The sequence below is a fragment of the Gorilla gorilla genome, chromosome 7, assembly GCF_029281585.2.
Source record: "Gorilla gorilla gorilla isolate KB3781 chromosome 7, NHGRI_mGorGor1-v2.1_pri, whole genome shotgun sequence".
In the NCBI taxonomy this organism is placed as follows: domain Eukaryota; kingdom Metazoa; phylum Chordata; class Mammalia; order Primates; family Hominidae; genus Gorilla; species Gorilla gorilla.
Genome location: NC_073231.2, coordinates 28,518,219 through 28,590,307, shown reverse-complemented (window position 1 = coordinate 28,590,307; position 72,089 = coordinate 28,518,219). Strand labels below are relative to the sequence as shown.

At 36.2% G+C, this 72,089-nt stretch overlaps 1 protein-coding gene across 5 annotated transcripts; it reads right to left on the bottom strand.

The window, feature by feature from the left end:
• Positions 1–12,790: 12,790 nt before the first annotated feature.
• Positions 12,791–70,250, bottom strand: ADAM28 (ADAM metallopeptidase domain 28). Of its 5 annotated transcripts, none has more exons than XM_055348188.2 (24): positions 69,845–70,250; positions 63,981–64,084; positions 57,574–57,650; positions 57,303–57,381; positions 56,120–56,196; positions 53,981–54,173; positions 47,245–47,316; positions 46,267–46,338; positions 43,548–43,717; positions 40,914–40,998; positions 37,459–37,589; positions 36,247–36,424; positions 34,826–34,915; positions 31,932–32,127; positions 28,034–28,136; positions 25,841–26,000; positions 24,417–24,497; positions 24,014–24,092; positions 17,670–17,778; positions 16,315–16,393; positions 15,589–15,654; positions 14,719–14,781; positions 13,805–13,867; positions 12,791–13,248 (listed from the first exon to the last, which is right to left on the bottom strand). In XM_055348188.2, the coding sequence occupies exons 1-24, from the start codon at positions 69,888–69,890 to the stop codon at positions 13,228–13,230; spliced, it is 2,394 nt and encodes a 797-aa protein (XP_055204163.1). In that variant the 5' UTR covers positions 69,891–70,250; the 3' UTR covers positions 12,791–13,227. The 5 variants fall into 5 exon arrangements, with proteins under 5 accessions (XP_055204163.1, XP_055204164.1, XP_063565209.1 ...); XM_055348189.2 differs by having other exon boundaries at positions 16,339–16,393; XM_063709139.1 differs by lacking the exon at positions 14,719–14,781.
• Between the last annotated feature and the right edge of the window lie 1,839 nt (positions 70,251–72,089).

Here is a 72,089-nt window from a genome sequence, read left to right as displayed (position 1 = left end):
ATAACTTGTTCAGTGATGATATGAATAGGCAAGCTATTACTTGGCTTCCAAACTCATGATATGCAGCTCAGTTAGAAACAATTTTTCCGTTATCCTGAGCAGTGCTGAAAGTTATTGATGAAAAGGTTGAGAGGGTGTTCTAATTTGAGCCTATGTCTCGCTTCCTGCTGGGGTTTATTTATGACTGTGTGTGTGACTGCAGTGTGGTTAGGGCAGGCAGCCAAGAGTCTGTAGCCATGAAGTACTGAGGGGCTCCCAGGGTGGGAGTCAAGCAAAAGGTACAGACAGGTTCTCTAGTTGGATACAACAGCAACACCATCCTGAGTACAAATTTTAGGTCTCAGAAGCAAAAAGAGCTGTGCTCAGTCGTTTTTATTTTTATTCACTAGGCTGATTTTGTTGTGTTTATGTGGTTTTGTTGTCTTCCATAATGGTATGTACAGCTCAGTCTTAACCATTAATTTTTATTCACTTGGCTGATTTTGTTGTGTTTATGTGGTTTTGCTGTCTTGCATGATGGTATGTTTGTTCTTTATAGACACTGTGAGTCTCACATAAATCCTGTTTAGTTTTCTTGTTTACTTTTTTATTCTTAGATAGTTTGGAGTACAGTTTGGAGCTCATATTTATCAAACACGTAGGGCCGCATATTTTAAATTTCACAAGTCTCATCTGACCCATGGCTTTATGGTTTCTAGAACTTTCTTGTTTTCTAATTTTCTTAAATGTTCATTTTTTGGGGGTGTTATACTTTTCTAAATCTCCTAAGTTTGTGTATGCACAAATATGTATGTATCTTTGATGAAACATGGTATATATAAATACCTAAACATATTCAAAAATAACAATTTTTGGTTTTCCATAGTCTTGATGATCTGCTTGCAGTTCCCTGAACATGTCATGGCCCTTGTGGATTCATGACTTAGCAAGGCTATTATTTAACTCCGTTATTTTCTAGAAGACTTTTTTCTCTTTTTCCTTTATAGATCTGATAAATTGCCTAGAGTTCAAGATTTAAATGGCACCTCCTCTGAGAAACTTCTCATGCCTTCTCTTGATAAACATTTCCTCTGTACTTACTTGTTCTCATATTTTAGCAATTTATTTTAGTGATTATTTATTTCTATATTTATGTCAGTCTCTAGAGCTAGGATGTGAATCCCTGGACAGCAGGGAAAGAGGTTAATCCTTCTAGCTCCAGTGTCCACTTAGTAAATGGAGACTTTGTAAATGTTTGTATTACAGAATTACAGAAAACAACCAGATAAGTGTAAATTATACAATGTATTAAGCTCAGAATCTTGGTGGAAGACTTTTGTTAGTTGATTTATTGAGTGCTTACCATTTCCCAGGCTCTCTGCTAATCACTAGTAACAAGAATGGGGAAAAATGAGAACGGATTTTCAGGAGTAGAAAATCAAGGGGCATAAGATTTGACTGCAGCAGAATGGCTATTACTAAAAAGTCAACAATGGATGATGGCAAAGCTGTGGAGAAAAAGGAATGCTTTTACATTATTGGTGGGAGTATAAATTAGTACAACTATTGTAAGAGAGGGTGTGGCGATTGCTCAAAGACCTAGAGGCAGAAATACCTTTTGACCCAGCAATCCCATTACTAAGTACATAACCAAAGGAATAGAAATTGTTCCATTAAAAAGACACATCCACTGTCTGCATTGCAGCACTATTCACAATAGCAAAGACATGGAATCAACCTAAATGCCCATCAGTGATAGACTGGATAAAGAAAATGTGGTATATAAGCAATGTGGAATACTATGCAGCCATAAAAAGAAATGAGATCATGTCTTTTGCAGTGACATGGATGGACCTAGAGGACATTCTCTTAAGCAAACTAACACAGAAACAGAAAACCAAGTATGACATGTTCTCACTTATATGTGGGAGCTAAATGATGAGAACAAATGGATATATGCAGGGGAACAGCAAACACTAGGGCCTGTCAGAGGGGGTTGGGAGGAGGAGAAGATCAGAAAGAATTGCTGATGGATGTTGACCTTAATACCTGGGTGATGGAATGATCTGCAGCAAACCACCATGGCACCTGTTTACTTACCTATGTAACAAACCTGCACATCCTGCACATGTACCTCTGAAGTTAAAATAAAAGTTGGAAATGAAAAAATTAAAAAAAGATTTGACTGCAAGTTCAGATACACTTTCACTGGAAATATTGCCTAGAAGAATTTGTTGCTGGAGATAAAATAGAATTCTCATACTTAATAATGTAGTCTTAAATGTGCTTCTCAGTGCAAAATAGTTTTGCTGCAGGCAGTGTGGTTGTGTGAAAGGAAGTAAGATTCCTGTGCAAGACTGTCATAAATGTTAAGTGAAATTATATATGCACACATACAAACACACAAAAATACAAACTTGCATAAATCAGAATGTGCTACTGTGTACTTTTATTATTACCTTATGATATCCTTACTTTAAGAAATAATCAAATTTGAAATTGGCTATGACTTTATTTTCTAAAAATTGTATGAATTCAGTCCATGTTAATTTCCCCAAAATATGAATCCAGGGTCTTTGCACAATGCAGCCTCAGATCTAGGACAGTATTTTATTTGGCCCAGAAGTTCTGACTGAAATTCAACTTAATTATGTAAGACAAGAAAACTGAACAGGATTATGTAGAAAACTCTAAAAGCACATCAGAAGGAGAATAAAAGACCAAGGAAAAAAGACTCGGCTGGGCACAGCAGCCCACGCCTGTAATCTCAGCACTTGGGGAAGCTGAGACAGGAGGATGACTTTAACCCAGGAACTTGAGACCAGCCTGGGAAACATAGGGAGACCCTGTCACTAAAAAACATTTAAAAATTAGGCAGGTGTAGTGGTGCATGCCCATAGTTGCAGCTACTCTGGAGGCTGAGGTGAAAGGATCACTTGAGCCCAGAAGGTCGAGGCTGCAGGGAGTCACGACCATGCCGCTGCACTTCAGCCTGGGCAACAGAGAGAGATGTTGTCTCAAAAAAAAAAACAAAAACAAAAAAAACAAAAAAAAAACCTCACCAGTGAAATACGTACTCACCAATGAAATATGTACAAACAGCAAGTAATTCTTTCCCCAAACCTTACTTTCTGCTTAAAGACATATGATGCAATAGACTGTTCAGAGAGGGTCTCTGTGCTGACAAGCTCAACAACGGCGTCTTCTTCAGGTAGGCACTGATGGATACATGTTACTTGCCTTTCTAGATGATGGACATTTCCCTCTCTTCTCTTTATATTTTCATGCTGCCCTTACATGTTTCTTAGAAAATCCTCTTTGGGGCAGGGCACAGTGGCTCATGCCTGTAATCCCAGCACTTTGGGAGGCCAAGGTGGGTTGATCATGAGGTTAGGAGTTCGAGACCAGCCTGGCCAACATGGTGAAACCCTGTCTCGGCTAAAGATACAAAAAATTAGCCAGGCGTGGTGGTGTGTGCCTGTAATCCCAGCTACTCAGGAGGCTGAGGCAGGAGAATTGCTTGAACCCAGGAGGCGGAGGTTGCGGTGAGCCGAGATCACACCATTGCACTCCATCCTGGGCAACAAGAATAAAATTCTGTCTCAACAACAACAACAAAAAATCCTGTTTGAATATTGGCAAGTCATACATTTTTAATTTCATTTTATAGATGAGTAAATGTACAGATTGTATACCTAAGACTGGTAAAATCAAATAATTCAAATTATTTGCATAAGGCTAAAGAGCTAGTTTTTGGCAGAGCCAGGAGGACTATCTATACTTTGTTTTCTGCGTGTGGCTTACCATCCCGCACCAAAAACTGACTTTTCTCTTATTCTCTTGTCTTTATATTTCTGCTACATTTTCGTTCCCTTATTTCCTATCTGAGACTGCAGCTTTCCAGTGGATCTGCTCAGCCCTGCCATGGGCACAAAAGAACTGAGAGAGTCTTGCCAGGAACTGGCTCCTGCAGGCTCCATTTCAATTATACTTACAAGGTGTCTCAAGAGACCCACGAATCTCAGAGCTATTCCACAGCAGTTAGAGAGATCAAGGCCAATTTGGCAACACATGTTGATTTACAAGGGAACAGTGTTATCTGCTGAGACACAGCACTTGGCCTGTGCATTGGAGTCTTCTCTATGAGAAATGGAGCAACTTTTGCGGTTCAGCAGTTGATACCTGCTTTCTCAAAAGCTACTGGGACATCAGGAGGGGACCGTTATCTCTAGTCATAGCATCATCATTTCATTTTTCATTTAGATAAATTTCTGAACTTCCTTAAATTGTTGTTCCCATCAGGATTGCACAGCTAAGATTTCAACACTGAGCCATTGTCTGTGCTTGGTCAACTAAGCTTAGAAAGAAACGATGGATGGTGGTTCTCAGGAAGAAGAGAATAGCAATAACTGATTTAAATGAGGTTCTAAAATACTAGGAATAAAGTATGTATCATTATCCATTTTAAAACAGGTTTGCCATCAAAAAAGTTGTAAATTAAAATGTATAAAGTGGAGAAAAACAATGTTAATTTGAATGATGACATGGAGCAACAGAAATTATCTCCAGCCCTCTCAAATAGAAAATAAATATATTAAAAGATGATTATGTTATTTAGCCTTAAAAATAAATGAAATGCTGATACGTGCTACAATATGGATGAAACTTGAAGACATGGTGCCAAGTGAAATAAGTCAGACACATAGATGGAAAAATACTGTATAATTCCATTGATAGGAGCTACCTAGAATAGGCAAATTCAGAGACAGAAAGTGGAATAGAGGTTACCAGAGATTGAGGGGAAAACGTAACGGGGATTTATTGTTTAATGGATATAGAGTTTCTGTTTGGAATGACGAATGGGTCCTGGAAATGGATGGTGGTGGTGGTTGCACAGCACAATGAATGTACTTATGTCACCAAATTGTATTCTTAAGACTGGTTAAAATGGTAAATTCAATGTCATATATATTTTACCACAATAAAACATAATATTTGAGTTAAAACAAAGGATTTTAGGTAGCTGAAGGACTCGACATGAGGACTGGAGAACCAAACTTGGTAGCTATGCAATGAGGAATTCCAGCCTCTATCGTGGAGCTGAATTATACAGAATGTCTGTCTCACCCTTGCCACTGTCACTCAGCTGACACTGCTGATACTCCTTGCACTAGACCAGCCTTGAACCAGCAATTGGCACTAGTCTCAAGACTTCCTGAGGAACTCAACCTTATTATAACATTGTGCATCACCGAAGATAATTCTCTGTAATTTCTGCTTTATATTACATACTTCTGATTCAAAGTTCTGGGAGGGTGCATCTGAAAGGTAGATCCTTGGCCATAACTATGTCATAGGTGCAAAAGAGGGTTGGCCAGGCACTGTAGCTCAAACCTGGAATCCCAGTACTTTGGAAATCCAAGGCAGGCAGATCACTTGAACCCAGGAGTTCAAGACCAGCCTGGGCAACATGGCAAGACCCCTTCTCTATAATAGATACAAAAATTAGAGTGTGGTGGCACATGCCTATGGTTCCAGCTACTTTGGAGGCTGAGGTAGGAGGATTGCTTGAGCCTGGGAGGTTGAAATCACAGTGAGCCAAGATCATGCCACTGCACTCCAACCTGGTGCAAGAGAGGAGAGCAAGACCCTGTCTCCAGGAAAAAATAAAAAGAATCTGGTAACAACATGCAGAATATTTCCAATTGCCACTTCACATAGCAAAGGAGCTATATCTCCAAGATGTGCAATGTGGGAATCCTCTAAGCAAGGAAATGTGTTAAGATAGGCAGGTATCAAGAATGAGAATGCCTATGTGGAAATGGTTTCATAAATTGCTAATGGAAATTTAAATTCATATATATTCCTACTAGAGAAAAATTTTTGCAAAGTGTAGCAAAAAAGTTGGAAAACTTTTAGGGAGCTAGCCAACATATAGAGTACTATCCAAAGGAAATAAGAAGTAATAAATGTTGGGTGTTGTGGATCACACCTGTAATCCCAGTGACTTGGAAGGCTGAGTCAGGAGGATTGTTGAGTCTAGGAGTTGGAGACCAGTCTGAGCAATGCAATGAAGCCCAGACTAAAAAAAAAAAAAAAAAAAATAGGCCTTGTTTTGGGCTGCACAGGTCGTCATTAAGCACAGAAGAACTTATCCCCCAATTGTTGGCTGTGCTACCTGCAGACAGCCATCAACTTGCCTTGGAAAATGCTTTCACTAAATAAAGTCATCTTGCCCAAGGTCACAGCTCTTTTGAGAGCAATTTGTACCTGTGACTAGTTGACATGAGGGAGTAAAAGCTTTTCGCTTTTGCCTCAACTTGGCTTCATTCTGAAGGATAGCCCAGGTTCAGGGCTGGCTGGGCCAGCTAAAGCCTTCTTTGAGGCAGCATCATACCCAACTCCTCCAGCCTAATCCTGCTTTCTCCCATTCCATTAAACAAATAGGGGACCTGATCTGAATGTCCTCCATAATAAACTTCCTGGCTGCTAAAATCCATCTCAGATTCTGCTTGCCCAGGAACCTGAACTGTGATACAGACAACTGCCTTTAGATGGTATATACACCATTGTTCATCACTGCATTATTTTAGCCATAAACATTTTTGAAAAAGGATTTCATTGTTGAATCAGGTATTAAGTAAAGCATTATTCATTAATAAAATAGTATTGATGGCTGCATAATATTCTTATAGATTTGTGTCATATTACTAAGTAAAATTAAAAGCCATAATACAAATAGCATAAATATTAAATTAATACTTAACTTATATACCAGACAGAAAAGAGAGGAAAAGGTCATATTTCCAAGTGTTGATCGAAATCATACTTGGTGAGATTAGGAAAAATTTTTATCTTAGTACTTTCTCTTGTTTCTCAACTTTTCTATATTAAGCATATATTGTTTTTTAAATTTTTTAAAAATTATACTTTCAGTTCTGGGATACATGTGCAGAATGTGAAGGTTTGTTACTATAGGTATACATGTGCCATGGTGGTTGGCTGCACCCACCCACCCGTCATCTACATTAGGTATTTCTCATAATGCTATCCCTCCTCTACTCCCCCACCCCGCAACAGGCCCCGGTATGTGATGTTCCTCTCCCTGGGTCCGTGTGTTCTCATTGTTCAACTCCCACTTATGAGTGAGAACATGTGGCGTTTGGTTTTCTGTTCCTCTGTTAGTTTGCTGACAATGATGGTTTCCATGTCCCTGCATAGGACGTGAACTCATCCTTTTTTATGGCTGTGTGGTATTTCATGGTGTATATGTGCCACATTTTCTTTATCTAGTGTATCATTCATGGGCATTTGGGTTGGTTCTAAGTCTTTGCTTTGTGAACAGTATCACAATAAACATACATGTGCATGTGTCTTTATAGTAGAATGATTTACAATCCTTTGGGTATAAACCCAGTAATGGGATTGCTTGGTCAAATGGTATTTCTGGTTCTAGAACCTTAATGAATTGCCATATTGTCTTTCACAATGGTTGAACTAATTTACACTCCCACCAACAGTGCAAAAGTGTTCCTATTTCTCCACATCCTCTCCAGCATCTGTTGTTTTCCTGACTTTTTAATGATCGCCATTCTAACTGGCATGAGATGATATCTCATCATGGTTTTAATTTGCGTTTCTCAAATGACCAGTGATGATGAGCTTTTTTTCATAGTTTGTTGGCTGCATAAATATCTTCTTTTGAAAAGTGTCTGTTCATATCCTTCACCTACTTTTTGATGGGGGATTTTTTTTCTTGTAAATTTAAGTTCTTTGTAGATTCTGGATATTAGCCCTTTGTCAGATGGATAGATTGCAAAAATTGTCTCCCATTTTGTAGGTTGCCTGTTCACTCTGATAGTTTCTTTTGCTGTGCAGAAGCTCTTTAGTTTAATTAGATCCCATTTGTCAATGTTGGTGTCTGTTGCCATTGCTTTTGGTGTTTTAGTCATGAAGTCTTTGCCCATGCCTATGTCCTGAATGGTATTGCCTAAGTTTACTTCTGGGGTTATGGTTTTAGGTCTTAAGTCTAAGTCTTTGATCCATCTTGAGTTAATTTTTGTATAAGGTGTAAGGAAGGGGTCCAGTTTCAGTTTTCTGCATATGGCTAGCCAGTTTTCCCATCACCATTTATTAAATAGGGAATCCTTTACACATTGCTTGTTTTTCTCAGGTTTGTCAAAGATCAGATGGTTGTAGATGTCTGGTGTTACTTCTGAGGACTCTGTTCTGTTCCATTGGTTTGTCTCTCTGTTTTGGTACCAGTACCATGCTGCTTTGGTTACTGTAGCCTTGTAGTATCATTTGAAGTCAGGTAGCGTGATGCCTCCAGCTTTGTTTTTTTTGCTTTTTTTTGGGGGGGGGGGCGGTGGAGTCAGTCTTGCTCTGTCAACCAGGTTAGAGTGCGGTGGTACGATCTTGGCTCACTGAAACCTCCGTGCCCTGGGTTCAAGTGATTCTCCTGCCTCAGCCTCCCGAGTAGCTGGGATTACAGGTGCCCGCCAACCTGCCTGGCTAATTTTTGTATTTTTAGTAGAGATGAGGTTTCATCAACTTGGCCAGGCTGGTCTCGAACTCCTGACCCTCGTGATCCACCCACCTCAGCCTCCCAAAGTGCTGGGATTACAGGCGTCAGCCACTGTGCCTGACCAAGCATACATCTTTTTACAGAAGAAAATTAAATAAGTATTTTATATTTGTGATTTGTCCAGATTTTAAAATAACATTGTCAAACTATTTAAAGTAACAAATAGTTTTAACTTTGTGTGAGGTGGGAGCAACATAAACGACTTAGTCATCTTAGTCATTTAATATTGAGATGTCAGATATATCCCAAGAGTATGGATTTTAATATGGGGTGAATGAGATAAACCGTTTAATGTTCACAAGAAGTTGCCTTCACAATAAATTGTATACCATAATTTTCAGGCTTAGGAATTTTTTTTATAACAATAGTATTCGCTTAGCATACCACTAACAGTAATAGTGATACTGTATTAAGTGTTGGGCATTGTAGCAGACCACCCAGGCCTAGTTGCTAAAAAGTGCCTAACATTGTCAAGGGAAGGCCTTTTTATGGAAGCAGCAAAAGAGACAAAGTGAATTCAAGGGCAGATGTGCCAACGTGGCTACAGATTTTGTTAGAGGTGTTTACTCCTGAGTTGGGATCTTCCCTGACAAGGTGGATCTCAGTATCTCCACACAGCTGTGCCACTCTTGGCTTGGCCCACTTTGGAGAAAAAAAATTGAGGAGAAAAGAATATGCAAGACTTGCTTATCACCCCAACCATTTCCATATTTTTCCATATTACATCCAGATGCTAGTGTATGCAAATTATTTAGCTTACGCTCAAGAGATGGATTCTATGAACAATGACATATGATGAAACAATATTAAAACTGATAATAATATTGGATGCACCAACTGAAAAATAGCAATGTAACACTTAGGAAATAATGGTGTCTTTGAATGATGGGGAACATACTAGTCAAGTGGCTGAGAAAGCATGTACTTCTGAAAAATATTTACTGTGGGAAGCAGTAATAAAGTTTATACACATTTTGCTTTAATTTTTAAAATCATATCTGGAAATAGAAGTTAAAAACAGTTAATTGGTTAGCCTTTATAAAATTCAACTGATAGGAAAGAAGAGAATGTTATTAAGTAAACAAGAGAAACAACTATAAATTTTGAAATTAGTGAACAGGAGGACTGACAGTACAGAATATAAAAACCAGTAATTTGGAAGATAAATTTAAGGAATTATCCAAAATTACCAAGGAAACACAAAGTGAGAAAATATGATAAATCAGAATACTGGCTATCAGATTTCAAGCAAATCCTCGGTGCTAGTAAAGAAGGGAGAACAAATGGAAGAGACTAGAGACACAGAGAAAGAAAGGAAAAAAAGTTTTGCAGTGATGAAAGCCTATTAAATATAGTTAATTTTACCTAAACCTATCTGGAGCATTTGAAACATGATATGGTTTGGCTCTGTGTCCATCCCCCCAAATCTCATTTTTTTAATTGCTATAATCTCCACATGTTGAGGGAGGGACCAGGTGGGAGGTGATTGGATCATGGGGGTGGTTTCCCCCATGCTTTTGTCGAGATAGTAAGCTCTCAAGAGATCTGATGGTTTTATAAGTGTTTGACAGTTCCTCCTTCATACACATCTTCCACCATATGAGATGTTTCTGCTTCCTCTTTCATCATGATTGTAAGTTTCCTGAGGCCTCCTAGGCCATGTGGAAATCTGAGTCAATTAATCCTCCTTTCTTTATAAATTACCCAGTCTCAGGTGGTATTCTTTATAGCCATGCGAAAACAGACTAATAGAAAATGTTTGTTCTCTACTTCCTTGTATCAGCTATCTATTGCTGCATAACAAATATCTCCAAATCATAACAACTTTAAACAACACATATTAATTATCATACAGTTTCTGTGGGTGTGTAATCTGGACAAAATTTAGCTGCATCCTCTACTTCAGGGTGTCTCACAAGGCTGAAGTCAAGATTCAGCTGGGAAGGAATCTAATTCCAAGCTTATTCAGTGGTTGTTGGCAGACTTCACTTCATTTGAGGGTCATTGAACTCAGGGGCTCATTTTCTTAATGGCCACTAGCCAGAGGCCACCTTCAATTCCTTAACACATAGTAGTGATTTCCAATGTGAATAATAAAATCCTAATTATAATAATAACCCTTTCCATATTCTCTGATTGCAACCAAGTAAAATTTGCATACTTCATTATTTTATAAAAAGCTAAAAGCCTTCCCAAAGGCCATATAAAACCAGTAATTTGGTGAGTTGTAATAAGTAGACAAACACTATGGTATCTTAGAGTAACTGGATAAAAACATAATTTAACCTAATAATTTTACTGTTTTAAAGTAGAGAAGGTAAAAATAACTAATGATGAAAACAGGTTTGGTGGCATATCTGAGGTAGTTAAATGTCAAATAAGCAGAATTCCCTTAAAGTTAGAAAGTTACGGATATAAAAGTGTGGAAACAGTATTGTGAAATCAAAGTCTGTTCTAAACTCCTCTGCAATTGAGCTGAAAGGGAAACATTGTAGGACTTGGGTTCGCAGTTCTATGATAAAATAATGGTTTTTCCTGTCATTGTACTGCATTTCTTCTCTTCAAGTAGGACGTATGATGCATCTGCATCAGGGACCTAGTGACATCATTTAGGAACTTGCAGGCATGTTCACATGCCACTGCTTTTGAGAGTGTATGGTTTAGTTTTTGCTTGGGTTATGGTACATGGCTAGTTGAGGATTCATAGATTTAAGATTTTCATTCCATCAGTATAAAAAAGGATTAGGTGAATCTATTACTGGGGACAGGTATTTAAAAAAAAAAACAACAACAACAACACAGAAAAAGTTCACAAGTTGGTCACGAGTACATAATGCCTTTCCAGGAAATAGGGATTTATTTCTGGGTCAGGGGAGGGTCTTCTGAAACCTCACAGGGCAGATAAAGCTCTACTTTTAAAGTTGTTCTTCTGCAAATGCCACATGGAGAAAAAGCCTGTATCCTTGACAGTGATTTGATCCGTGGACTCTGGATTTCCTGAGGACTGAGCTTCACTTTTGAGGCCAGAGTGAGCTTATCTTTATCTAGAACCTCATACTGCAAGGGTAAATGAACCATAAATTTCCTCATGAAGCGACAGGCCTGTGGGGACCAGGTAAGTGATTGATAGAAATGGGTGAAGCAGACAAATACAAGAAAAACTGTAGCTGTGATGATGAACTAAAGCATGTTCCCTGATTATGGAAACAGCTACTTTACTAGTTAGGATGATCTCTGTTGAAAGTGAGAGAAAATCCAATTCAAAATGGCTTAAACAACAAGGAAAATGTATGGCTCATATAATAAGGAGTACCAAGAAAGTGTGAGGTAACTCCAGCAGTCACTGATCTACCAATTCAATGACATCATTGAAAGGCCAGGTTTTATTCTTTTCATCTTTCTGCTCTATCTATCTATCTTCTTCAGCCTTCATAATCACAGTGTGGAGCGCAGCAGTACCAGCTAGAGTATTCAGATGCCCATATCCAGAAAAAGAGACGAGGAAAAATTTTCCAGAAGTGTCCTAACATAATTCCTCTCTCATCTTACTAGCCAAAAAAAGGGGGAGGGGGAGGATTATAAAATCATCTCCAAGTCGGCCACTAGCAAGGAAAAAATGAGGTTATTTTAATTGACTTAAAGGGATAGGGATTTATCCATGAGATAGTTAGGATATTCTTTCCTAGAAGTGGGCAGGTGAACAAAATTAGGGTTCTAAAAGCCAGGAAAAAGGGGGTTATTTGGTAGGAAACTAATAGTGTTTGCTACATTACCCACCAACTAAGCTGACAGTTGTTATGGGCAATGTAATTCTATTGTTGACAAAGCATCAGATTACTTTTTGATTACATCTGACGAAGCTGGCACTCTATTGTTTATGCAAGATCTCTCAATTTTTAAATATTAGCAATACATTCAAAACATGTAAAAGTACTATGTGTCCAATATCAATATCATTCAGACCAAATATATTTGCAGTGCAAATATGGCCTACAGGTCACCAGTTTGCAACCTCTGGTTTATCCTATTAATTTAACTAAAATTTTCTCCATTTAAAAAGTGAAAACCACTTTAACCATGCCAGTAATTAATTATACAAATATATATGATAAAACATTTTTTAATTCATAGTTATACCAAATTGTAGAAAACCTCAAATGATATAGCTAATAATGATTTCAGAAGCTAATCTAGGAAAGAGATCCACAAAACAGAATGTTTACATCATTTTCTTAACTGAGATTGTAATTTGACAAGTTAATGGTTAAAACAATCAAGATGTTGCAATCAATTGTACATTTAATGGATGTACAATTTTTCTTATTCCTCCAAGATTAGTGTGATGTTTTTATGTTTTGTTTTCATTAGAGAGTGAATCAATTCCTATTACAGATTTTAACTTCGGAGATATTTCTTTACAATCATCTTCCTTCTTATAAGAATGGATAATTGAAATTTTAAATTCATGCAAAGGTTCTCAGGCATATGTTCCTCTTGAAAATTTTCTTTAGTCTCTTCAAAGTCTAACATGAATCAGAAAATGTTAACCTTCTTGAGTCGAGAGCAAATACTGGTGAGATATAAGTATATTTCTCTGCCATCCAGATTTTCCAGTTTTCCAAGTTGATAATTTAGCCATTAGTTCTTGCTTAGCTGTTGCTTCATGCTTTTGGATTTGAATCCTAAAAAAGACATAACTTTTAAATGATCAACTTTCTTTAAAAATTTAGATATTTACTATTATGAAGCTGAACTATGAAGAAATTAAAATTATCTGAAGTCAGTTTCTATTTCATAGGTCACTTGATACAGCAAAAATGAAGAAGTAGAAATGTGAGAGGATAGGAAGGGAGTGAGAAAAACACTACACTAAGATTTAAATATCTATCTGGTAATTAGCATAATATGGAGAAGGTAGGAGACCAGGAGGAGAGTTAGTTATAGGATAGTCTACTTATTATTCTATGGGAGGTTTCTTCTCATGTTCATCCTTAGGGAATATTTCTGAGAAAATAAATAATATTGGTGTCTACATAGCTTTACTAGCTGAGAATCTTCTAATTTCTCTTTTTAATTATTGGCCATACCGAGAAATAAGACTTTCATGTTGGCACCCATCTCCAAATCATACAGATACTGTTCTTAGTAAGTTTTTTTCTAAAAAGACATGGTGGGCCTTCTCTTGACAGTAGGAGATTATAATGCAAGACTATAATAATTTGGCTATAGATCTCTTACCTTAGGTGTAGACATTGGATTATCCTTGAAAACAGTAGAGGGAAGTGCGTTTGTGTCTTTATGCTACATTAATTATAAAAACAATGGTATGGCATTAGAAATGCTATGCTTGTCCCATCTTAGCTATATTTATTTCCTTAATGAAATTATTTCCTAGCTCTTCTTCACTCATTTAAATTCTACCCAACTTTCAAGGTCCAGTTCAAATTCCAACTACTCAACCAATGAATATTCATCCTACTTTAACCACTCCGAGCCCATTGACTTTCTCCTCACCATATTTTTCCTGTCAGTGTCACTCATCTTGGGCGATACTAAAAATAACAGTTGAAGAATTAAGTGCTCCATTTTTATATGACTTGTTTTTTCTCACTAAAAATGTGAAATTTCTTGAAAGAAAAAAATCTCAAATGTAGGTCTTTCTCATTTACCCACAGCAGAAGAAAAATGCTCAGGAGCCATTTAATGAGTGAATGTACTGTAATTCTTACTTCATGAGCGCCTGACTCTTATTCCAGGTTTCCTTATATATGGCCCATTTTTCATACCCTACCTCCTACAGAAAACTATGACTAATATATATAAAGTAAAATATCACCTAATAAAACTTTATCTTCTCTTAAATAAACATCTAGAAATGAATCTTTGAGACCTCACAGAGCAGAGCTATTTGTCATTTCTCAATAATTGCATAACAGCAATACTATTTTTTATAATAAAACATCAATATCCATACCAATTTATAGACAGGAAGTGGGCCTTGTAATTTTTTTAGATATCCCTGGGACAAATGTGCTGTGATATCTCAAGTTAACCTCAAAAGCACACATCCTGATAACCCATGGATTTGGAGACAGTATTTGCAATGAGCAGGTGAGAGATTAAAAATTCACCAATGACTATCTGATACTTACAAGCAAAGAAGATGATGTAGGTGCAGGAATTAGCGGTGGTGGAAAATCTGGCTTTGTAATTAGCTAGTAAAAGGATAAAACATTTAAATTCAAAGATAGGGTCCTGAAAATAGGCGTGCATAAAGAAAAGACTTAAATCATTTTCAGAAATGGAGAAGCCATGACCCCACCCGTGAGAATATTGTAAAATATGAGTTTGATTGCTTTCATTTAGTTGTACATACACAGTTGAGACCTAAGTCCAATGTCAATAGGTATCTGATAAAGATGATTGCTATAAACTCTATGTTTGTGTCACTCCACAATTTCATATGTTGAAACTCTAATCCCCAGAATGGTGGTATTTGGAGGTGGGGCCTTTTGGAAATAATGAGGTCGTGAGGGTGCAGCTCTCATGATAGGATTAATGCCATTATAGGAAGAAGTGCGAGAGAGACGCTCTCCCTCTGCTATGTGAGGATACAATAAAAAGGCAGCTGTCTACGAGCCAGAAGGCCGCTTCACCAGACACTGGATATACCAGCTCTTTGAACTTGGACTTCCCGGTCTCCAGAATGTGAGAAGTAAATATCTGTTGTTTAAGCCACTCAGTCTATGCTAATTTAGTTACAGCAGCCTGAGCCGATGAAAACAGTGGTACGCTATTAAGCAGATTAGTCCTCTTCTTGTCACAAGTTGGCATGGAGTGGCATGCATATTCGTATTTTATATTTTCAAAATATTTTGCAGAAGAATTTGTATTTTATATTAATATTCACATAGATTTCAATATTGTCCTGAAGAAATAATGAAGTGTTGTAGGCTATGACTTTCACCGGTATTTCCTGGAGAATGAACTAGGGTGATATTTAAGAGCAGTTGCTAACTCACAAAAGAGGCTGGGGGCTCATTGCCTTCTACTGGCAGATCATACACATGGGCCTTCATCTGACTCATCTGAAAAGAAGAACGAATATTTCAAAATGAACCATTAGTTTCATAAGCACAGTTTTTAAGTAAGCAGACTGTTCAAGGCATGGAAGCTTGGAACTAAGCTGACACCAACAGACCAGATAGAAAATCACAGTGGTCCTGCTGGCGTATTCCATAGAAGTATTTCCCAGAACTGTAATGAAAAGGTTTCATCAAAAAATGATTACCAATGTTATTAACCAACTTCAGCTAAAATCTTTAAATTTACAGGACTTGAGTAGGACATTTGGGTTATAAATATTACATGTATTATCATACAGACATACATATTTTTGTATCTATTTTGTCAATTTGCAAAGAAATAACCTAGAGCTAGAGGGAGTGTGTGTGTGTGAGAGATGGAGAGAGAATGAAGCAGAGACAAAGAGAGAGACAGAGACAGACAGACATCTGGTATGTGCATTCTTTGTTCTCTTTATTCTGTTTGCATTTCATGAACCCCGGCAAAGTGGCCTCGGCATTTTAGGGACTCTTTTGCATTTAACAAAAGGCAATGGAGACATTTCTGAACGTGTTATTGCAAAACGCTGCTGGGTAGAAATGATAGATAGGTAGTCGGGATAAGATTGTGAGAGAAACGCAAAGTGGGGCCATGGTAATCACAGCCCAGACTATATAGTTCACCTCTTGGGGTAGAACAGCCTTTACCATCTGGGGTTTCCTCTTCTGTTTGTGCGGTCTGGTGCCAGTGGTAGATAGTGGCCTGTAAGAGAGAAACACATGATATCAATTGACTTAGTAGCTCCTTCAGCATGTCAGGGAAACTCTGTAGAAGATTCTCAACTTCTTCTCCCCATTGTGTCCTTGCCTATTGCCTGGGTTTTTATCTGCTCCCTGGGTCATTTTTTCAGTTTTTACTTCCCCGTCAGCCTCCTTCATTGCCTTGTAATTCATAATCACTACTAGTTTTCTGTTTTCTCTAAAAACCCCTGACTTCTAAAAATGATAGTGTTGAATCCAAATTTTATCTAAATTATGTTGTTTTATTAATGTCTTACTCAATATTAAAAAACTCATCATGAGTAAATAAGTCTTTCTTTAAAAGTGCTAAAAAAAAAAAAAAAAAAAAAAAAAAAACACCGTTGTGCCAGAATCACGTTTGTGAGATCAACCCAGCCTCCACCACTTACTCTGCAAGACTGAAAGCATGTTTGCTAATAATCTCTCTGAGCTTGTTTCTATATCCATCAAAATGTGAAGTTCCTAACCTTGCAAAATTGTGTAAGGGGTTAACATAAAACACTTCTCATCTGTAAAATGAAACTCATAACCACTTTATGAAGTTCTTGTGAAGTTTAAATAAGATAATAGATATAAAAGGGCTTAGCACAGGGCCGGGTGTGGAGACTCACACCTGTAATCCCGGCACTTAGGGAAGCCAAAGTGGGTGGATCATTTGAGGTCAGGAGTTTGAGACCAAGTTGGCCAACATGGTGAGACCCCGTCTCTACTAAAAATACAAAAATAGCCCGGTGTGGTGGTATGTGCCTGTAATCCCAGATACTCGGGGCTGAGGTAGGAGAAGTACTTGAAACTGGGAGGTGTGGAGGTTGCAGTGAGCCGAGATCGCGGCATCGCACTCCAGCCTGGGCCACAGAGGGAGACTCCGTCTCAAACAAACAAACAAGAAAAAGGGGGTGGGGCGGTGCTTAGTACAGTGCTCATCAAATAGTGATCAAATAATGTTAGATATTATATTCTTACAACAAATTAAAAAAATCTGTCATAATGAGAGTTAATATCAGTCTTATTATTATAACTACGGTGACTAACAGAAGGAAAAAAAAAACATTTCGAGATGTGAAGGATTTCTCAGTTAAAGGGAAACCCAGTTTCTCGTCCAAAAAGACTATCTGCATGTATTTCTGAATATTAGAAGTAAACCAATTCAATTTGAAAGGATAGGTTATACATTGAATTTAAAGTAAAGTAAAATAGGGGTCAAAGAGTCCCTACAGCAAGATAAGATAAAGGATCACCTCTGATCTTTCTTCTGCTTTTCTCTGGAGCTCTGGTGCCGGATTACTATAGCAACCACCACAAAAATGACCGCCATTGGGAACAGCACCCCAACCGCAATGGAGAAGTCTGCAGCAGAAAACAGGGGCCCGCTGAGGACTGCAGAAACACACATCTGCACAACACACTAGTCCTTGTTTCTTTACTTAGCACACATTCCAGCTACCCTTTTCTCTAATGAACATAAATTCCCATAGCCAGGAAAATGAAAATGTATTTTGAGCAGGATAATTATATTAATATTAGGTAGAAGAAATACAAGTGAAATCTATAGGAAACATTTAACATGAAATAAGTTAAAAAACCATATTATTGAGAATACTTAGATAATGTTTGTAACAATTGGGAAATGAGCTGGGAGATTAGAAGAGAATATACAGTAAGGAAGATGGCAAAGAAGAAATGAAACATTTTTGAAAAGCAGTCTTGGAATAAAACAGAAAAAGAAACTAAAACTTTGAAAATACATTTCTGTCATGTGTGAATAAGCAGCTGAGGTGTGACTAAGAAGACAAATAATCGAGTCTTCCACTGATGTTGGTCTACCCTGGAATTAGACAGGAAGTTATGTGACCTTGAGAATGAGGAAATGGTTTGAACAAATATTCCTGGGCCTCCATGGTGTTTTTTCTTGTACTGACAAATTTAAATAATGAATATAACTTCACTCTTTTGCTCTCAACTGTTCATTTCTCTTACAATAATCTGAAACCACAAGAGACCAGGAAGGAAAAGATTGAAGAGCAATGCCAAAAGTTACCGTTCTCTTATTACAGAAATCAGCAAACCAATAGCATGATTAATATTTGTATAAATGCAAGAAAAGTTCACAAGTGTGAGCACACACACACATGCAGATAGAGGTAGACACATCAGAAGCAGAATTCTAGATAAGACAATGACTTTAGTTCAAATATTCGCTATTCGCCACCCTCCATAAGATTCCAATCCAAAAAGTCAAAGGAAAATAAAACAGTGAAGCATTGTGTTATAGTGTAGATACATTCAGAATGAAAAATATACACTTACTTGCACTAATATCAGAACTGTAACTATTTTCAGAAGAATGACATATTAGCAGAGAAATAAATCGGAATTTGGCAGTACTTCACAAACACACCAAACTTGAAAAGACGTGGTCTGGAGCTAAAGTTGGGGCACAGGACAGATGGAAGTATAACAACGGAAGGTTTGCAGGTGAAGATAGAAATCACTGAAGAGTAAGTGCAGCCTCTTCTTGTTTCTGCTAATGGTGGACTAGGAAATTGAGATCAACCTGCCTATTAAAAATAATCTTTAATTTTTTTGCAAACAAGCAAACAAAAGTTTCCTAAAAGTATAAAATTACTTAAATGTTAGATAAAATTACTTTGTAGAGATTAGTGAGTGGGCAAGGACCTGGAGAGACAGAAAATAATCCTAGAAAGAAGTTCAGAAATTCAGAAAGAAATGAAAGGCAAATGAACCAATAGCAAACCCTAATGTAAACTGTGGGCTTGGGGTGATAATGATGTGTTAATGTAGGTTTATGGAGTATTTGTTACCATCAACAAATATTCCACGGGAGTGGGGGATGTTGATGGTGAGGGAAGCTGTTCAGGAGTGGTAGTTGCTGGGTATATGCCAACTGTCTGTACTTTCTCTTCAATTTTGCTGTGAACCCAAAACTGCCCTACAAAAGAAAGTTTATTTTTTTAAAAAAGCAAATGAAGTGGGAAGTTTTAGAGTAATCATCAAGAAATGCATAACATCCAAGTTAATAAAATAATAGAATCAATAAGTCTATAAGAAAGTAAGAAAGGAGAGAAAAGGGAACATAAACAGGAAAGACAAATAGAAACTATTAATTGTGGATTTATACCCAAGTATATCAGTAATTACATTTAATTTAAAAGGACAATATTCCTCAGTTAAAGAAACAAACAAAAACCGAAGATGTGAGTACTACTAAAAACTATATGTGCATGCTTTCTTTAATAAAAGAAAAAAAAGATTTAAAACGTGATTCAGAAAGGATAAAAATGAAAATGTGGAAAAATGTTATTTCAGGGCAAATACAGACCAAAAGAAATACGTTACAGCTATATGGTCTCCAGGAACTGCAGATTCTCAAAGGTAAGAAGGGTAATAGATAGACATAGAACCATTTCATAATGATACACTGTTCATTAATTTGGAAGAAGCAACACTCTAAACTTGTATGTATATAATAATATGCTTTCAAAGTATAAAAGTATTGATAGAGCCAGAAGTAGTAATCAAATTCACAATTATAGTGGGGGTATTTTAACACTCCTAGTACAGTAATTGGTAGAACAAATAAACAATGTTAGGATTAATTTATATATCAGACAATTAATAAACTTGATAAACAAAATATCTGGAGAATACTACAGAACACGTATATGAAAAAATCACAGTCCAATATCACCCACGAATATAAAATAGCCAAAAAATACAAATTCTTCCAGAGAACATAAATGAATACTCTCCAATACGCTTTATGTGACTAGCATAACCTTGATACCAAAATTCAGCAGTTTTTTCAATACGAAAAAAATCACAGTCCGATATTACCCAAGAGTATAAAATAAGAGTAAACATCCTTCACTACATAAAAAAGATATTATTTCTTAGTTAGGTTTATTCAAAGGTCGCAAAGTTAGATAAATGTTCACAAACCAATTGACTTATTTGACAGTACTAATAGAGTAAAGGGGAAAACATTTTAATAAATAAGGAAGTATTTGACAGAATTCTTAGAAACTTGAAAAAGAACTAGTGGACCTTAATCCAATCACTAGAATGGATGATCTTGAAAGCATAAGGTAGAGAAAAAAGAAAATGAGCATAGAAAAATTTCATACATACAAACTTTAAAGACTTTTGGTGATAATGATGTGTCCGGGTATGTTTATGGATGTAACAAATGTACCTCTCTGGCGACAGTGTTGATAGTGAGGGAAGCTGTGTTTCCTGTGTTTAAAAACTTTATACACATGGAATTATATAACCAAAAGCTGTTGTTTAAGGATGTGTATTTAGGAAGCAAAACTACAAAGAAAACTAACAAAATGATTATGACAAAAGACAGATTAATGGTCAACCCTTAGAGAAAGAGGGGAGATCAGACTGAAAAGAGGCAGGAAAGCAGATGTCTGGGTCTATTTCTTGGCCCTTATTATATTACATGAGTGTTCATTTTGTAATCATCAGGTTTGCCTTTATATTTACATGTCTGCTCTATTATGTTACACACAAAAAGATGGTGTTAACAATAATCTTGAAAGCCAATGGCTGTGTATGGCCATGTCGTAGGGCAGTGCTCTTAACCTTTGTCATGCTGCAAATCATTTTGGCAATCTGATAAAGCCTATAAACCCCTTTTCTGAGTGTTTCTAAATTCATTCATAAAAGGCATAAGATTTAAAGGAAGCTATTGATGTTGGGATACAGTTGTGAAAATATTATAAAACAATTTATGATATAGTAAAATATGTGTTTATTAACCTCTGAAATAATCAGTTCTAACAGTAGATCAGTAATTACCAAAATTTCAAACAAATGATACTCATGGGGTATTTGGAGATACATTCAACAACTGCAATGAGATATTAAAGTCTTTGTAATTTTTATTGGTGACAAAGTCATGGAATATTGCTAATACTATTATGGTTTATAAGCCATACATTCCCATAATTGTAGAAAATTCTAAACTTTAGAATTTAACGAAAATAAAAATGTAATTTTTTCCCATTCAAGTTTAGATTTAGGACCATAGCTATAGTAAAAATTGTCATCCTCTAGGGTCTGTCCTCTTGGTGCAAGGACACTTCTGAACTAGGAAATGTTCCTCAGTCTGTCTGAGGCTTTCCTTGATGGTTAGATAAGAAATAGCACTGAAAGGGCACCGAACCCACTAACACAATGCCCTAAAAAAAACAAGGCTTGGGGGATAAAGTTGAATTCTGATGCAGTGGTTTCAACAAACAGAATAAGTTGAGAAAAGCTTCCACTGTATGTATTTTGAATTTCTCCAGCTACCTCTTTATCCTGCTAAAATACAAATTTCATGTAATATACTGTAAATTTGTATCGCTAGTCCTCCAAGTTAAAAATTTTGAGAAATACTTTTAACAGTGCTTATCAGAATTAATTCAACCTTATTGGATGATAACTAAAGAAAAAGCATCGGTCAAATCAAAAGATTAGGTATAAAATAACACATAGAAATAGAAGTATACATAAAATGTATACTCTCAGAAAACGAGTATAAAGAATCAAATTTGGGTACTCTCAATGCAATTAAAATATAGACTGTAAAAAAACCAGATAGATATGAAACAGGAGAAAACAACCAACTGGGATAAAAAAATCTTTCAAAGAGACATAAAAATGCCACTGAATAATTTTAAATGTCATTATAGGTAATAAGAGAATTAACATTGCTAAAAAATTTATATTATGATACAGAGAATAATCTTGAAAAACTTCCCCAGAATTAACAAGAAAAATGACCCAATATGGAATATAATATGGAGATCACACAGTGGAGATATTTTGCATAAATAATTTACATTTCTGAATCAGAAACCAGAAAACTGAAAGAAAATAAATTTTAAAACCTAAAACAACCGAAACATTTCTTAAACTGAAGAAAAAAGCAAATCCTCAGTTTAAAGAAACTCACAGGTAACATCTTAATGGAAAGAGAACACCACCCAGGAATAAAATAGTGATTCATTTTGATTAAGTAGTAATTAAGTAATTAATTCTAAAAGCATTTAAGCAAAACAAACCTGATGACTTTTAAAAGGGGTGTTATTTAACATCAACAAAAATCAGTCTGGCCTTGTTTTTTTTTGACTTTAAATATAAGCATCTACCTTAATAGAGTTATGAATGCAAAATTATGATTTAAAAAATCAAATTCAATCAAACCTGCTATGCATGCTATGATATAGAATATTAATTAAAATATTAAAAATATTTGGCAACAGAAATACATTCTTATAAGTACAACTTAGAAAGTTTTATGTGGATGCATTGTTAAAACAGGAAGAAAATACTCATAGGGGTGACTTAGCAAATCAATAGATATAAAGCAGTCAAGAAAGTCATAGTTTAAAAGGATTTTTAGTGAGCACTGAAACCATTAAAGAGTTTTCTAATTAAAATAGTTGATTATGTTCATGCCCCTTTCAAAATACATGACGAAAACATGTGTATATAATAAAATCATAGGGCACTAGAAAAAATAATTTTAAAAATCTTCAGAAAGATAGGAAGTTAAGGGATTTATGTGGATGGAAACAATAAATATAGACTAAACATCAGAAATAAATGTTCTCTCTTGAAAAGTCTAACAATCTGAATTTGGGGCAGATATCTCACTGAGGTCTACTTCATCTCCTGTGTATATAGAACAAGACTGGCTCATCGCCTGAGATCAAAATCCTAAGAATTTCTCTGTTTCTGCAAACAAAGGATGCAGGAACATGAACAGGAGGACAGAGGCTTCCTCTAGATACCTACACTATATCAGACAGAGAGGGGAGCATCAATGAGATGATGATGAGAAAAAGCAGCTCTCTCAGGAAAAAATGTGGTGATGAGCTCCCTCCTCAGGGTGAAATGTTCCTCGTAACAACAACTGGAAGTGGGTCCCCACTCTGGCTCCTTCCCACCCTGAAGATCTATAGGCAGACCTGCCTACCTGCCCATAGAGCTCCCAGCCAGATTCCCCCATCAAGAGAAATATCAGTAGGTACAACAGCACACACAAATGCAGAGACATCCCATGGGAACTAATCCAGCTCTACCAATTCCACATTGAACTAAGGATCACATATCCTGAAGAAAACTAGTACAACAGAATACAAGTGACGTGGTGACAACAGAACAAACCAACTCAAAAGAAACAGATAATTCAAAGAATAGAACTGAACATACAAAAATAATAGGTCATATTCTTAGAGAGTTTTGAGGATATTACATTTTTCCATTAAGTTGAGGCTGCTATGAAAATGGAAGAGTCCTAAAGTAAGAAAATTTGTGAAATTAAAATAAGATTACAAATATAAAAGTTGAGGAATTTTTTTTGCATGTGCAGTGAAAATGAAGACACGGAAAATATAATTAAAAGGTATTAAGGAGATTTGGGGGATAAATATTGTGGATTCAACATCAATAGAACAGAAATTTCAAGAACAGAGAAAAGAGGCAATGAAATCTCATATAATACAAAATAAAGGCTTGGAAGAGGAGAGCAATTTTCTCAGGTTAGATGTGTAATGTTACCTACGGAAGACCACTGAGGAGTCATCGCAGTCGGGAGGGCTCCATCCTTCCTCACATTGACACTGGAGCTCATGGTCACACACCTAGGGGAGCAGTGATCCTGTTACTGTCCCCGCTAGGCTGACCAGAAACTCAAGGCCCTACTCGTCCATAATAAAGTTCATGCAGAAAAAGGAATAACCCCCATCTCCAGGCTTCCATCTATCTACAAAAAGTATGAGTGAATGAGAGGCATTTCATGAATGATTCCCAGAAGAAATTTCTCCTTGAACCATGCTACTGAAGGCTTGGATAAACTTAGTAATTATCATCATTTAATGCTGAAAACATTCCTTTAGCTTTCTTATAACTGACCTAGAATGTCATAAGATTCAGAGAGCTTAGGGAAACATATTTTCAGAACTTACAGCATGTCGTTTGCACTTAGATGAGCAATTGGTTGATTTGTAGGCTTTCTCAATATCCACACATTCTGCATTAATGCAAACCTGAAAGTGATGTAGAAAACACGAAGCTTCATCTTCTCTGAACGTAGATGAGAAAGTTGAGGTCTGTGTGAAGAGGCTAGCAGATGTTGTTTAAGGTGGCTCTGCCAGAAGGCTGATGTAGAAGAAGGGAAACAGAGACGGGCTCTGTTGCTTACATTATCGTGTTAGTTAAACCAACCCAAAAAGGTTGATAAAGTCTTTCTAAGAACTTATGTATTTTTAAAAATCCAAACAACTGTATATCCCAGAAGCAATGACTATGCAAGAAGTTAAGGGATAAGCAATAATGAGATGATCTTAATGCCAGGGGACCCAGAAACATCTCAATTCTGCCCTAGTCCCAGTACTTTCTTCCCTTAAGGCCCAAGCACTGCAACACCCATGCCAGGTCATGTGATAATGTCTCAATGTCTTTAAAGGCTTCAGCACTAGAAAATACAAGGAAATTAGTAAAACCTGGAAAACGCAATTAAATATTATATTTTATATAAAATTCCTTGCCCTTGATGCTGGCATATGTTTCAGGAAAAATGGGGGAAAAGAATAAGTTTAAATACTGTGGGTACTTCTTATAGGCAAGACCTAATATTTTAATGTCAAATCAGCAGATTTATAAACATTGCTAAATTTTTATTTTCAGCTCCAGGGGTTCAGAGACCACGTATGAGCAATACCCACACTGAACCACTAAGATAATTTTGGACTCATCATTGGATAAATTAATATTTAAATAGCCAAATCAGTTTAAGTAAATAGGATAATATTCTGAGGATTGGCTTTACCACAGTGAAAAATCAGGGGAACTCTTTGGTCATGTGGATATCTTAATGAATATATAAAGAGGGTAATTCTAATCTCTTATGAGAGACAAACCTCATGGTCAAAGTTCATGAATTGATTGGCCCTGGCTAAACAGTACTCATATTTAAGTTCATTATATTATTAATGATATACAGATCTGTTAAATGAAGCCCAGTATCACATACACTGGCACTTTCAGTGAGTTTTCAGACTTCGTCTATGAAATTTAAACGGATGCTACTGTGTGTTATCTGCAGGACGATATGATACTCTTCTTGAAATAATGACTATGAGAGTCAATTATTTCCAAATTTCACCACAGTGTTTGAGAATGTTAATGTCAGTGCTTATTCCTGCTATTTACTAGGTTCTGCGCCATTTTCATTTCTGTGTTCCAAATTCAAACTCTGTGGGTTCTATTAAGGCATGGCGAGCCCCAAAATTGGGAAACAAGGCACGTAGTGAATAACCGAGGGGCAAAACAACAAAGCACATCAAAGTAAAAAACACTATTTTGAGTGAAAGCCACAATTTCAACTTACCTTGTTATCGCCACACTTAGTTCCATTGGCCACCATGCCTATTTCTTGACTTGTGTCTTCAGGATCAAATGTTTTACATGTCAGGAAAGTCACTATCCGTCCTTCCCAGGGCAAATTATCCGACCCACCTTGACAGAACAACTTCCCACACATGGTATCACTGAGGAAAAAGCCAAAATTTATTGCAGGATTCAAATTGCAGTTTTATATAAATGCTCTAGGACTATGGATATTTAACTGATGGTATTTTTCCCTGTAGCTGAGACTCTTAGTTGCACTTTACACTCATTTTCCCTTATTTCTCAGTAATAGGATGCCTGAACGTTAGCACAATATATTATTGCTCAAATAAACAGCATTACCTAGATCCCTGTACATCTAATTTTTGCCAGTTGCCGAAGTGCTGGCCCATGAGAAGAAAACAGAATCTTAAGCACAAATTCTAGAAGGTGGCCTTAAATGAGGAATTATCTTCTATTTCTCAACATTTTCTCATTTTTTTGCTGATTGGAGTATGATAGCTGGAGAAGCTATCATAGGCCTAGAGAAACACATGGAAATGAAGGTCACGTGGATGATGGAGCTAGAGGATAAAACATGGATTCCTAACATCATGGAGGCATCTGAGACATCAATTTCTATCTTGTTTCAGCTAGGTTACTCATTTATTTGTACAACTGGCTGCAGAATAATTCCACCAAAATAAAGCCCAAGTCTCCACTACAATGCTGTCAGAACAAAGCTGAGCCTCCCTTGACACTGCAAGGCATCAGGTGGAGTTGCTAAAAGAACTGTCTCCCTGAAGGTGCAGATTAAACTGCTCAACACTCACTCAAGCCATTCACTTACTGCCAACAGGACTAAAAGACAATAAAATGGAAGTCAATTGCTTTATGCAGAATTCGGAAGAAGGCTGTGAAAAAAGTATCCAGAAAGTGATGGCATCAGATTTTTTGATATCTCTTGGCTGTAGAAAATATGTTTGAGGAGTGGAGAAAGGCATAGATTCTCTCAAAATATGAGAGTGTGTTTTTCTTCAATCATTTAGGTAAAGCCATTAAGGATGGCTTTAGGCCACAGGGAATTTCAGGCTAACTCTTCACTATAGCCAATGACTACTAAGAAGTGACTAGGAGCGTAGTTTGTGGGGTGAAGGAGCTGCTTGAGCCACTAGAGCACAGAAACTAATGCTCATGCAAAGAGTTATATGGGACAATGTTGTGTGTACAGACTGCAAAGGAAAGATGGCGAGACCCACTCTCTTCCCATTCACCACCTACAATTGCCCTTCCTCTGGCCCTCACATACTGGCTTTTACATAATTTCCTCTTTTGAATCTGCCCTGATTTCCTATAAAGAAGAGACCACAAGACCACAGAAAATGATTGTTCTTTAGGCACAGATTCTCCCAAGAGATAACCCTATATCCAAAGTATAGTTTGGTAATACCTGTCATTCAGCGAAATTCGTGTCCAATAGACAAACTTTGGGAAATGTTGATCTTGTGCAACCTCTTGTTATAAATTATTTGGTATGTGTAAAATTTAGAGCAGGTACAAAGAGTTTAATCTATAATTGAATTTTAAAACTCATCTAAAAATTGCAGAATTAAACCATAGAAAAATCCCAAGTTCTTCTGGTGTGCTGTTCTATAGTGTTTTCCCGGATATCAGTACTAAAACTAACAAACTCTTCAGATGAATTGTCAATATTTTCATATTGTATTTTTTCTTTATGTAATTCTACTGAAAGTTTAAATAAAACTGTTCAAGCACTGCATCTGTTATTCCTCTGGGTAGATAAATATTTCTACTCTGAATCTTACAAGGAAAAACATGAGATTGAGAAAGCATCTGATTTATACTGGGAAATCCCTGGACAAATTTCTAACCAGACCCATTCTTTGTGGCATGTTCCATCACAACCATTCATTCTACCCAACAATGACTGTGCTTTGTGTCATCTGAAGCACCCACCATGAGATACTTGAAGAAAGAAGCCATTTCTTATTTGTCGTTTTAGACTCGGTACCTAGCCCACATCATGGCACATAGTAGTTACTCAATAAATGTTTGTCAAATGATTGATGACCAAATGCACTTTCCCTTTAACTGGAATAACTCAGAATGTGTAGCTGGAAGTGTACCATTGCTCTAGTCTGTGAAGCAGGAAGGTTCAGACAAGGCCACTTACTTTGCTTTGCAGGGAATGAGTGTGTCATCCACTCTGCGACAGTACCCGTACTTTGACCCACCTTCATTCCTGTTGTAACATGACTTATCTGCAACCTCAGTTCCTGGGACCAGGATCAGTCAACAGGGAAAAGAAAATAGATTTTTGAGATTCAAGAGATATTTGAAAATAAAAGATTTTAAAAATTCAGTGCTGGAAAGCGATTTATAAAATATAAAACAAGCAAGAAAAATACTATTTTAGCATAATTCCATTGACTACTCCTAGAAACATAGGCTGTAGTAATTTGGTATCAAATGAGCTGGCTGGAATTACAAGTAATCTTTAAAATAATCTGTTACTCCGTAACAGACTCCTACTATGTGCCAGGTACAAAAATAGGCATCACATATTTCATGTCTCAGGTAATCTTCCTCAGATCTCCATCAGACAAAACACATTGTTAAGAGCTCAGGCTTTAAGCAAGACTGAGTAACTGTGTGAACATGGGCAAGTGTCTTAACCCCTCAGTTTTCTCATCTGTAAAATAAGGATATATAATTTATATTTATGTGAACGTATATATTTAATATTTACACATATAGAAAAGTGTATATATACACATTATATATGACAGTACCTACCTCAAAGAGCTGTTTTGAAGATTAAATTACTTAATATAGGTGAGCCACTGAGAACAGTGCCTGGTAAGCAGTACATTGTTGACAAATACTAGCCATTCTTATTGCCATTCTCAATTTATTAATAAGGAAACAGAATCCTATCAAGTCACAGAGAAAGACCTATGTTCCTTCTGTGTGCTGAGGTACCCTCTCTTCAAGAACAAGTAATTCTGTCTTAAACGTTTGGAAATTTTGAGTCTAGCCTTTGACAAACAGCAAGCTAAGTTAAAATAAACACCTATGAAGATACGGCATTGTTTTTAAGAAATACTTTTAAACGAATTTCATGTTTCAATGTGCAAGATAAAATGAGTTTTGTTACTTTTTATTATTTGTATCTTAGTAAAATGTATTCATGTTTTATTATAATACAATATCTACATGGAAGAAAAGAATCATTAGTCATGAATAATCAGGGAAAAGCATGATATTCCTAATCTACATGGAAGAAAAGAATCATTAGAAATGAATAATCAGGGAAAAGCATGATATTCCTAATCTGAGACTTCAGAGTTATTGCTGCTGATATTGCAGAAGGTATCATTCATATATCTGGCATCATGCTGTTTTATAACTTCTTGCCAATTAACAATATAGCTGTCCTTTCCCCAGGCATTAAATTTTCTAAAGCACCACAGCTGCAAAAATTGTATTGAATTAATGCACTTTATTTAATCCATATATTTTGGATTTTGAGATGTTTTTCAATTATCCACTATCATTAAAAAATGCTGGCTGAAAAATCATCATAATTATTTGAGTACAATTGCTAGGAGAAGGAGTAAAAAACAATTATTTTTAGATTTTGTCTATGCATTTTTCTGTCCGTAAAGATGATGCTAACTTGTGTATTTACCAGCAGTGTACGAAGGGAGTTGTTTGGTTATGTTTTCAGTGACACTGAACATTAACATCTGTAGCAAACTTTTGCCAATTAGCAAATGTAGAAGATTAACTTGTTTTCATTCAGGTTTTGTATATTGCTAATGAGTTAAAATGATTTTAATTTTACAGGACATTTGTATTTCTTCTTTATGACAAATTGCCTGCTTATGCCTTAGCCACATTTTCAATACTTGGAATTAGAATTGATTTGTGGGAATGATTTGATGCCAAAAAGAATGATTTTTAAATTACTTACAAAGTTGCAAGACTTTTCAAACTTCCCAGATTAATTTAAAATAAATACATGATCCCCTGTGGATTACAAAATTTGGAATTTTATCTAGGCAAATTGTTTTCTCTGGCCTTTTATAATGGCTGTATTTAAATGTATGACTTAAGAGGTCTACTCCATTTCCTGATCAGATAAATATGTTCAATGTTAATTCAATAGACAATTTTGAGCTTTTTACTAAAGCCAGGCACTGTGCTGGGAGGCACTGGGAATACAACTGTGAACAATGTAGACAATGTCCCTGTTCCAGGAAGTTTACAGATTTGCCGAGGAGACTAATCATAAAGTCGGACAAAGGAGGGAGGAGGGTAACAGTTAATATTGTTTGCAGTTAATATTTACTACAAGATAATAAAGGCGATGCTCAGAACTTCACCTCTGTGCTAAAGATTTTCTTTCTCCTGGTTTTTGCCGTATACTGAAGTTAGCCAAGGAAACATGAGCTTCTTAACCAACAATCAATTTTGTTTCCACATTTAACCTTGTGCATCCACGAAGTGGAGGCAAGATTGCTGAGACCTGGTTCCAGGATACCAGTGAGCTTGCTGACATACTAAGGGCATTGAGCTTTGCTCCTCAAATGTGTCTCAACCCGCTATAGCCAAAGACAGAGAAGTTTACAGGGAGGTTTTTCTAGGGTCTTGTCTATTTGTTTCCCAGGTTTCTTGTTTTCACAGTGCATTGCAAGTCAGGAATTTTTGTTGGTTTTCTCAATCTTGTTTTAGCTCTGTTTTCAGGAATTATGAAAAGTTTCTGGCATGCAATGACCCCTTTCAAATAATTTTAGGACTATGTAGATTTTCTCTATTTTAATAAATATTGTTTCAGTCATTTAAGTAGGAGTCTGAAGCTATTAGGAAGAGAGTATGGCAATTAAATACATGTACATCATACACATCATATCCAGAAAGTCCAAATAACTGGTTTTTAAAAACTTGCCTTTTTTTTTTTCAACTTAAATTTTGTATCCTCTGACCAACATCTCCCCACCTCCTCCCTGTCACACCCTGGAAACCAGCATTGTACTTTCTGCTTCTATGCGTTCAACTTTTTTAGATTTCAAATATGTAAGCTAGATCACTTATGATCTAAAATTGACTTTCTAATAAAGTTATTTTTCTTTTTTCTTTTTTTTTTGGAGACAGAGTCTGGCTTTGTCACCCAGGCTGTAGTGCAGTGGCACGATCTCTGCTGACGGCAAGCTCCGCCTCCTGGGTTCACGCCCTTCTCCTGCCTCAGCCTCCCTAGTAGCTGGGACTACAGGCGCCTACCAGCACGCCCGGCTAATTTTTTGTATTTTTAGTAGAGACGGGGTTTCACCGTGTTAGCCAGGATGGTCTTGATCTCCTGACCTCGTGATCCGCCCGCCTCAGCCTCCCAAAGTGCTGGGATTACAGGCGTGAGCCACCACACCCGGCCAAAGTAATTTAATACTATACAAATTGCCGTTTAAATTTTCGGATGTCTCTTTAAACTTTTATTTTTCAAGTTTTCTTGGTGAAATTAGAGAATATGGTCTCTAAAATTGTGGCATTATGGACAAAGCGACCATTTAAGAACTTTCACTTTTCTTTATTGGCTTTCTGCATTTCCAGAGTTCTTCTCTTTTTTCCATCTTTTCTTATTTCTGTCCCATCCCACAGTACTTCTGCCACCCCTGCACACACACACACTCCCGCACATACACAGATTTCCAAGGGTTTATGATCTTAGTAGCGTTGCCAGATTAAAAGAAAAAGACACCCAGTTTAATTTGAATTTCAGATACACAAATAATTTTAGTATGAGCACACCTCAAATATTGCATGGGATATACTGATGCTAAGACAAAAAGCTTTGTTGTTAATTTTAAGTTAAAATTTAATGGGGCCATCCTTATTTTTATTTGGTAAATCTAGCAACCCTAACACCAACCTCAAATCTTAAAACCTTTCCATGATTTTGAGTTCGAAGTTTCTAAGAAGGATAGGACAGAATAGTCCTTTGACCATGGTTAAACACTGTCATCTGAAATGATTTTCCTTCGCACATGCACAGGGGAAAGGATTTGTCCTCCTACCTGGTCCCCACAGCTCTGTGCACTGCTCCTGCAGTGTGGGGCATGTCCCCATCAAGCAGTGGCCCTTCCCGTGATGGCAAGGGAAGCCATTGACTTGGAATCTATCATCAGGACAATTACCAGATTTACCGTTACACATTTCAGGCAGGTCGCACTCATCTTTTGCTGGTCTGCACACCATCCCAGCCTTTTTAAACTGTAGAAAAACAAAAATAGAAGGCTTTTTATTTTCCCTACCTGCTTTACCCTAATACCTCAAATTAACACAAATATTTTCCATTTGGACTTTTTGGGCATAGTAGTTGGAGGTGTCATTTCACTGAAGCTTACATTGTCATTATAAATTAAAGCCATGATCTGTTATATCACTTCTATTAATATTGGTTAATGCCCTAAGTTTTTAAGCAATATTTCTGAATTTGTATCAAAAACACCAAAGAAACATAATGTAGAAAAGTACAGGACAAAAAAAAAAAAAAAACAGGCAACAACTTAGATAAAAAGAAGGGAGTTATTTCTCCTTTTGTTGGATGCATCTCTGTCAGGAACTCCAAGGAGATTTAAATCTGCAACTTCAGAGATTTACTGGTGAATTGGATCTTCGGTATTCAAGGAGATAAGCTTACAAGCACCAGATCGGCAGACTCGGACTTTCCCAGGCCTCGAGTTGCCTAATCCTTAATCCCTTTTATTGTAGGTTCAGCTATTTCCTTTCAACTCACTTCTTCCATAGAATGACTTATCATGAGGGAGAAATAAGCAAATATTCACTTGATATATTAACTCAGTTGTAATCAGTTACTGCAAATCTTACTCTTATTTGCTCAGAGAAACTTTAGTGAAACAAATTCTGCCATTCCTGCAAAACTGAGAAAGTATGTTTGTTTGTTTGTTTTCCTTCCTAACAGGAGCAGGTATGTTTTCAATGCATCAAATAACTTTGAATATCTTAATACCAGTGATGGGATCAAATCTAAATTTCCATGCAAGCATGTGAGATCCTACAAATTCAACCCAAAGCTCCAGTCAGACCATTCCTTACCAGATACCAGACAAACCATGCTTGTATCTTCTCTTATATCTTTGCTGTTTCTGTGCCCTCATTTGGAAATTCTTTTATGTCTAAATCTCTTCTGTCTAAAATCTTTTTTCAAGTCCAGTTGAAAGCCCGTTTTCCCACCAAGTCTCCTCTGACACCTTCAATGCAAATTGCTGCTCCTGCTTTCTTCATGTGCTTGGGAAGAGCCTCGAATTCAGACTTAGATGACAGGAATTTGAATCTCAGCTTCGCACCTGTCTGAGTGCTGAACTTTAGAAAATGGATTTAATCTCTCTGAAAATCCCTGTCCCCATCCAACATCTACTTTACAAGGCCATTGTGAAAATCAAGTGAGACTGTACATAAAAAGCTTAATATATCATTATGCTATCTACATGGCCATTGAATCACACATTATATTTTCATATCTTTCATATATGTATATCATTGCTCTAAATAGTAAGAAACTGGATACTTTTTTAGCTACCATAATCTCTAACAAATAGCATTTACTAAACACTCTTTGAGTACTGCTTAAGTTCTCAAATTTACTTCCTTTTGGACTTTTTCTTTCCTCTCTCTCTGACATTAAAAACAAAATGACACCAAACATTCCCTATAACCTGGTATGCCATATGCACATTCACGCTGCAGTTACAGATCATTTAAAATGTATGAAATTCTGTGCTAGGTGAAAGTGAATCTGTCTTCCGGCCTTAGGAGTCAATCTGAGTATGGAAACAAACCCTCACAATATAGAACGATATGCAACAACAGAAAGTTAAATACTAAACTTGAAGAACAATTCAGAAAAGCACCACAGAGAACATGAAATGGCATGTTTAGAAGAATTTCACCGTGAAGTGGCTTCAAAGATTGAAGATAGGGATACCCCTACACTACTCAGAATAAAACCTCTTCCACCACACACATTGTTAAAGGGAGATACAATCAGTTTTGTGAGATTCAACCTGAGAAAGCCATGGAGCATGAGAAACAGCAGCAGGTAGGAGTAACCAGCTTTGGCTTTGGAGATGATCACACTTGGGGTTATCCCACTCAACAGTGGCCATGTTTATTTTCACATTTCTTTGTTGCCTGTATTTAAGGTGCACATGATTTAATATACATATATATAGTGAAATGCTTACTACATATGTACACCTATGTGCCCACAAAAATTAAAACTAAAACAATTTTAGAAAGAAATGATTACTACAGTCAAACAAACTGATGTATTGGTCTCTTACATAGGTGTTGGTGTGGGTGTGTGTGTGGTGAGAACACTTAAAATCTACTCTCTTAGCAAATTATTAACATACAATATGGTCACATTGTACCTGTACCTATAGTCATGTTGTACATTAGATCTTTAACCTTACTCATGCTACATAACAGTAACTTGTCCCTTTTGACCACCATCTCCCCATTTTCCGAGCCTCCTTGCCCTTGGTAAACATTCTACTCTGTTTGCGTGTATTCAACGTTTTTGGATTCCACATACAAGTGAGATCAGTATTCAGTGTTTGTCTTTCTATGCTGGCTTATTTCACTTGGCATAATGTTCTCAGGTGTATCCAGGCTGTAACAAATAGTGGCCATATTATTTTGTTCATTTTCTACTCTGCATTTTTTTCTCAAAAACAAAATGTGAAATAATATCTACTGTGAAGGATCATTGGAAGATTCAGTAGGCCATGTGTGTAGAACACTGAGTAAGTGCTTCGTAAATAGTAAATATATCATTTTATATAAAGAAAAATATTGCACTGCTTATTTCAGTTAACATAATCTCTGAGATGTTAATTTACAAAAATGTAATCATAATTATTAAAATAGAATAAAATAATCTTACTTGGCATTTTTCACAACATTCTCCTAATGCACATTGAAAACTTGCTTTGATTTTACATGTCTTAGCATCACAGCAAATATTGGTACATTCCTAAGAAATATGAGAAACAAATGTAAATGCAACATTACTTTTTGGTCCCAGTTCAGCACAATTTGTAACATACTATATTCATCAGGCATATGTTACTTTCGTGGAGTCTAAATAGGACTTTTTCAAAAAATATAAAAAACATTAGAAAACCTGAAATTTTGGAGCAACTGATGGTTTGTTGTTTATCTGAATTCCACTTACGTCATTTTTCTATTAACTAGTTTCCTCAGTCTCCAATAATATTAAGGAAAGATCTATTCTTTTTGGTAAAATATGAAGAAAAAACACAGTTCTTAAAATAAGATTTGTTTAATTATAGAATATAATTCCTTCAACTCATCAGTTATGTACATATCTAGCAGTAAATCCAATTTCTAGGATATCTACTGAAAAGCTAAAGATACAGCTCTTTATCTAACTTTAGTATTTAATTCAACTGTGCTTGAAGCAAATACTTTGTCTTAGTCTCTCTGCTTTGTGTCAGAATCCTGCCTGCAAAAGGTATTGGAGAAACTCTTACCTCAAAAATGTTCCCCTGCAGCTGTCTAGATTCCCATAGAAGACTGAGAGTTTCAGGGTTACAGTATTTTAGGGTTAAAACTCTAGCCCTTAGTTCAAATATAATCATCAACCAGGACAGACTGCTTTTTCTCATAGAGCAAATAAATACATAATCAAATATATAATCATATTTCAAAGTTACTGAAAGCCAGTACTCCGAAGGCTTGATGCATTATTTATATTAAGCATCAATAACATGGAAGCAGAGGTCCCATTCAAAATCCCAGCTGCCCTGTGAAGAGGGTCAGGACAGAACTTCTGATGGTAATAACTCCCGAGTCCCAAAGCAGTAAGGGATGAACCAGATCCCTGTGCTGGGTGGTCTTGTGTTTCAGAGCTGGAAACAGATACATTTGAATCCAGTTCTTGGCTCCTCCATTTGCCAGCCCAGTGACCTTGAACCAGCAAGCTATTTGTACTCTGAGCACTCATAGTGCTCTGTCTAAAGTAATACTGGGTAAGTCATAGTCACGTAAGGAGCTTCAAGTATTTCACTTAGAAAGGGAGGGACGAGGACACAAGGCCCAAGTTAGTAAACAGTCCTTAAAAAAAGGAATGAGGATGGAACCCTGGGGGAGAAATTAGCAAGGTCTGTTCAGAAGTGCAGGGTTCCTTGTCAGAAAGATTTTCCTGGAAAATACCTACAAATGGACGTACCCAAAATTACCCAAAAAACCTACAATGTTATAGCGGGCCACACATTATTTTGTAGTTGATCTTCTTAGCAATTGAAAAACAACTAGATCCTTTTAGAAAGTGATTGGCCGTACCTCAGATGTCCCACAATCACAGTCCTCTCCCATTTCCACCAACTGGTTCCCACAAATTGGAGTGGATATGATATCTGTAGGCAATGGAGCATTAAAGAGGCAATTTGATAATTTATCTTCAAAAAACTTGTCATAGCTGACACGGCTGCAGGAACTGAAGTCTGTGGGTATATAGAAGCTGTGAAGATAAGGAAAGAAAAACTGGAATATAGTCATGCTTAACATGTGCGAAGCAGTATCTGACATTAGGCACAATTACACCCACGGCCTGCCCCAAAAGACAAAATCCAATCCACTGACCAACTGCGAGATCGTGAGCTCATTTGCATGCCTGAATTAACCCACCTCCAACTTCATGAGAAAATATAGTCATATTTCAAAGTGTAGCATCCAGTCCACTTTTAATAAAACAAATATGTCTCTGACTTCTCCAGATAATCTTAGATCATTTGGGAGATGTAAAGACCTAAAGGTACCAAAATATTTATTTAAATGTCTCAGAATTCACTTTCCTTTAGAGGAATTCCTATTGATAGGATCTCTTCATCCTACAGATAAACATGAGGTTTAAAACTGCTGTAATAGAGGGGAGAGTTAACATAAGCTCTGTAACTGGCATGCAGCCATATGCTGTTTTGTACAGGGGCTTTGGAGAATAACCCTAGCTTCAGTGGGCTGAGGGAGGAAATGAAAATAGAAAAGAGGAAATAGAGTTTATAGAGTGAGCTGTATGTATGGAAAAGAGGACATGAATATATAAAAAAGATTGTGAGATTTTTAAAGATAAGATTGCCTAAAGATTTTGCCTAATTCAGGGAGGGAATGTGTGATGTCTTTTCATAGACTGTCTTCATTGTCCTATGAGTAGTTTCTTCTTTAATTAGAGTTTTATTCTAGAACTCTTTTCTGACCACCATCTATGCTGAATTCATGGAAAACCTGATAAATGCTAACGATTTTTCTGAAGCCAGGTCTTGTATAGATAAGACGAGGATAAAATGATGAATTGCCCCATCAGCAAAGAGACAATATGTTTAAATTATGTCTTAGTTATTAAAAAATATTACCCATAGATGAGGTGGCTTGGCACAAATGCACATTTAGTGACTCAAAAACTCGAACACGTTGTTGAAGATGACCTAAAGTAGTACAGCCCACAGTGGATCAAAACCAGGGCTACATGGCATGTCCCCAGGGCCCAGAGAGCCTCACCTCAGTGCTTTGTCCATCACACATATTGTAGAAGGACACTTGCAAGAATAGTCGTCATGAAACATTCCAAAGTTGTGGCCCATTTCATGTGCCATTGTCCCTGCAACTCTAAGAAGATTATCACTGTGGTCCTAAAGGTATGAAAGAAGAAAAAGATTATCTGATTTTCAAATGAAATTATACTTCACTCTACTTGCCATCTCTCTCTCTCTCACACACACACACACACACACACACAGAGCAAGAGAGAGAGAGTACTAAATGGAACTGAATGCCCATCACAGCATATATGGTCTGCCCTTTCCTCTTTGAGTAGGTTCCTATAATGAAGGAAATTGTTCTAGTTTTCCTTCCAAGAAAGATGGCAAATTTTCATCAACAATAAGAAATTAGAACTTTTTTTTAAGTGATCTCCCTCCGTTACCTTTGGCTTGCCTTTTAGAAGTCTATGATGCATTTGGCCATCAGGGATCTAAAATTGTTCGTCAGCCTAGCACTTTAGCTCTATTTGTATCTTTCTCAATTCCATAATTGCCAAGAGTAGACAGACATCAGTCAATTAAAAACTTGCCCATTGCATGAAATCCAGCCTATAGCCAACTTGATCACCAGACTGTTTCTGGTTTGAGGTGCTTGGACTCAACTCCAAGCTTGCAGATAAATTAGAGCTTGCAGCTATAAATTATCCAGGAGCAATAAAACAATGCCGGAGAATCATTGCAGGTTAAAATGTCCTATTGAGGAGATAAGAATCTGCCAGTAACATCCACCTACAGAAGTCCGATTCTCTTATCTACTTCATCTCAAAGAACTAAATGTAAAGTTTGATGAAGAACAGTACAAGAGTGGCAAACAAGGAGCAGCTGTGTAAGTTGGGAAGTTGATACCTAGACACACTACATTCTTTCATTCTTTTGAGATGAACATGGTAAAACCTCCTATATAGAAATATGGAGCTCTCCAAATGGGGAAAAATCCAAGCCAAAAAGCCCCAGAAAAATTAAAATGTGTTTAGAGGCCTATATGAAGTTCCTTTCAGTTTATGGTTTCTTTCTTTAAATAATGGTTTTCCTAACTTAAATGATTTTTGCCCTTGAATGACCTCCATTCTATCTTGCCCCACTCTAAATCCTACCTACCCTTTAAGGTCCTTTTTTTTTTTTTTTTTTGAGACTGTGTCTCGCTCTTGTTACCCAGACTGGAGTGCAATGGTGCAATCTCTGCTCACTGCAACCTCCGCCTCCTGGGTTCAAGTGATTCTCTTGCCTCAGTAGCTAGAATTACAGGCACCAGCCACTACATCCAACTAATTTTTTTGTATTTTCAGTAGAGGTAGGGTTTAACCATGTTGGCCAGGCTGGTCTTGAACTCCTGACCTCAGGTGATCCACCTGCCTTGGCCTTCGAAAGTGCTGGGATTACAGGCTGAGGTCCATCTTAATGCAACTTTTCCTGACTATGTTAATATTCATCAATGATCATCTCTTATGAGTTCCTAGAATGGTTTTTACTTCCATAAAGTAGCATTAAGCTACCTACTATATGTTAGAACTATTGCTTTAGGTAGGCCAGTTTCTCTTCCAATTTTATGGCAAGCTATTTCAAGTTTGAAAATATGTATTTTACTTCTTCTGTACATCCATGAAGCCTATGACAAACCCAGACTCAAAAGATAGTAACTAAAAAATATGTTAATTCCATTTCTATCTAGGATGTAGAAAGCTGGAAAGAACATTATTCTTACACTAACAAGGACAAGGCAGGTAGACAACTATAACTTCCCTTGAATCCACCAATAAGTTGGGGTTACAGGACATCCAAAAAGTCTGTGAAAATATATTCAAAATGAAAGTAAGATCGCCTTTCTTAGACAAACAAAACTGAAAGAATTTACTGTATTATAAGGAATGTTTTAAAAATTCCCTTGAAAGGAAAAAGTATACACTAGATAGAAATTTGGATTTTTATACAGAAGTAAAGAGTGCTGGAAATGCAATGAAGTGATGGTAAATATAAAACTTTTTTTTTTCACTTCTATTTTAAGTTCACAAGTACAAGTGCAGGATTGTTACTTACGTAAACTGTGTCATGGGGGTTTGTTGTACAAATGAAAACTAATTTAATTTTAAATTGCAATGAAAGATGGATATCTAAAACAAAATTAATAACAATGTATTGTGTATTTATGGTGATATAAAGTTAAACATATGATAACAATAGCACAATAGATGGGAAGAAAGAGTTAGAGGCATACTCTTAAAAAATCTGTACACTTTTCCCAATACCATTTATTAAATAGAGAATCCTTTCCCCATTGCTTGTTTTTGTCAGGTTTGTCAAAGATCGGATGGTTGTAGATGTGTAGTATTATTTCTGAGGCCTCTGTTCTGTTCCATTGGTCTATATATCTGTTTTGGTCCCAGTACCATGCTGTTTTGGTTACTGTAGCCTTGTAGTATAGTTTGAAGTCAGGTAGCGTGATGCCTCCAGCTTTGTTCTTTTTTCTTAGGATTGTCTTTGCTATGCAGGCTCTTTTTTGGTTCCATATGAAATTTAAAATAGTTTTTTCCAATTCTGTGAAGAAAGTCAATTGTATGATGGGTATAGCACTGAATCTATAAATTATTTTGGGCAGTATGGCCATTTTCATGACATTGATTCTTCCTATCCATGAGCATGGAATATTTTTCCATTTGTTAGTGTCCTTTCTTACTTCCTTGAGCAGTGGTTTGTAGTTCTCCTTGAAGAGGTCCTTCATATCCCCTGTAAATTGTATTCCTAGGTATTTATTCTGTTTGTAGTAATTGTGAATGGGAGTTCACTCATGATATGGTTCTCTGTTATTGGTGTATATGAATGTTTGTGATTTTTGCACATTGATTGTGTATCCTGAGACTGCTGGAGTTGCTTATCAGCTTAAGGATATTTTTGGCTGATACGATGGGGTTTTCTAATTATACAATCATGTCATCTGCAAACAGACACAATTTGACTTCCTCTCTTTCTATTTGAATACGCTTTATTTCTTTCTCTTGCCTGATTGCCCTGGCCAGAACTTCCAATACTATGTTAAATAGGAGTGGTGAGAAAGGGCATCCTTGTCTTGTGCTGGTTTTCAAAAGGAATGCTTCTAGCTTTTGCCCATTAAGTGTGATATTGGCTGTCAGTTTATCATAAATAGCTATTATTTTGAGATATGTTCCTTCAATACCTAGTTTATTGAGAATTTGTAGCTAAAAACTTCATGCTAAACAATATATTAAAAAGATAGTGCATTATCACTATGTTGAGTTTACATTGGAATGCAAAATTAGTTCAACATTTGAAATTCAATCAATGTTATTTACCATGTCAACAGACTAAAGGAGAAAAACTATCATGATCTTCTCTATAGATTTTTTGAAAAGCATTTGGTAAATGTAAATCATAGAACCAACAGTTTATCATCATACAGACCTGAACAACGCCAACAGAATGATAAGGAGAACACATTGTAGACATAAATGCAAGACCCACAGTCGTTCCAGCAAGTTCTGTTGCTCTGCAAGAAAGGAATAAATTGATATAACAAATTATAATGCTAAGCTCTATTTTTATAGACAATACATCCAGAACCCTAAATGTTTAGCAGAAAAACTCACTGTGAACCACCACTATCATATTTTTCTTCAGTTTTTGAATTTGCATAAGGCATTTTTCTATAAGAATGGCTTTTGTGTTACTTAAAATCCAAACACCTAGATAGAATTATGTTGAATATTTTCTATCATTTCTGATTATAACACTTTTCATTGTGAAATGTATCCCTTGTGAAGAAAAAGAAAGGCTATTTTTGGTCCTAATAAACATCTCTCTATATGTATCTTGTTTTGATATTAGCAGTACCACACAGGCTTTGTTTTTATTTATACTTTACTCATATTTTTATATCACATACTTTTGTTTTACATTAGCATTGTTTTAGCTACAGTAGGTTTAGGGATTGGGCCCATTTTGAAAGCATTTGTATTAGTGATCATTTATATTATTCAAATAATTTTTATACTGGAGAGGGGTTTGAATCATTTGCACTTATACTTCCATAGATAATATGTTTTGTCTTTGGTAATTTTAATTTTGCTTTTTTGGTTCCTTTTTATTTTTCTATAAACCTTCAATAATTTCATACTCTTTCCTTTTAGTTTTTGTTTTTTGTTTTTTTTTTTGTTTTTGTTTTTGCTATCTGTACAAGATCCTGGCCCTTAATTGTCTCTAGAAATTTGCCAAATTGCATCAAGTTTTTAATTTCCTTAGCAGATGCACTTATGTAGGAAATTGAACCTGTATTTTACCATAAAACAATATTAAAAATAGAGAGTTTCAATTCTGCTGTGTAAAATGAGAAAATTAGAAAACGTTCCAATTTTTCATTCCCTGCAGATTTTATCTATTTAATCTGATTTCAGATATTTATTTTGAAAATATATTTTACATTATGCATACTTAAAAGGTTTATGATACCTGTTCTCTTTTAAAATTATATCACAAAATTATTTATACTTCATTCTACATTTTTGTGGTTTCAGTTCTACCCACTTGCTCATTTGCAAAAAATAACATTTCGTTCATTTTGGAGTTATATATTTTGGTTTATCTTTTAAGTGAACAGTATATTCGGACTCTAATTTTTTTAACCTACTTATACCTAAGTATAGGTCTCTTTTGTTAACTTGTTTGGTAAATGGTAAGACATTAATTGCATAACTGGAAGAACAACTATTTCCTTTCATCATATCTTTAATTATTCTGATCTCTTCAAGGAATCTATTCTTGACATTGTGTCGTCATTTATTTTTACCTATACATTTATCATCTCATCTATTATTTTTAAGCTTCTACATTATTACTTACAGTGATGGAGTATTCAGCAATTTGTCTGGCTGCCTTATTACTTACCAGCTATGAGACCTTGGAAAATCACTAAACTCCTCCACAAAGAATGGGCTCTCGAGTCTAAAACTCACCTTTCCAAATTAAGAAATTGTGTCAGCTGCTTCCCAAAGGTGACCCCCCTCAATGAACCAGCCTTGCAGTATTCTCAGCCTGAGAATGCCTTCCCCTTGAATCTGGATTGGCCCTACAACTTCCCCTTGATTAAGATAATATACCAGTAGTGACACCCTGTGACTTTTGTAGTTAGGTCATAAAAAACCTTGATGCATTATCTCGTGCCTCTTGAAATGCTTATTCTGAGAAAAGCTAGACATCTAGTAAGAAGTCCACCTACTCTAAGATAGCCATATTGAAGGAAACTCAAGTTAGGCACATGAAAGGGGATATAGACAGAAACATGACCAACCAGACTCACTGTTCCAGCCAGATGAGCCCACACACCAATTATGTAAGTGAAGAAGCCTTATTTCAAGCCCAGAAATTCAAGCTCATTTGTTATGCAGTTAACAGATGACCAGCACAGAAATATTAACTAATTCTGGCAGGACATAGTTCACTGATTTCCATGAAATTCATGGTTTTCTTACGTAATAGCCTCTCCAGTAACTTCAAGTCAATCCTTACTGCTTCCTTCTATCTGATTTCAACTAAATATTATTCATCTACCCAGCAGCATTTTCTCGACTGTTTTGAGGCACATGCTCCAGTCTCATATAATTTACAGCCGTTAGATTTATTTCCCCTGTTGTTCTTAACAGGTCAATTCAGTGGGAAATAAATTAGTGAAGACGTGGAGTTAGAATATAATACTTAATTTTTCCAATAATATCTTAGAGGTTTCTTCTAACTTGAGCCTAAAGCCAATCAGTTCTTTTTTTAAACACTGAATCAAAAACTCTCTTTCCATTGTATAAACTTGTCTTTTCTTCTTGTATACCCAATAAAAACAAACATTTTATGAATTATTGCTAAATTATTGACCCTCTCTTTTTTTTTGAAAAAATACTTGGATCCAAAATAAGAGCATATTTGACATATAATCCAAGTAAGTGCTCTATAAATGTCTACCCCCCTATGTGCACCCCTCACTTTGCCAAGGCTCAGAAAAGCGTCCACTAAATACCACATAGTGTGCAATGGGGGAAAATCTGTACATACGTGATTAACTGAGCAATATCATGACGCTTTCTTCTTGAGAGAACACTCCCCCTCCATGTAGAAAAATTTTCCAAGGTGAAGCTTGCATTTGGGGTTATCTTTATCTTATCCTTGTCAGTCCAGATTTCCATACCAACTAAGGCCACATGAGTATTGAGCTTTTTATAAAGCTGTCCAAAGAAAATAAATGGCAAAGCAATTAATTATAATGGTGATATCATTTTAAACATTTTCAATATATTTTGTATTTTTAAGAATTCATCACAGCAGTATAAAAACCTTATTTCCAAGCATATTTGTGAAACAGAATGTATTGACTATTTTGTAGACACTAAAACTCCCATTCAAAACAAAAGATAAATACACTAAGATAGTTTAGGTCCGTAAACTTCTTTTTTGGGTGGGGGGTGGTAGGGAGGAGAAAAGGCCCTGTTAAGACAACATATTCCTGTTTATGCTCTTAAGAAATACTATAATTTTGTGTCAGTGGCCCATTACTATGGCTTCAATTGGCTATATGTTTTTCAGTGCTCTCAGAGTGAGAATATTTCAGAATTAGCAAAGTTGGCTTGGTGCCGGTTTAGGCACTAAAGAAGTAACTTGATATGATGACATGTTGTACATTGATGCATTTACAATAAGCTAAGTAGTTGCTATAGTTTGAATGTTTGTGTCCCCCAAAATTCATGTGTTGAAATCCTAACTCCCAAGGTGATGGTGTTAGGAGGTGGGGCCTTTGGGAGGTGATTAGGTCACGAGAGTGGAGCCCTCATGAATGAGATTAGTGCCCTTAAAAAAGAGATCCCCAGAGAATTGCTTTGTCCTTTCTACCATATAAATGCACAGTGAGAAGGCAGCTGTCTCTAAGCCAGGAAGACAATCTTCACCAGAAACCAAATCTTGATGGAACTTGATTTGGACTTCCAAGCCCCCAGAACTGTGAGCAATAAATTGCTGTCATTTATGAGCCACCCATATTATGTATTTTCAGAATGAGACAATGGTCCTCTAATCTTAAACATGGATTGAACCAAATAATCCACAATGCATATAGGATAAACTTTAGAAATAATGACTTAAACTTATGAAACAATATGCTTACTCTAAAGATAAAAGCTTAAATTACTACTATAGTTTCTAAAAGTGCACAGTGACAGACATTCTCACCAGCAACTTTCTGCAAAGAAACTTAAATATTTCTTTTAAAAAAAGGTAGTTCGGAAAACAAGAAAAGCATTAAGGAATGCAGTTACTGAAAGTGAAGTTAAAATCCAGCCATGTTATCACTCTTCACTGGATTATTCCCTCAACTTCCTTGTTCCTTTCTTGCTTAATTTTACTCACCTGACAAAACTCCAATCCTGGTTAAAAGCAACTTGCCTCTACATCTCTCTTCCTTCTGCCCTTGAACACAGGGGAAAACACATTGTTCTGATTGCTCTCACTTTAAAGCTGTGACTACTAAGCTCAAGCAGTCCCTAACACGTTCCAGAAAAACTGCTGTATTTCCAAATTCCATTCACACGCAGTTTTCTGCACACATTTTTTATACTCCTCTTCTTAGTAATTCTAACATTTCCTTTAAATCCGACTTTCACAACTGTCCTTGCTTCCACATTCGCTGAGACTATAAGAGCAATCTGAAGAGAACGTCCACAAGCTCCCACCATGGGCCTATCGCCTCACCTATTCTTGTCCAAACACCCTGCGCCTCCCCATCTGCTATATAAATGAACAATCTCTGAGTCTAAGGCCAATTTCTCCACTCATGCACTAAATCTCTTATTTCTCCCCCAATCAAGATTATTCCAACAATTCTTCTGTCTTTCCTGCATTATCAATGTTTAGCTCTCCACAAATAATTCCCATCAGCATAAAAAGGAAATGTATTACTTTTTTATTTCATATATATTGACCGTGGTAATCACTTCACTATGTATATGCATATCAAAAGAAGTATATTACAGCATTATGTTGTACGACAACAAAAAATTATCTTCAGAGCATTTATAGGATACCACAAAGAGACTCACTCATTTCAAAATAAGTATGCCAACTATATATCCAACAAACAGAAAACTAAGAATTAGTATTTAAAGACTGTAAAATCATTTTTTAAATATTTTGGAAATTAGATAACACAATCATGTCTAAAGAACATAGTCAATAGTTATATGACTCAAATGGATTTGTAAATCTGACAAATCTGTATCCAAACCCCATGGCTATTCTTTTCTCACTTTGTGATCTTGGGTAAGTTACTTTGTTTCTGAGAATATGATTCCTTAGCTATGCATTAGGCTTTAGTAACATTTAGCATTGTTCTGGGGATTACATGAGATTTTATGAAATATGCTACTGTGACAGTGCTTGGCATGTTTAAAATTATTTTTTCCCCTCTGGACCAGCTTTCTGTTGGGATTTGGTCTTCAGCATTTTCTTAGTGGATTTTTGGAAAATACAATGCACCCATGTAGCTTTTATGTCTTCTTATACCCGAGAATACTGTGGCAGGTAAATAAGAAAAGTGTTGGTTTGTGGTATTAATATTCATGTTCACCTATGTAGCAAAAGTTGTGGTCATCCTTTGGGAGCCAGTCAGCCACATTGGTGTCAAATGTCTTGACTTTGCTTCCATGCTTCATGTGCGTTCATTGAAAAACTCAATGACATCTCCCAGCAAACTGTTTAAAACTGCAGGTAATAAAATATGTCTTACCATGTTGACATAATTAGCCATCTCAAACACCCTCTTTCTGATCTCATCTTGATTCTCATTGTACTTTTTAAACTAAAAGAAAAATTAAGAAAGAATATGGGCATTGATAAAAATGAATATACTCGGAAGGTTAGAAAGGCATCTTCTATTACTTATTATTGATTTTAACTAAAGATTAGTTATTAGAGTTAATTAAAAGTTAGAATCAAATTAATTCCTATTCATCTAGCTACATTAAAGGACTTTGGGAATGAATATGATGTTTTCTCTTCTGAAGTACTAGCTCAGTGTAAAGCTCTAAAGAATTACTCCAAATGTATTTTCACTTAAATTCTATGGTTTTCTAAGCTGTGCAGAATTAACAGAAGGAATATGTTATTAATTTAAGAGACACATACATGAACAGTACATGAAATAAGCACAGTAAGTAAGGCCAAAGCTTTAGGGCCTGAGCTAATAGTTGACATATTTTCATACACATGTGCATTTTAAATTTTGAAAACACAGTATATGAAAATGCATTCTTACAGTACAAGATAAACAGTGACTATCACCAAAGATTTGCCTTTTTAGAGGATTCCATTCACTAAGCTTTCATTGTGACCAATTAAGCTTTTGTATTGACTCCCTAATGAGAATAAAGTTTAATTTACAAATGATTTAACAACTTAACAAAAGACAAAATGACAGAAGAATGTAATTGGAAACTAAGTTGGGTACTCTTAAGTCAATAAGAAAATAGTATTATAAGTGCCAACAATTTATGCATATCATATCAATTGCCCTGATGGCTCTGAAAAGAAGAAATCATATCAGCTTAATTATAAATGTCAAATTTCATAGTTTTAGAAGAACATGTAACCATAGCTCATATTCATGATTCTTTAAATCTCATCCAGATATTTAATGTCTCACATAATAAATAAATATATGTGGGCGGGAGTTTTGGAAGACAGCACATTTATCTCATATAATTACCTCACCATTATCCAGGACCAAATAATATTCTATGTATTTCTCATGTTCCTGAACCTTCCTGTCATTCAATTTCTGAAATATAAAGATGAGAATTACTGATACAACATCGTTTTCTGCAAAAGTTCTTCTATTATTTGACATCTGTAATTTTATAAGCAGTTGGTTGATATCTGGAGTAAAGGCAGACAATATTAGCATTTTAACACCAATTCAACCGGCAGGATTATCTACTGACAAGGCTCATAAATTTGGAGGTGAAGGGACACCAGCAATATTCTGGTCTGACTCCTTCATTTTATCAAGGGGTCTAAATTATGTTACTAATAGGGGAGCTAGAAATAAAACCAGTCTTTCTATTGTTTTGAGCAGTAGACTTCTTAACCATCCTGACACAAAATAGGGAAAGTTTGACTTCAGCATCCTCCTAGTGTTTTTAGTTAGTTTGTTTTTTTGTTTTCTTTGGTAGCCTTTAATTCATATCCTGGTGAAATACATGCTCTGTTATCAATGGTGCAATGCAGAGACACCATTGTTTCTAGTCTACTTTGTTCTCTTCAGGCAGAGTTGAATCTCCTTCCCATGTTTCATACTTACCAATGTTCTGTTCCTTTCTCTATCTCAAAAAAAAAAAGTTACATAGTGGATTGACTCATTGAAAAGGGACCAATAGATTATTCCTACTAAATAATAGCTCATCGAAGTTTATTAGATTGCTTTTCTGGAAGAGCATGTCTTTTAATAGGTAACTAAAGTTCGATTACAAAGAAGAAATTCCTGAAGATAGATTTTTAGGTATTATCTAATGAGACATGTACTTACTTCCTACCCTCCATGGGAACGAAATATTTATTAGCACTTACAATACACTGAGAGTGCTCTGGGAACTGCAAATGCAGTAGTGAAATCAACATGGTCTCTCTGCTGATGGAGCTCACAAGAGACAAACATAAACATATCAGATGGTGGCCAGTACTATGTGAAGGATTAAAGTGGGCATGTGACATTGAGTTACTAGGTAGTTTTTTCAGAATAGGTGAAATTCTCTAAAGAGCTGGCCCTCAAGCGGATGTATTAAGGAAAATGAGAAGCCAGGCAAGGAAAGATAAATTGGAAGACAATTCCAGCAGGGAAAAAAAATGAGTAAATAGACTCCAAGGTGAAATAGTATTGGCATATTTAGAGCATAGAAAAAAATGCTTGTGTTTTTATAACATAATGGGGGAGGTCACCAAGAGATGGGGAGTAAAGAGTAGGAGGAGACCAGAGAGGTCGATGGGACCACAATCGTATAGGGGTTTGTGACCCATGGTCAGTTGTGTGGCTTTTATACTAAATGCAATGGGAAGACATCGGAGGGCTTTGAGCAGAAAATGGATGTGATGTGATTTACAATAAAAATAGCACTGGATTGATTGTGTGGAGTGTGGATTCTGCTGAATGAGGATGGGCAGGTCAGGCAGAGGCTGTTGCCATGGTTATTATGAGATGGTACCTTGGGGTAGTCAGAAAAGGGAGCAAAGTAAAAGATCTGAAATACATCGGAGGCACTTGCTGATGGCTACCATATAAGGCGGGATGAAGAAAAAGAGAATCAAGGAAAATTTCTAAATCCAAATTTGAACAAATGATGAGCGGTGGTAGTGTTAAGTAAAATGGGGAGAATGAGAGAGAAGTAGGTTTTGTTTGTGGTTTAGAAATTGGTAGTTCTTTTTGGGGCATATTTTAGGTTTGTGATATCAGGTGTTTGAGTAGATATATTAAAAAGATAATTATAACAGTCTGGCCTTTAGGAGAGGGGCAGGGGCTAGAGATATACGTCTGATGGCCATTAGTGCACAGTTCCTATTTAAATAAGGCACAGGGCAGGGTAAGGTTACCTAGGAAGAATGTATAGATAAAGATCCAGGATTAAGCTATGTGAGGTTCTCTAATATTTACCAGTCAATCAGAGTAAGGGTGACAGAAATGAAATGAGGAGTAGCACTCCTGAGGTAGAGGAAAGCCAAAACAATAAAATGTCTCAAAAGCAAAGCTCTTTCCACGTAGTTACCAAGGAATGGAAACAGAGGGATAAGAGGCCCTGTACAAGCAAACCCAGGAGTTGATATTCACAGCAACATATAGCTAGGAGTTTCACCAACTTCTGGCCAATCAAAGGTGGCCAACTGTTCAAAACGTGTTCAAATAAGGCAAACATCAAGCTGTAACCGGTGCAGCTGTTTCTGTACCTTAATCCATTTTTCTGTATGTCATTTTTCTGTCCATAAATCCTCTCCAACCATCGACCAGCATGGAGTTGCTCTCAACGTCTTCTGGTTCTGAGGGCTGCTGGATTCTCAAACCTTTCTTTGCTCAATTAAACTCTGTTAAATTTGTCTACAGTTTGTCCTTAACAGTCTTCATATTGTACCCTAGATCTTTCAACTGCTTAACCCTGCACATTTGGCTACTTGGTATCCTTAGACCTGTATCTCCCCATTTCCTGTCCCTACCTAGACCCTGGTAACCACTGTTTTATTCTCTACCTCTATATATTTGACACTCACCCTCACCCCCTTTTTTAGATTCCTTTTCATTTTGTTTGTTTGCTTTGCTGTGCAGAAGCTTTTTCGTTTGATGTAGTCTCTTACATTTTACTTTTATAACCTTAGCTTTTAGGTATGATATTTAAGAAGTCATTGTCAAGGTTAATGTCAAACAGCTTTTCCCCTCTATTTTCTTTTAGGAGTTTTATGGTTTTAGGTATTACATTTAGGTTTCTTTTTTGTTTTGATTTGAATTTTAGTTATGGTATAAGAAAAGGGTTTGATTTCATAATTTTGCATGTGGATATCCAGTTTTCCCAGCACTATATATTGAAGAGACTATCCTTTCCCCAGTGTGCCCTTTTTGGTGCCCTTGTCAAAAATTAATTGAACGTATATGTTTGGATTTATTTCCGAGATTGCTATTCTCATCCGCTGGTCTAGGTGTCTGGTTTTATGCCATTATACTCTTTCGATTACTATATCTTTGTAATATAACTTTAAATCAGGTAGTATGATGTCTTTTTTTTCTCAGAATTCCTTTGACTATTTGGGATATTCTGTGGTTCCATACAAATTTTATGATTTTTTCTTATTTCTGTAAATACTGTCATTGGGGTTTTTATAAGGACTGCATTGAATCTACTCATTGCTTTAGGTAGTATGAACATTTTAACAACATTCTTCTAATTCATGAGCATGGGATATTCATTTATTTGCATTTTCTTCAATTGCCTTCATCAATGTTTTATCGTCTTCAGTGTACAGGTCTTTCACCTCCTTAGTAAAATTTATTCCCAAGTATTATTTATGTTACAAATGGAATGGTGTTCTTGATATCATTTTTGGCTAGGTTGTTATTTGTGTATAGAAATGTCACAGATTTTGTATGTTGATTTTATATCCTGCAACTTTATTGAATTTATTTATTAGTGTTAATGGTTTTTCAGTGGAGTCATTAGGGTTTTCTACAGGTAGAATCATTTCATCTGCAAATAGAGGTAATTTTACTTCTTCCTTTCCAAGTTGAATGTGTCTTTTCTAAATGCTTTTGATAGTACTTCTGGTACATGTTTAATAGAAGTGGTAAGAGTAGGCATCCTTGCCTGGTACCAGAAGAATGGCTATTTCTGCTTTCCGATTCATTATGATGTTATCAGCGGCTTTCCATAAATGGCTTTTAATTTAAAAAATAAATAAGGAGAAAGAAGAGTGGGCAGGTAAACCTTATTGCTTGGGCTGAGACATATTTTAGAGTTTCACATCCTTCCAGCTTCAAATAAAATAATGCAACAGTGTTCTTAAATTTTCATTATTGTTTAATCATCAACAACTGCATTGCACACTATCAACGTTTGTGTGGTTGCTGAAAGCCTATGATTATGTCCATTCAACCACACCTTTCTTATCAAAACTCGAATTCCAACTAAGCCAAGGATAAAAGTTATATATTAAATGAATTTCAGTAGAAGGCGCACATATTTGAGCAAGCACTTACTTTTATGAAGAAAGAAGAATATAAGAATGACAAAATTTCTGAAATGTAACTGGCATGTAAAAAAGTTTTCTGATTATAAACTATCAACTTTGATTTGGTTTTGGAAAAACACATTTCTAGCTGCTATAGAATATTTACAAATATCCTAAATCAAGATAATTTGTAGCATTGTATGAGAATAAAATAAGGTATATTTGACTGCTAAAAAATATAAATAAATAAATAAATAAGTGGCCTGTATGATGTTGAGGAACTTTTCTTCTATGCCTAAACTCTCAAATCAAGAACCATTAACTCCACACCATTATTTAACTACCTAAACTTTTAATCAAGAAACCATGTTACACTTTGTTTAATGCCTTTTCACCAATTGATATGATCATGTATTTTTTGTCTTTCAGTCTGTTGATATAATTGACATATTACATTGATCAATTTGTGTAGGTTAAGTCAGTATACCAAGGATAAATCCCCTTTGATTATGATGTATAATCTTTTGGATGTGTTGTTGAATTTGATTTGCTAATATTTTATTGAACATTTTTACCTCAGTGTTTGTCAGAATTATTGGCCTGTAGTTTTCCTTTCTTTGGTGTCTTTGTCTTGGGTTAGGTATAAAGGTAATGCTGGGCTTGTAAAAAGTACTAAGCAGTACACCTTCTGTCCCTATTTTTTTGAAAATTTTAAAAAGTATTGGTAATAATTCTTCTTTGAATGTTTGATACTTTTCAGCTCTAGAGCCATCTAGTCCTAGGCTTTCTTTGTTGAAAGATTTTTAATTACTATTTCAATCTCTTTGTTATTGGTCTGTTCAGGCTTTCTACTTCTTTCTGATTCAACCTTTATAGGTTGTATTTTTCTGGGAATTCATCTATTTTCTCTAGGCTATCAAATATATTGACAAATAATTTTTCATATTAGTCCTTTAAGATCTTTTTTTCATTTCTGAGACATCTTTTGTAATATCTCCACTTTCATTTCTGATTTTATATATTTGAGTTTTTCTCTTAGTCTGCCTAAGAGTTTGTCTATTTTGTTACCATTTGCATGGAATATGTTCTTCCATCTTTTTCTTTCAGCCTATGCATGTCTTTAAAGCTTAAAAGTGTCTCTTGGAGGCAGCATATAGTCAGATCTTGTTTTTTCAGCCATTCAGCCACTCTTTATCTTTTGATTGGAAAATTTAATCCATTTACATTCCTAGTAATTATTTATAGGTAAGGATCTACTACTGCCATTTCGTTTTATAGATTTCTTTTTCATTTCTTCCTCCCTTGTTTATCTTTGTGATTTGGTCATTTTTCTGTAGTGCTGCATTTTTATTCTTTTCTCATTATCATTTGTATCTGCTATAGTTTTTTTTTTGTATGTACCATGAGGTTTACATAAAACATCTTATAGTTGTAATGGAGTATCTTACACCAGTAACAACTTAACTTCAGTCATGTATGAAAACTCTAGACTTTTATCTTCCCCCTGACAATTTATACTTTTAATGTCACAATATACATATTTTATATTATATATTTCTTAACAAATTATTATGGGCATCATTATTTTTTACTCATTTGATTTTTAAGTGTCATACTAGAGATATATGTGATCTACAGAGCACTTAAAAGTATTGGAGTATTCTGGGTTTGACTATACATTTACCTTTACTACTGAACTTGCTGGTAGAATTTAAACCTACAGAAAATTAAACTGAGTAGAAATTTTATTTAGACCAATTATACCCTTTGCTCACAGACTCTGAGAACATTTAAAAGAAATGATTGGATTTGAAATAAATCTTGGAAATAAAAGCAGTATCAATAAGAAATAAAAGTAATGTCAACAAAGATATTTTGATATATACTTTACAGTCTAAAACACAAAACTATATTCATTTATCTCCTATGACTAGAAGCAGAATTCCACACATAAAATAATATTCTAAGTTCCTGTAGCCAGATTCTATATCTATTTTGCTCATTTCCATCTTCCCAGCACCTGTGACAGCACTTTAAGAGAGATTTGTTGAATGAATTTATGATGACAGCAAGATATTTCAAAATAATAATAATCACTTCATAGCTTTTTGGCTAAAATCAAGAGCAAATTAATAATAATACTTTATATCTTTGTGGTTTATTGTAGGCTACAGGGAATACTGTGACAGATTCCTGCTTCTAGAGGGCAGTTATATTTTACACTTATTTTTAACCTTTGTACATTGCTGAAAATAGTAGTTGATTCCGGCTGAGTGCAGTGGCTCATGCCTGTAATCCCAGCACTCTGGGGGGCTGAGACAGGTGGATCACCTGAGGTCGGGAGTTGGAGACCATCCTGACCAACATGGTGAAACCCTGTCTCTACTAAAAATACAAAATTAGCCGGGCATGGTGGCACATGCCTGTAATCCCAGCTACTCAGGAGGCTGAGACAGGAGAATCACTCAAACCTGGGAGGTGGAAGACGTGGTGAGCCAAGATCACACCATTGCACTACAGCCCGGGCAACAAGAGTGAAACTCCATCTCAAAAAAAAAAAAAATAGTTGATTCCTAAGTACTTGTTAAATGAATCATTAATGTCTAGCAAGATTTAAGGATTAGTGTCTCTATACCTTTCTAATTTTGACAATGACTATAGTTTCAGTAAATTACACTGCTAATTCTGGAAACCAGGGCAGAATACATGAGAGCATTTCAAATAAATAAAGTTACACATACTACTAGTTTGGTGGCAGGTAGGGCAATGTTCTGCTGCAAATCATGGGCCCACAACACACCATCCATCCCACAGGTGCTGTCATAATTCTTTTCATCAGGGTCATACTTGAAGAGTGCATGCTCCTGTCCATCCCGATGTATGGGGCTTAAAGGTTCAATAAAGTATCTTTGATTCCCCTGACTGAAGTAGCCCCTGAAAAAACATGAGAGTTCTGGCTTCTTCACAAATATTGTTGCATTAGGTTCATACAGATTTATAAAATCCAAAAGAGGACCTTTAAAATTCCTAGTCAATGTCAAAAACAATTTAAGCTCATGGCAATAAAATACAGTAAAACTTACAGCTGAAGATACCTTGGAGATTATCTAAACTTATTTTCTACAAGGAAATAAGACATATTAAGGAGAAGTGACTGCTGCAGTGTTGTACAAGCAACCATATCAGTTCTGGCACTAGAATGAATATTTCCTGACACTTGGTACAGCATTCTTCCAATTTTAATGCTATACTTGTTCTAAAGGTACACTCATAATGAAAAGGATTTTAGAGTTTTATAGATAAGTGTTAATATACTGGCTTTATAACTCATTCACTGTGATACATTTGGAAAATTCTTTAAACTCACAAGCCTCAGGTTCTCCACATTTATTTGTCTTAATACCTACCTAGTATAGTGATAGTAAAGATTGAATGCGAGAACATGTAAAGCACATGACAAATAAATATTATCGATTTCTTCTCAATTTTCTCTGCTAAAGCCTTGAACCAGGGTTCATTCAACCAATATTCATTGAGTACCCATTATTCATTAGGCATTGGACTAAGGGTAGACAGCAAAAATAAAGACATGGTCTCTTTTCTTATGGAGCTTATGTTCAAATGAGGAAAATGGATGTGTATCAAATAATCACAGAATATATATAATTATATAGTAAGTACTTATATATAATTATAATAATTGATGTGAAGAAAAAGTACAAGAGATATAATAGACAGACTGAATTAAATGTACATAAAATTAGATAATGGCAAGAGTGGATATAAGAAGATAAATTATGGGGTTTATTGCAATGGTCTGCATAAGGAATCATGGTAGATGGACTAGGATATCATAGTAGAGACAGAATGAACAATTTCAGAAAGTGTTTAGAAGATAGAATCAATAAGACTTGGTAAGGGATTGAAAATGCAGGGCTGAGGGGCAAGCCGACCTCAAGGAATTTAGGTTTCTGAATTGGGCAAGTGATTATTTGATTATACCATTGATTAAAATAAAGAACATGGAAACCATACCAGATTCAAAAGACAATCATTAGTTTGGTTTAAGGCATACTGAGATTGAGGTTTCTTTAAGATATCCAACTGAAAATATGAAAAACAAAATTAGATAATCAAGTCTGGACATCAGAAGAGCCACCTTACTATAGATTACTATAGACAGATGCATAGTATATCATTAACAGACAGAATGGTATGTCATAGTGATGGATAAGGCAATCTAGAGAGAGAGCGAGTGAGAGCTTAAAGTGGGGAGAGAGTCTGGGGGTGGTGGCTCACGCCTGTAATTCCAGCACTTTGGGAGGCTGAGGCGGGCAGACTACTTGAGGTCAGGGGTTTGAGACCAACCTGGCCAATATGGTGAAATTCTGTTTCTATTAAAAATACAAAACCTAGCCAGGTGTGGTGGTGGGCATCTGTAATCCCAGCTACTTGAGAGGCTGAGGTAGGAGAATCACTTGAACCCGGGAGACTGAGATTGCAGTGAGCTGAAATCGCACCACTATACTCCAGCCTGGTGACAGAGTAAGACTCCATCTAAATTAATGAGTAAAATAAAGTGAAGAGCAAGAAGAGAGAGCAGCTCCCATTACCTAAAGATTCTGACTCCAGAACTGGGACTCAAAATCCTGTATTTTAAAAATAAGCTAACAAAAATATATTTGAAAGCAATTCGGATATGTAATTTACAAGCCACTATCAAGAGAAGCGGTGTTTCTTCAAATTTCAAAATTTTATGGCCCTTATGATTTATATTCAACTATATAAAAATTAATGATATTTGGGATTCATCTGGTTGGTTAGATATATACATAAATACCACAATCACAGGTACATGCAAAACATTCCTGAAGTCTTACCTTAGACCCCTACATGTGCTGATGCTAGCGTCAGAAACCTTTTCGTTAAGGATATGTCCTTGATAATAACAATCATCCTAAAGGAAAAGGGGTTTTGTAAAGAGAAGTACATGTGAATTTTAGCACCGCTGCTAAAGCCGCATCTGAAATCTTGAAACAGGATTTTAAATGCTTTCAAACAATATTCTGCTGTACAACAGTAGACTAAGATGTTTAAAAAATAATTAAAATCTTTCATGTAAGTTAAAATTGTTCATGTCAGTTAATGATCCCAAAATGACAGGTATTAACTGTCAATGTTGACTAAGTAGGCTGAATGTCAATAATACTTCGATAGAATAAACTTGGATATGTCAGTTTAAAACCTGAGCTCCTAAAACACTGGGCACTCATTTTTCCTTTTGGCCAATTTCTCATTAACTTTTTTCTAGCAAAGACCTACAAGCTTTTTCCCAAAGGATGGGTTATTCAGATTGGGCTTTTGTTTTTACTTTCTTGATTTATCAAAAGCGTTCCATCAGATTAACTGGATCAGCATATTTCTTGCCTGCATTTGGAGCAAAATGCCGTTCTTAACATTTTTCCTTCCATGAAGGACCTTTCTAGTTCGGGACAGATGAGGTGTTGGCCCATGTAAACTCTGATATTATTGCTACAGAGAACAATGCTTGAAGCGCTTCCCATGGAAAATGGAGCTCAGAAAAAGAGGTAATGGTGCATGACCCCTCACATGGCTACACACGGTCATCTGCTCAGTCTAAGAAAAGATGGGCTATGAATAGCAGTAAAGAGAAATTGTTTAAGAAAAGCAATTCTGTAATTGCCATTGAGGAAATAGTCTTGGCTGAAAAGACCACAAATCCAGAGAAATGATAGAAATTGATTGAGAACACCAGAGGTATGTAACTCTTCACTCTCAAGAAAATAACATGCTCCTTCTACCCACCCTCCTACAGGGGTCCTTAAAGGCTGGAAAAACTTACCAGAGTTGCCAAGAAATTGTTTTGTTCTTGTTAAAATATAAAAAAAAGAAAAGTGGAAGATCAATTAGGTAATGGCTACTGCTGAAAAAAGCACTAATGTTACAAATGCAGTTTCACTTCTATTATTTGCCTGGCAAGGACACTGCCTTTAGGTCTGTGGGTAAAACCCTGATTAAAGAATTGAAGAGACTCCATTATACCATAATTTGTGGGCTTGTGGTGATCTCCTTTCCAGTGGAATTATAATATGTTTCTGTGTAGCCTGGTGCAAGGAGGTTCCTGGAGAAAGAAACACAAAAATGTTGTGGTTACTTGTGCTGATTGCTAAGTCCAATGAACTTCTCAAGTCATTTGAGAGCAAACGCTGATTAGTCCAGGTTTGTGTGAGCCATAAGCAGCAACAGACTCAGCACACTCTCCATAGGCTGCCTTGCTCTTGCTGAGGATAATATCACAGGTAAAGATACTCACTTGTTTTTTTTCAAATAAAGCACTGCAATTTTTCCATTAACTGTCATTTTATACTTTAATTCAGTTTCAAATTGTTCCTGCAAAAATACACAAACATTTACTTGTAATTAAAAACATATTCATTTGACTATTATATTTCTATCTGTGTAGTCATTAGCAAGCAATATCTATTTTTTAGCAGTATAATACCAAATGCTTGCCTCTTCCCCTTTTGACAGATCAAACAACTCGGCAACTAAATAAACAAATTATCTGAGAGCCTTTTATCCATCCACCCTTCCAACCATCCTTCCATCCATCCATCCCTGCATTTTACAAGTATCGTTTGAGTGAGTGCTGTTTCTTTGCAAGATACTGCTTGGTTTTGAAAATTCTACTCTAAGCAAGAAAAATTGGTACGTACTGTCAGAGAGCTTATAATCTTGTGAAAAGACAGACAATGAGGTGAGTTATGTGCATGATAATGGATGTATATAGTAGGATGTCTCACGTCTTAAGGCCAGGAAAGGCTTTTTTGAGAAAGTCATGTTTAAGACGACACATAAATTACCGAGGTGAAGTGAGTAAGGGAAGTTAACTGATTAGAAGGAATAGTGTACACAGATGCCTAAAGACTTCTATCACATCTCATGATTTTTGGTCTTGAGGTCTTCTCAAGACTAACTGGAACATAAACTATGAGAATGTATACTGTAATGTATACTGTAATGTGAGGAAGAACCATTAAGAAGAAACCACAGTCCCAGGTATTTAGAAGGAAGAAATATGACCTCGGGTAAACCACGTAAAAGGAAAATTATTTTAAACTTGGATATTTGTATATAAGGAGAGCTATTGAGGACTACACAGAATTATTTTAAAGAAGATGTTTTGGGGTACTAAGTTCTGACTTTGGTCTATAAAACAGGGTTATCAACTGTGGTTGCACTCAATACCTAAAAAGTTATTAGGAAGTGCCTTTTTATTGACATTAAAGATATCTAAATATGGTAGACCAAAGGTGGTTGAGAAACACATATTATGGACTGAGTTCTGTTTCTTCTGCTATGGTGCACCTAAGCCCAAGCCTTCCTTCTCTCCCTCCCCTTCTGGCCAGTATGGTATCTGAGCTCACAGACGGACAAGGCATGTTAGAGTCATCAGATCATAAGCACTGTGCTGGGATTTAGCCCTCTCCAAAGTCAATTCTTACAGTCCATACTTTGCTTAAATCCTCAGTTGTTGAGGTCTGCTCTGCTGTCAGTAATCCCAGGCTATAAATATCCCCCAATGTGGGCCTAGATAAGTAGAGGTTGATGGACTCAGCTTATTTTCATGCATGACAGGAACTGGAAAGAGAAAGGGCATTGAAAATAAAAGTTATGCAGAATAGTCATAACCTCTTATTGTTCAGGATTAAGAAAGGCTAGCTAGAATGAAGCTATGAGAATGAGACCAAATATGGTCTTCTACCAGAAATGGCCTTCCAGATATCTGCTTCCTGTTCAGCAACGACTTTTTAGTAGATTTGGTTACTAAAACTTTAGCTGAAGGTTGTTTTAGAAAAGAATAAATGCTTTTGGAGTGGAGTTTTGGTTAACACTGGCATAAAGATTATGGATGGAAGGAAAGATGAAGGAAGAAAGCCAGGGCCTCTATGAAAGAGAGTACACTGGGTAATGTAATAATAATACTTTTGAAGGAGAGTTTCCTGGTGGAGAGCAAGGTTTGAGAATAAGAAGTGTGTTCTAGTTGTGTACTCTGCAGGTTCTGAAGTATGCATCAAGAGAAGTAAGATGCACCTTGATTTGGAGAGCACTCACTAGAAGGAAATGATTTTGGTTTTACTGAGTAAGACTAGCTGACCACAGAAACATATAGATCCAAATTTCCTCTAAAATAATGTCATGGGTCTGATTTAGTGGGTGGATTGGGAAAGCCACAGTCTTGGATGGTTCTGGGATGGAGCACATCTGTAAGGTCTAGGGCATGTCAATGGGCACACAGGAAATACCAAGGGCAGCCGTAGAATACACAGAGAGGTTCTTAATTCTAGTAATACAACAGTTGTTCAAAACTTACAGTAAATCCATGAGCTCTAGAAACCCTGCTAAATCAGCTAATGGGCCTGAAAGACTTCTCAATCTGAGGGAGGATTGTGCTGTAAGATATTTTCTTTTATGACATGGGCCAATACCAAGATGGTTTGGGCCTCTAAGAACATGTACAATCTGGATGCTGAATTCTTTGAAGAATAGTTACTGTCTTTAGAATGTAAGTTCTCAGCATCAGGGACTTTCACAGAGTATAGGTTAAATATGCATCTATGGAGGTTTATGGGTAATATGCTCCAGTCATAAACATTTATTCATTTGTCCATTAGTTTACTTATTCATTTGGTCATTTACTTAACACATACTTATTTAGTCCTTATGTCATTCATATAAATAAAATCGTGAATATGATTATGAATAAAATATTCAAAGTTCCACCTTGTTCTGTTCTTTACTCCCAGCCCCCAAAAATTTTTACACAGGATTATTTCAGTCTAGCTGAAATATTAAGCAATGTGGCATGTGTGATCAAGTCAGAAAGATGATGTCACAACCATGGCGTAGCTGACAGGTAAAGCCAGTGCCTCAGTTCTCTGGTTGTATAATAAAACAACACAGGGCACAGTTGTATAATGATAAGCACAAAAGTCTTCCATCTGTTCACTGTCTTGAGAAGTGAAGCACTTAATCTAGGGTGAGACCTATGAAGCTTTCATGGGATATACAGAGATCCCCTTGATCATAAGTGTGGTCAACTGCACTATGAATTTAGGATTGTTTCAAATAGTATTTGCTAATCAAGTCTTTGCACAGGGAAGACCCATAGTCGCAACACAGAAACTACAAAGATAACTCCTAAGAACTTGGCTTATATCTAGAAGACAGTGTTCTTATTAGTCATAAGGTGTGCCTGAGAGACTATAGAAGAGTCTATGCCAATGGAAATCATGTATTTGTTGTGTGGCAAACAAAGATGTCACTAGCTTCTTCAGTCTATGTTTGTAAAACAACTGTGATATGGCAGAACCCAAGAACCCTAACAGGGCAGGATTGAGATATGAGGCATGCAGCAGCATTAGGAACCTTAGATCTGTGGATAGGACAGAATCTGGAATCATGGACAGATTGCTAGGGCTTAGTTCTGGATGTTCACAGGGTGATATCAAAAGCCACAGGATAGGATTGCCAGATAAAATACAGGATGCCAATTAAATGTGAATCTCAGATAAACAGAGAATATTTTTTTGTTTATACATAAAAACACACAATACTTCTTAAAATACATATGCCCCCTATGACCATGGTGACATACTAATGAAATATTTGTTGTTTATTTGAAATTTAACTGGGCATCCTATATTTCTGTTTGCTAAATGTGACAATCCTGCACATGGAGGAGTTTAGAAGATGTGGGAAAGAATAGAAACTAGAGATCAGCAACTAAGGAAAAGAGATGCAAATGCACTAGCTGGGAAAATTAGATTCATTCTGTTGGAATCCTTCTTTATAATTATATCAGAAGTGTTGTGTGGAACATATATGTATATATTTTTAAATAAATATATATATATATATGTATTATATATATTCGTATTTGAGACGGAGTCTCACTCTGTCACCCAGGCTGGAGTGCAGTGGCATGATCTCAGCTCACTGCCACCTCTGCCTCCCAGGGTTCAAGTGATTCTCCTGCCTCAGCCTCCTGAGAAGCTGGTGTTACAGGTGCGCACCACCACACCCAGCTAATTTTTGTGTGTGTATTTTTAGTAGAGACAGGGTTTCACCATGTTGGTCAGACTAGTCTCTTAACTCCTGACCTCGTGATCCACCAGCCTCGGCCTCCCAAAGTGGTGTGGGACATATTTATACAAAAAAGTTTTACTGTTTGTCTGAAATTCAAACTTAACTGGTACTCTGTATTTCATCTGGCAACCCTGTCATGCGGATTTTGATATCTTCCTGTGAACAACTGGAATTAAACCCTAGCAAAACTTACTGCTAATGGTTTAGCCACATGGTTATTGTGGGGTAATTCAAAGGTGTCACCTGACACCTGAGATATTAAAAAGTAAACATGGGAGAGTTATATTTATTTCTGAGATGCTGTGGAAGCATTCAGTGCTCATTCCATTATATTCATCAGGCCTCATAATATATTCTCTTCTACACTCTACAACCAAAGGGAGTGGGAGAGAACTTGGAAATGTAACAGATGAAACTAAAAAAATAAAAGATTTTCCATTTAAAGAAACATTAAAAGGTTCTAATTATTTAGGTGATTTTTTCTTCAATTATCTATGGTATTTATTTAATACTCTTATTTTCTTTAAAGATAAAATTAATGTGCTTTGCAAGTATTTATTTAGACCAACATGTATTAATGAAACAAGTATTTATGTTCCAGGACAAGGATTGGCAGATGAGGGTGAAGGAGGAGTAGAGACATAGCAAAGACATATTAAAAAAAAAAAAAAAAAACCTTTTAAAAATTTACCTGGACAGTTTCAAACCAGAAGTGAAGGTTACACTTGCTCTCATAGAAACACATGCACACACACACATACACACACTTGTGAACATACCATCGCTCCTGACACAAAATCAACATTTCTTTTTAAAATCAGTAGCTAAACTTTATAATACTGACTGTGAATGACGCACGATTTCAGGATAGGGATATATTAGTGTATATATGAATATGGCAAGTCAGCTTAACAAAGACTATAAGAGACTCTAAATGTAGAGTCCCCTAAATGGGAGGGACTCTAAATGTAGAGAGAATATTTTAAGTAGCAAGAAATCCATTTAAAAAAGCATAGAAGTAGAAACAAGAATATTATTAAGAAAAGCAAACTGAAGTTGATAGTTTATGTCGAAAAGAAGAATTTTAAAATAAAGGTTTATTAACTGGGACATGAAGCCACAAAAACTGAAAATTAGTCATAAGAACTGGAATATGATGGGCTACACAGGGCAGCACCATAGCATAATCTCTCTATTTTTTTTGAGAAGGAGTTTCACTCTTGTTGCCCAGGTTGGAGTGCAAATGACGTGATCTCAGCTCACTGCAACCTCTGCCTCCCAGGTTCCAATGATTCTCCTGCCTCAGCCTCCTTAGTAGTTGGGATTAGAGGTGCCCACCACCACACCCAGCTAATTTTTTGTATTTTTGGTAGAGACAGGTTTCACAACCTTGGCCAGGTTGGTCTTGAACTCCTGTACTTATATGCATAAATCATAAACCACTTGTTTTCATAAATTTGCTTTAGAAGAAATGCTATGGGAAACCGTGTCCAGTGAGGGAATATGTGCACCGAGTGTGCTGGATTTCAGAGTATTTCTGTAAACTATTATTTGTGTCTCATTTATCTGTATTTTGCTGGCTCCCAGAAGAAGACTTAAGAGTGCAGGTAATTATAGCATTGTTATAATTGAACGAATCATCATGTTTTAGCTTTTCTCTTAGAATTAATAAATGTTTATTGAGTAAATGTTGACTGAGAATATGTTGTTTCATTTGCAATAAGAAATGTACAAACATTAAGAAGAGCCTATTCAGAAAAGACAGGTAAATTTCATGTTAATGTGCATATATACATGCATTCACCTGCTGTATTTTCTGTTTCTGTTTCAGTTGTCATAGTTGTGTTTGGAAGGATGGATGGATAGATAGAGAGATAGCATCCAATTTTCTTTTGGAAGTACATAGAATAAATCATCATAAAATGTTAAATTTATGGCTAGGCAGTAGCTCACGCCTGTAATCCCAGCACTTTGGGAGGCCGAGGCGGGCGGATCACAAGGTCAGGAGATAGAGACCATCCTGGCTAACACAGTGAAACCCCGTCTCAACTAAAAATACAAAAAAATTAGCCGAGCATGGTGGCGAGCGCCTGCAGTCCCAGCTACTCGGGAGGCTGAGGCAGGAGAATGGCGTGAACCTGGGAGGCGGAGCTTGCAGTGAGCCAAGATCACACCACTGCACTCCAGCCTGGGCGACAGAGCGAGACTCTGTCTGGGAAAAAAAAAAAAAAAAAAAAAAAAATTTACTCTTTTTAACCTTGGACAGTTTCTTTCACTTCTCAGAAACTTGATTTGTAGAATGAGGTTAATAATATAACTTTGGGTTATAGTGAAGATTTTTTAAAAGGTCAAAAACAAATACAAATATAATCATTGTTATTTAACTCCAAGGTGTAATTGCTGAAAACATCACAGATTCCACTTGAAACACACAGGCACACACATACACACACGCACATATATAAACGCACATGTATAAATCCCATATCTATCTCTCATCATAGATAGATATATATATGTGTGTATATATATATCTCAAATCAAGATCCTTTGATAAATCAAAAGTTGTACCTGTTGCTCTGGCTCTTTGACCTCTCTTTTATGCAGTGGATGAAGTCTTATAGGATAAACCACTTCATACTTCTTCACCCCAGGGAGTTCTTTTATAGCACTTACTGAGAAAAAAGAAAAAGAGAAGACTTATCCAGGTAGAACTGAAGTAGGCTGGTCAGTAATGGCCATCCTTACTGCATTCCCAATGAACGGTGCCACACACAGAAGCCTGAAGTGATGCATGTCAGAGTGATTAATGTGCTGACACCAGAAGAGAGCGACAACCTCAGAAAGCTACTCTTTCCTCTTAAAGTTTTACTTTAACCTATATCTTCAGATACTTCCCCATTAAAAGTTTACAGGTGTTACTGTATTTAGAGAAAGTATTTCTTTTGGATTTTCCCACTTCTTATCTTTGATCCCTGCAGTGCAGGGAAATAGCAACAGCTCAGGCAAAAAGAAATGAAGATAGAAGTGAAAGTAATCCTCTGAGAAGCGAATCAGTCCCAGAAAAATTGAGTTGAAGCACTGGAAACCATACAATGTTAGAAAAATAAAATAACTAATGTGCACAATTTTTACTCTATTTTTCTTGGATTTGAAAACAGCAATATTCCATACTAATTAAAAAAAACTATGTCACAGTAAGAAAAGGCTCCAATACTAGGTTCATAGAATGAGCTGGCATAAGCAGTACAGAAAAACCTTATTTTTGCATACAGAACATTTAAAAAATGAAAATTAGAGAAGCAGATAATTCAAACAGAATCACTGGCCTGGAAGGACTTTTTTGAGCCTGCAGTCATATTGAAAGAGAACTGAAAAGTGATTTGATCCAACCTATCTGCATTTTAAATGCTCCTCTCCATGTTGTCTTTAGAAGTCATTTTGTTTTATTTTATTTTGAGACAATGTCTCACTCTGTCACCAAGCTGGAGTGCAGAGGCACAAACAGGGTTCACTGCAGCCTCAACATCCTGGGTTCAAGCCATCCTTCCACCTCAGCCTCCAGAGTAGCTGGGACTGCAGGTGTGCACCACCATGCCTGGCTTTTTTTTTTCTATTAGAGAAGAGGTCTCACTATGTTGCCCAGGCTGGTCTTGAAATCCCAGGCTGTAGCAATCCTCCTGGCTCGGCCTCCCAAAGTGCTGGGATTACAGGTATGAGCCACAGCACCCGGCCTAGAAGTCATTTTAGAGACAGAGATTCAGTTTTCTCGAAGCTAACATTAGATTTTCTATTTTCTTTTTGATTTGCCCATGTGGTCTAGTCTCTGCTCTGTATATAGTCGATAGACCTGCTCCTTAGCTGCTACAGGTGGCTACAGGCTTAACCAAAATGTAGACTGCAGTAGCAGAATGGGGCCTAACTCTACAACTTTCTAAGACTAGAACTGAAAAGGTTTTTTTCTCTTCTCTGAGTAAGGACTACGAGGGTCTCTAAAGGTAATGCCAGCTCATTAAAGTACTCAAATCTTAAGTTCTATGGTGAGATACATTTAGGTTACTGTGGTTTATCTTTTAACAAACATAGATGAGGCACTTAATCAGTAGTATTCATTGCTTATCTAGGAGGACTGTGCACTTACTCCAGTCACTTCCCACAGAGCAAAACATTGTTTAAAGTTTTCTTCAGAAACTAAAGCATAAACTTTCAAAATACAGCGTTTTTTTAAAATTACTCGAGAATGACTTTAATTCATTTAACGACTCAAGAGTCACTTACATTTAACTTTGAAGAACAGAAAAAGGGTTTAAACCAGCTAAGAACTCTTTGAGTCAAAAATGGGGTGTTAAAGTAATGAACTATCTTTTCTTTCAGTGGTGTAAGAGTTACTCTAAAAAAAAATTCAAAATTACTTAAAGCCATGGCACTGACATTAGAATACCTTATTTTTTTATTTGGTTTGAGTCTTTAAATAGTTTGAAAAAAGGACGCCAATTAAATGGTTCCTAAAGCTAGTTCAAGTGGTTTATGATTTATGCATATAAGTACAGAATCCCCTATAACCTCTTTCAAGAGTCAGTGATCATTAGGATAACTGAATTCTGATCCACTGTGATAAAATAAGCCTCATTACATTGTCACACTTCAAGAACAACATCACGGGGTTCTTCAGTTCCTCATTTCTTGCTGTCACAGACGGAATCACTGGGCGTCTTTTATTTCTATTAAATTCATTTTTGGTAAAGGAAAAGAATAACATCAACTATAAAAAATTTTTGAAACATAAGTTCAAAAACCTTAAGAAAAATTGATGATTCTTTTTCTGAGTTAAAATTTTTCTAATTATTGTAATTATTTTGAAACACTAAGATGCCAAGAGGTAAGAAAATTACTCCTGCCAGAAATTAACTGATGATATTGATACAATTCCCTGCTGCCTCCTTAATTCAGGGACACAAAACAAGCATACCATAAGGCACCCACATGCTGCCTGGTATATTACAGTAGCTAATCAATGCAGTTAGTCTTGTTAAGATAGAGTTCACGAAGCCAAATTTCACCAGTGTTGCAGCCAACATAAATCTTTTTAAATGCTATATTAGAACACACATGATTCTAACAGGAAATACTAGTCCAAGCTGCCTTCGTGGAATAAAATAATACCTACGTTCCTGATTTTTTTAATAAAAGCAGAAAATGAAGTGAGTTTCCTTCTCAGCACCATTCAGAAATGGTGAGAAGGAAAACAGGCTCATCTAGCCAACACAAATTTTCTCTCACATGCACCCTGACCTCTAGGCTTCTAGTTAGTATCTGAATCCCAATGTTTCATGAAATTAGAAATTGCAAACTGGCTCTTAAATATGGGATTAAAATATGTAAGTTATGAAATTTATTTCCAACTTTTTGGTGGCCGAACACTTCCAAATGGAAACCAAAAACAAAGCAAAATAAAAGAAACAACAAAAAAAACCCCACAGCATTTCTTTTAAAAGTCATTGGCAACCTCTCAATCTCTTTAGTTTGAAGTGAATGGCATTCCAGCTCCTTCCAAACTCTTGTCACTCCATATATTCTCTAAAGAAACTAAATAGCATTTCTCTTAAAGGCTCTTATTTTCTGGAAACCTAGAAGTCCCTGAAATAATGGGATCTGGAATACAACAAATTACATAGCCATTGTAGGGATGTAACAGACCTAAATATTGTTTAGCTCATCCATCCTTAAGTTTAATGGAGATGGTGCAGCATCATCCCCACTGAATAACATCAGGTTAATTATTTTTGAAGCCTGAGGAACAAACAGAACTAACTGCCATCCGGGTATTACACAAATCCAAGATGTAACACAATATGTTTTTACTAATTCATTTTAATACTTGCCTTCTCTCTCCCACAGAACTCACACGCTGGATTAGTCTTGACTAGCAAAACCAGATCAGGAAAAAGAAAACTGTTATTTTGGTTTAGATGGGATAATTATTTTTGACTGTTTTGAGTCTTAGAAAAGCCAAAGCTCATTAACAACGTTAATGTGAGAGACATTAGTCTGGATTGCTACATTATTTGTTCATCTGTTTGGGGTCATTTTGGAAACGGGAACATGAGTATGTAATATTGACATTTTCATTTTTGTTCAAATGTGTTTGAAACTGTTCAAAGAAATGTCTTCTTTCCAAACTGAACACATCATATTAAACGCTGAATTAGGGTTTACACAAGGATATTGACTTATGTCCTGGGATTCTCTGCATCTCCTCAAACCATCTTGTGGTTTTAAACTTCATGCATTAAAAGTGAGTACAAACAAAAGGAAAAAAACTGCATTTCTATTAGGTCTGTTATTTTGACTATTTAGATTAAACTGTATATTTTCTTTTCAGTCTTCTAGTTATCTTATAAAGGCAAGGAAGAACTGGTAGTTTGAAATAAAATAATTTCAAAAAGTGCTGTACCCCCTGAGTATTCTGCTGTAATAAGGTAAAGACCTTTCTCCTTTGTTGATGCAATCATTTACATCTTCACCCCACAAACACCTGTCACATCCTTTTAAATATTTGTTTTTCCTTTTCCTAGGATGAAATCCCATAAGTCAATTTTTTCTCGGGATTGTGAAGTTCACTGCACACAACCAGCCTTATTTTACATCTTTTTCTTTTATTTCAACCATCTGGGGACTGGGCAGAAGTCATGGTCAGAGGGGCACATATGTATTGCTTTGATGATGGGGGCAGAGAACAAACAGGAAGAACTGGGAAATGAAAATTGCTTTACTTCTTATATTCTGACTAGAAAGGCAACCCAAATGGGAATCATAACAGGGATAGTTCAGTGGCAAAAAGACACCCTTAAAAATAGAAGCTAGAAGTTAAAGGAGGGGTGACATCACACTTTTAGAGTTGACATCAGAGGAAGTTGCATCTCTTGGTGCCATGTTATACATGCACCGTCGGGGCAGCAGAACTGATTAGTGTGCCCAGTTGCACAAAAAGACTGTAATGTGCATGGGCCCCAGTGTTAGCCATGTGACTCTGTTAGTGGATCCAGCTTGATCTTTACGCTCTTCAACTAAGCTAGTGCCCAAGCAGTTCTTGTATTTCAGCTTAGAGGGGGTTCTGGAAAATCTCTTGGTGATAGCATTTTTGGAGAACGGAGAGAAAAAACATTTCTATTAAGTCTGCCTCAAAAAGTAGGAATTTCAGGTCAATGTTAAATGCCTGGCATGAGTTTTATATATATTTTTAATATTTCAGGCTCATTTTACCAAAAGAAAGCTGGTGTAACACGTTCACATCAGACAAAATAGGTATCAAAGCAAAAGGCATTAGAGATGAAGAGGATCACAGCACAGTGGGAAAAGGTTCAGTTCAGATATAGGTATATATTATATAAAGCAAAAATATACAGAAACAGAAGGAAAATAATTAGATATTTAAAGATATTAGGTTAAGTGAAATTTTTATAAGTCTTGAAAACAAATCAGAAACAAGTGAGACACAGGAAAATCATTTTTAGCAACAAAGTACTAAGAGGGTGCATGGACAAGGAAAACTTTTCCCTCCCTAAGCCCATACCTCTAGTTGATAATCTGTTCCCATCCCCAGGTCCCAGCAAACATTCTAAGACCCAAGAACAGGTTTACTGGGAGGAATTCAAGGCACTGCAGTTCATGTGCTGAGTTAAATAAGCTCTGGAAATAGAAGCTGAAGAATCACAATACCCAATGTAATTTAACCAAAGTCTAATTAGAGAATTTACCAGAAATTGAGAGACTTGCTAGACATAATTTCTTGTTAGGAAGTAGTATTTTTCTCCTTTCAGATTTTTAAATGCTTGATATAACCAGCAAAATAGAAGTAAATTATCAATTTAAGCTTAACAGAGATATTGTTTTGTTAAGTAATATCACAATACCTTATAAACAAAAAATATTATTTCCAGTTAGTCACATGTATTATTACTAATAATGAGTAAATACAAAAATATACACTCAAACAGAAAGAGCCAAACTGGCTCCCATAATAATAGTAGGTATTTTCCTAAGCCTGGTACACAGTAATAAATAGCCAAATCTGCCACATCTTTACCATTCTTTAAATGACAAGCTGGGTTTTGATGAATTCCACTTTTTCAGTCAAAAATCATATTCATGATTTAAATTGTGCTGTATGAAATTGTCCCTTTTATTTCTGTATATTCTCAGATGAGATGCATACATATTGGTTCAAGACCTCTTGTTGCCTCTTTTTAACATTGTCTTTGTATCACTCGCAGCCCCCAAACAACAGGTTAAAACCAGCCCAACTGGTTAGTAAAATTGATTGAGAAAAAAGAAAAAGAAAAAAGTCAAAATAGTTTATACAATAAAACTATCAGGAGACTATGAAAAGTTCGCTAATGCATTCAACAGAACCTGAAAAAGAGCTAAATATATACCTGGAACAGAGAGGAGGAGACTGACTGTCAGGAGACCTTGCAACATGCTGGGTGATTCCAGGAGCACGGTGTCTGCTCTTCTCGCTCAGATGGGTGCTGCTGGGTCTGTCCCTGCCTCCTCTCCAGTGAGACAGAATGAAACTCCCTGGTTCATTCTTGTCTCTGATTCAGGAAGTGTTTACTAAAGGTGTTGCACAACCTCGAAGCTGTGGTCCTGCAACAACAGCCCAGCAGGTGGAAGTCCTGGCTGCCTCCTGGCTCTAAGATTCCTTGATCTGAACTATTGTTTTGCTCTCCTTCTCCATACTCCCCACTCCAAAGTAATACATTTCCAACATATTACTATAGACAGGTAAGCTACAAGGAAAGAGGCAACTGCATTAATGATACTTGAAAAATATGCCAGACATTTATTTACATTATGGATATATGGATATGATATATAAATATATATGTTTAAATATATTTTTACATGTATATAGTTGTAGGAAAAAAGTTATTAAGAATGTTATTTCCCCCCACATACATAATGGGGTTATGTAAAGCAATTTCTAATCCAACCTAATTACTATATAGCATTCTCTTTTCCATTGTTTTATGTTCTATTCTCACACAAGGGTACTCTCAGGAAGTTCGGACTATCCTGAAATAAGAATATCTGACAATATAAGCACAAGAATTTTTAGATCTGTGGGGGGTATTTGTGTCATAACTGGCAACCAGGAGTGTGGAAAAAGGATTCAAGACCCAAAAGATACAATTTTAGGATCTGTCACTGGTGGTAGTAAGGCTAAATTGGGCATGTCTAAAAATCATACTTATAAGTAATAAAATAACTAATATCAATTCAGCTGCTTATTAAGTTTTAGGTACTGATAGGGTTTGGTTGTGTCCCTACCTGAATCTCATCTTGAATTGTAGCTCCCATAATCCCCATGTGTTCTGGGAGGGACCCGGTGGGAGATAATTGAATCAAGGAGTGGGCTTTTCCCATGCTGTTCTCATGATAGTGAATAAGTCTCATAAAATCTAATGATTTCAGATCAGTCTCAGCAGGCCTGAGCCTGCTCAGGCTTTCTTTGCCTGCCTCCGTGTAAGATGTGTCTTTGCTCCTCCTTCACCTTCTACCATGAGTGTGAGGCCTCCCCAGCCATGTGAAACTGTGAGGCCATGAAACCTCTTTTTCTTTATAAGTTGCCCAGTCTCAGATGTTTCTTCATGATAGTATGAAAATGGACTAATACAGGTACTCTCCTAAATCTACTGTACTTGTTATTTTATTAGTCTTTATGATACTCATGTATTACGCATTTACAATCATTTTGCAGGTGAAAATTTGGGGTTTTAAAGGCAAAATTCAAAAGATTAAGAATCAGTTGTCCTCATTGTATAGATTAAGAAGATTAAGCAGATAAAGTCACCTATCCAGTAAGTGGCAGAAGTGGAATCTGAACTATGTGTTGTCTGGGCTCTTAGTCATATACTCTAATGCTTTCCCTTGGCTTAGCTGACTTGTACTCCCAGTATCATTTCTATTGAAAAGATTCTGGGAGAATAGAAATAATTATGAAATTCCTAAGGAATAGAAATAACACTGAGGACCAGTTATTACCACAAAACCTAGTCCTAGTCCACTAAAATCATGCATCGTTTTACAGATTCTGAAACACATTCTCATACTAGAGGGATTACAGTGATTATTGATGTCTCCAAATGATTATACAGTCATCAACTAAAACCACAAAGGAATTTTTGAGTCTAGTTACTGAGCATTTTAACCATCAGGATTGTGATTCACAGATTTCTTGCCTTTTCAACCCAAGTTCCATTGCTTTGTCTTTTCCAGGGAACAGGAAGGATACCTCAACTTTTAATTATTACATATTTTTTCACCATTAATTCAAGGTAATTTTACTTACAGCTATTATGTGTCAGACACTGAGATTGCAGTTGAAAAAACACAATCATGGCCGAGAGTGGTGGCTCATGTCTGTAATCCCAGCACTTCGGGAGGCTGAGGCAGACAGACTATCTGAGATCAGAATTTCAGACCAGCCTGCCCAACATGGTGAAACCCCATCTCTACTAAAAAAAAAAAAAAAAAAAAAAAAAATTAGCTGGGTGTGGTGGTGGGCACCTGTAATCCCAGTTACTCAGGAGGCTGAGGTAGGAGAACTGCTTGATTGCTTGAACCCAGGAGGCAGAGGCTGCAGCGAGCTGAGATTGCAACACCACACTCCAGCCT

Bases quoted from the DNA above. Each gene is read 5' to 3' on its own strand.
- ADAM28 (XM_055348188.2), bottom strand. From the start codon at position 69,890: ATGTTGCAAGGTCTCCTGACAGTCAGTCTCCTCCTCTCTGTTCCAG. The intron at 56,197-57,302 runs GTATAATGGAGT...CTTTTCCTTTAG, and splicing joins CCACAAGCCCACAAATTATG to GATGATTGTTATTATCAAGG. The intron at 34,916-36,246 runs GTACGGCCAATC...CATATTTCTTAG, and splicing joins GTGATTGTGGGACATCTGAG to GAATGTACCAATATTTGCTG.